This window comes from Hesperophylax consimilis, chromosome 8 (assembly GCF_061612785.1).
Source record: "Hesperophylax consimilis isolate HC1 chromosome 8, BYU_Hcon_1.0, whole genome shotgun sequence".
NCBI classification, from domain to species: Eukaryota; Metazoa; Arthropoda; class Insecta; order Trichoptera; family Limnephilidae; genus Hesperophylax; species Hesperophylax consimilis.
Genome location: NC_142843.1, coordinates 796,500 through 856,544, shown reverse-complemented (window position 1 = coordinate 856,544; position 60,045 = coordinate 796,500). Strand labels below are relative to the sequence as shown.

The window sequence follows — 60,045 nt, the reverse complement described above, 5'->3', positions numbered from 1 at the left end:
TCTCGAGCTGATCTTACAAACAGATGGAATAGCAACAACGGAAGTGTTTATATCTGAGTTGAGGGATCCAGCACTATGGAATCCGAATAATATACTCGATATCGGAAAATATAACTCTTTCTCGCAAACCTATCTCGTCAAAATCAAGTCAAATAAAACATTTGCTGAGGATGGTGGCAACCCTACACACGCCAAAATAAAATACCTATACGGCAGTATAGTAAATGCTCTGTGTAGCAGTGCCATTTCTGTGTTTACTAAGCGTACTATCCAAAAACATAAGCAAACAAGTATGTGGGTGGAATGAATTTGTAGCGGATAAATACGATGAATCCAGACAAGCGATGCTCACTTGGATAACTAACGGGAGACCAGGCGAGGGTCCTGTCGCAGAGGATAGAAGGGCAAAGCGTGCTGCCTTTAAAACAGCACTAAAACAATGCCAAAATAATTCGACTCAACTCCAGATGGACAAAATAGCAGGGGATCTAGATAATCGTGACTTCAAAAAATTTTGGAACAAGTCAAATAAACTGTTAAACATGCGTTGTAAAATCTCGTGCAACATACACGGAGAGACGAATCCAGAAGTAATTGCAAACATTTTTAAAGAACATTTTGCAACTACCACACCGACTATCGACTCAAGTGAATCACATTTAACTGCTTATGATGATATCGATCTCACCATCACAACTAACATGATAAAATCGGCCATTAGTAACATGAAATCTGGAACGTCTGCAGGGCATGATGGTTTAAGCACCGAACACGTCAAACATGCAGGGGCAGCGATTATGGGACTTCTGGCAACACTGTTCACCGACATCATAAAGAGTGGCTATCTACCCAAAGACATGACAAAGACAATTATTATACCGATAATAAAATCCAAACTGGCAGACATAACTTTACAGGAAAACTACAGACCGATATCCATCGCCACGGCCATCGCTAGAATATTTGAACGAGTTCTCTTAGATCAAGTCGGATACCATATGACAACGAAAGATAATCAGATGGGTTTCAAGAGAGAATGCTCTACTGACTCAGCTATATTTTGCGTAAAAAGAACGTTAGAATACTACAGGAAGAAGAAAACAACAACTTACGCATGCTTTCTGGACCTTAGTAAGGCATTCGACAGAGTTTCCCACCCTTTATTATGGAAAAAAACTAAAGGAAAGAGGGATACCATGGAAAGTGGTAAAAATTCTCGAATCATGGCACCGTCAGCAAGAAAACCTTGTAAAGTGGAAAGACGGATTCTCAGAACCCTATTTCTTGAAAATCGGGGTCAGACAGGGAGGATGTATGTCCCCAGTATTGTTTAATCTATACATGGACGAATTAACCCACAGATTAAACAATGCTGGAGTGGGCTGCCACATCGGAGGTCTATGTGTTAATAATATGAGCTACGCAGATGATATGGTTCTGATGGCACCGTCAATACGGGGATTGAGAATTCTCCTGAAAATCTGTGAAGAATTTGCTCACGAAACCAACATGATCTATAATGCGAAAAAAACAGCACTGTTGGTCATAAAATACGGGGAAGGCCCAAAAAACATTCCCCCCGTCTTTTTGAATGGTGAGATTCTGAAAACAGTAGAAACCACAAAATATCTAGGACATGTCATCAACAACAAGTTAACGGATGATGAAGATATTGACAGGCAGAGGCGTGTACTGAGTATAAAATGTAATATGCTCAGTAGAAGATTTGGGCTCTGTAGTCCACGAGTGAAAAGGACGCTCTTCATAGCCTTTTGCACCACCCTGTACACATGCGAGCTCTGGGCTAATTTCAAGAAAAGAACAATGGAAAGGCTTCGGGTGCAATATAACAACGCTTACCGATTGATGTTCAGACTCCCCAGGCACTGCAGTGCCTCCTCTATGTTTACAGATGGGCGAATTCCAGGATTTGCAGCTCTGTTAAGAACCAGGATTGCAGGACTGAGGGGAAGGATAAACCATTCCAGAAACATTCTTATCATAGAATCCCGTCTGACTTTAGGATCGAGCATTGAAGACCATTGGAGAAAGATACTTGCTCCCACAATCTTAGATCCGATGGATTCCCATGCTTCTCTGGTTTAATTTCATCTTTAATTTAATTTTTAATTTTTAATCTCTTTTTATTTATTTTACTTTATGTAAATACAACTGTACTTATATCCTATATGGGATATGTGGGATTGCACTAACCTCCCCACATCCTGGAATAAAGAATTTATTTATTTATTTATTTGAATAAAATTTTATTTTGCGTCCCTGATAACTTTGCAAGAGCGCGTAGACACAAACCATTCATTCTTCCGAGATGTAGGACTAACTTACGCTTTTTAACTAAATGCTTTTTCCAAAGCATTTGACAAAGTTAGGCGACATATCCTTGTACAAAAATTAAGTATGTTGGGTATCAAGGGTAATCTGTTAAGTTGGATTGATAGTTATCTTAGTAAAAGAGAGCTATGTGTCAAAATAAAATCTGTGGAATCTTACATTTTCGAAGCCACAAGTGGGGTCCCTCAGGGGTCTCACCTGGGACCAATTCTTTTTTTGTTATTTATTAATGATATTGTTAGCATATTTAAAGATGTAGAAGTTCTTCTTTTCGCAGATGATTTGAAAATATATAAAACAATACGCAGTTTAGACGATTGTTATACTTTGCAACTTAATTTAAATAAACTATATCGTTGGTGCATCATCAACTCTCTGTTTCTTAATATTAAAAAATGTCAGGTCATTCGTTTTTGTAAAATACGAAATCATACAATTTATGAATATTCGCTTAATAATGTAAAATTGACAGCTGTCACTCAAATCAGGGACTTGGGTGTTATATTTGATGAACAGTTAACATTCAATCCGCATATAAATGAAATCACAAATAAAGCCCTAAAAATGCTTGGTTTTATATGTAGAACCGCATGTGACTTCAAGTCACTAGAATGTTTGAACACACTGTACACATCTTTAGTAAGAAGTCAAGTAGAGTATAATTCGCCTATTTGGTCCCCGTTTTATAAAGTACATTCCAACAATATTGAAAGGGTACAAAACAAATTTTTAAGATTTATTAACTTTAAACTAAATATTCCAATCCAAAATATAAATTATATCCAACTCATGCATCAACTCAATTTGATTACGCTATCAGATAGGCGAATTATCTCCGACCTTGTTCTACTAAATAAAATTATTAATTATAGAATCGACAGCCCTGAAATTCTTGCCACAATAAAATTATTTGTACCTTCCAAAAATACGAGACAAAATTCCACCTTTTTCTGTGACAATTTCAAATCTAATTATCATGCGCACATATCGTTAAATCGAATACAAAATTTTGGTAATAAATTTGGTAATGTTGTTGATATATTTAGAGATTCCGTAGCAGTGCTTAAACGAAATCTACATAAACACTTTGCTGAAATGTATGACTTCTCCACTCCATAGTAAAAAACCCATTTTTTAGCTTCTGTTTTTTCACTCTTTTCTTTTATGACTTTTTAACTTTAATATATATGTTTTAACTTTACAAATTAATATTGTAATTTAAATAACAATTCGAATATGATTTTAAGTCCCTATAAATGCTGATTAATTTCAATCCATTTATTTTTCTAAGTAAGTAAAAATAAAATAAAAAACTGTTCTCCATAATGGTATTCTGTATTATTTGTAAAACATTTATGTACTACAGATATAATAACTATTTTATTTATATATGTACGTAAACTTTTAAATGTCACATAGTTAATGTAATAACACTAATAACAATGTATGTAAAAGCCCAATGGGCGTTTAAATAAATAAATAAATTAGCAATGCCTCTCGGAAGAATGATAGGCCTTCTAAACTCACTAGCCTCTGACATCGACATTTTCCACCTGAGCATTATTAAATTTAAATCACTAATTAGGCAATTTTGATTGTATAATGTATCTTTGTTATTGGAATTTTTTTCTGTAAATATACATTTAAAATATTAATAAATAAATAAACATATCTAGAGATCCACTGCACTGGGGTTTGTGCTGGGGCGTGAGATCCGTCATTCAAAAGGAAAAGGTTGGATTGATCTAGGAAATCCATCACACTTCGACCATCTCGGTCGGAGAAAGCAGAACCCCAGATGGGGGAATGGGCAGTAAAATCGCCTAATATAAAGAAAGGAGGGCTTAGTTGACTTACAATTTGCAACCAAGTTTGTTTATTGAAGTGGGCTGTTGGGGGAAGATAGACTGAAATAAAGGATGTGTGGTTTTTTTAGCTGCAACCATTTGGAAGTCAGCATTGGGGGGTTTGATATTATTTATTGGGGAAAATGATATGTATTTTTTAATAAAAAGGGCAGCACCACCGCCCGAACCTTCCGGACGGTCGTCGTGGAGACAGGAATACCCTCCCACATTAAAGTGGGTGGATGGAGTAAACCAAGTCTCCGAGAAAGCAGCCAAAGAAATAAAGTTGGAATTTAATAGGTTAAGGAGATCAGATTTGTTAGAAATAGCACTTCGGCTATTCCACTGAAGTATTTTGACATCTTGAAGAGTCATTTTGAATAAATGATTTTAATGTGGAAATAATAGTAGCAGCGTTGGACGGTAGATTAGTTTGAGAAGAAATAAGGTCAATTAGAAGCATAATAAGGGTTTGGATAAATGAAGAATTGTCTTGGGAGAGTTTTTCAGAAAGTTTTAGAGAGTTCATTGAGGACGGATTATAATTATTTGCACACCCATTTGTGGCATTTGAAAGAAGTGAACCATTGGGATTTAAGAGCAGTGAGTTGTGTTGTTGCTGATCGTATCCAGGAGCCGGTTTAGAGATAGCCTTTTTGTATGTGAATTTAGTTGAACGAGAAGAAGTTGTTGTAGAAGAGGGTTGGATAAGGAGTTGCTGGATAAAGCTTCAGCAAATGTTTTTTTGACAGGCGGGAATAGTTTAGAAGCCTGCAGAAAAGACAAGTTCTGAGAGGCCATAGAAATTTTAATATTTTTTTGGCGAGATTGTTCTGGGCAAGAAGTGTTGATAGCTGTATGTGAGCCTGAGCAGTTAAAACATTTGGGTGAGGAGGAAGAAGGACATTGGTCAGCTGCGTGGTTTTCTCCACATTTAAAACATTTGGGTTGAGATCTGCATGCAGCTTTGGTATGACCAAAACGGCAGCAATTGAAACATTGAGTGGTGGGATAAGTATACATTTCAACTGGTAATGAGTTGAAGAATAAATATATATGGGAGGGAAGAGATTGACCTTCAAAGGTGATAACGACAGATTGGGAGGGCTTCCAGGAAATTATACCCTCAGAGGAGTCCTTGTAATTTAGCCTCTTGGCTTTTATGGGATTGCCAATGTGTTGGGGGGTTGAAAGTGAAGACAGAATTTCTTCGATGGACAGATCGGTCGAGATACCTCTGACCAGGCCCATGCGAGTGACATTGAAAGTAGGGATATATGCCTTGAACTTTGAATTAGATGAAATGAAGATATTTTTGATGAAACTGTTGGCAGCTGGCCCTGAGAGGAATTCGACGGAGATTCGGAAGCGACCCTCGGCTTTTACACCTCCAGGTTTGATTGAAAGATTCTTGCTATTTGATAGGAATTTGCCAAATTCAAGAGGGTGGATGGTTTTTCCTTGCTCAGTTTTTTGGGCGTATACTATGAATGGGCCACGGAAATGAGGAGAATAAAAGTTTATTGGAGGAAGTTGAGAAAGTGCTGGTGGGGACTGTGAAGTCGAAGGAGAGTCAAGTTTTATTGGGGAAGAAGGAGTAAATTTCCTTTTTTTGGTAGAAGTCAAAATGACAGAATCACTGTCAGAAATTTCTCCATTTTCCCCGTCTGGGGGGTCTGGAGAGGGATCTGGGGGCTTTGTAGGGGGTCCAGGAGGGTAATCTTCCTCCATTATGCACAACAGTAAACAACTACAATAATAGTATGGAAAATGACAGAAGTAAAAAAAGTTTATAAATATCTGAAAATCAGCAGCGAAAAGTGACTCCTGGAAGATCAGGAGGGAGAAGAAACCTCAAGGCACAACACACTACACTTTTTTTTGCCAGAAAACAAAAAAGAATGGTAAAAAATTAATTTAAGATTTCTTAAATTAATAAATATCGTGGTTTTAAAACAAAAAAGTATTTTATTTTATTAAATATGTCAAACCACAAAGTGATTGCTTTCTACAATAATAATGGTAAAAAATTAATTTTAGATAGAGCAAAACAAAACAACTGATGACAGCCATATGTTATTGTTGCCTCTATAATATAGTTGGGTGATTAGAAAATAATCGATAGCATTGATAAATAAAGTATAGATTAATACAGAATAGACAATTGTGTTCAGAGGTGATAAATATGTGTTTTTGTATTGTATGGGCTTTAAAAAATTATGTATTAGTTTTATTGTTTAATATCTTTTAGCAGGTTAACCGTCCGATGTTTTATTGTTTAATATCTTTTAGCAGGTTAACCTTCAAATGTTTTAAAAGGCTTTTTATCCCAATTTATGCTTTCCCATGCTATCTCTCTTATTTTTTGTTCCATTCTTTTTTCCATCTAATATTCCGGCCAATATATCTAATATTTTCTGTCCATATAATATGGTATTTAGGAGCGTTCGAATTGATATGTCAATCAAAATACAAATGGAAAAATATGAAATCTTCGAAGATTGATATGTCGATTAATCTAGAACAAGATTTGCGTTAAACATTTCTTTGGCCAACACAATTATTATCTATGTAAGTAGATACTTAATTAATTCCTCCAACTCGACATGTTAATTGACCAAAACATTGATCGATTAATTAGTAAGCACATTTTTTTGCGTATATCCTACCTGCTCTACAGAATGATATGACAGAAATATTAATAATCTACCGGCAATAAAACTTGCGAACAAAAAAGGTGTCACGTTTTGTGGTTTCAATTAATTGTTGTAAGATCTCAGAATTTTTGTAATGTCCATTTTCACTTTTTTTTCAATATTCGTAAAAAGGGGTTCAATATGAAGGGTCTCGTGGCGTCGGGTACATATGACGTCACATGTATATTTAATAATAAGCAAGGCTAACACAAGGCAGCACAGACCTGGGCGCGCGACTGATTTTGAAGTATCACCTGATCTAGTTAGTACCATAGAGCAACGACAGTTTGCAAATGACGGGGATTGTTGTTAATATTCGTCGTTACTGCTGATGTGTGTGTTGTTTTACCGCAATCATATTAAGCCCTCGGATACCCAATTTCCAACGATTTATAACAAGTTTCTCGTTAACTAAGTTCCAAAAAAAAAATTATACATTTGTTATTTAAAACGGTAATTATATGTAATTGGGAGTCCGATTAGAGCCGCGGTCAACAGTGGTTGTGTGTACCTTACTATTGCTAAGTGCCGTTCGCCCGTTCCTGCGCTGCGTACAGGTAAGAGATTATTGTTACATTTTATTTAATATTGTTTATCGTTTACCTATTTGTTTGCATTCCTGCTTACGGCTAATCCGTTTTTGTTTGTACAGTCAATGAAATAGACTGCGTATTATTTTGTCAGTTTAATTTTTAAAAGTTAAGTTTTTTTTTATATAATGGAGGAAGATGAAGATAGACCTCCCGACCCAGGGTCGATATTGGATTTTTCTGATTCGGAATCTAATACGAGCCAGGTTTCTATTACGCTCCCATCTTGTAAACGACGACCATCGCATAGCCTTCATATTCCATCGAAAGTTAAATCTATACCACCGATTCAACAAACCTCGACCCCTAACGACCTTAACACCAATAGTAACATCCAGCCAAGTACTTTAACTAGCGATAATGCCAAAAGTACTGAATTACTTTATCTTGCTTCAGCTTCCGGTCCATTTACCGTTAACGTTCAGAGAACTGAACAGGGAAAACTTATTCATCCTTTAGATTTTGGTAAATTCGTATTTGACTCAAAAAATAATAACCTTGGTATTGTTAACGGTTCAATTAAACCGGAAGGGCGATATAAATTATCTATCGAGTTTAACACTGCCGCTTCCGCAAATGGATTTGTAAAAAAAATTGACTCGCTCTCAAATCATAAATATAAATCGTTTATCCCTACATTTAACCTTTCGAGAATGGGTCTTGTGCGAGGAATTCCCGCGGAGATCCCAGAGGCTGAAATTGTTGATGCTTTGAATAATTCTCACGGAACCCCGAAAGTATTAAAAGTACGTCGACTGAACTACAAGGATTCTACTGACGGAAACACGATCTGGAAACCTTCCCAGTCTGTTGTTGTTACATTTGAGGGACAATCCCTACCGTCTCGTGTGTTAATTTACTATACCTCGCTTCCCGTCGAAGTTTATAAATTTCCAACAATTCAATGTTTCAACTGCTGCCGGTTCGGACATTCGAAATCCGTATGCCGCTCCCCCCCACGTTGTTACTATTGCGGAGAAGGTCACCCATTTGATCAATGTCCGAAATCTTCCAATGATCCCATTTGCATTAACTGTTCGGGTGCACATACTGCGGTCAGTCTAGCCTGTCCGGAATTAACAAGATAGAAGAACATAAAACATAAAATGGCTACCGACAACATTTCGTACTTCCAGGCCTCAAAGTTAATCTCTCCTGCGAAAAAATCATTCGCAGAGATGACATCGTCCTCAGCTCCTTTCCAAACAACCACCTTTTTAAATTCAACGTCATCTTCTCACAGAGAAACCATTCTCAAGCTAGTCAAACCCAACCCAAAATATACACCTTACCTTGATAAAAAACAATTGAATAATATTTTGGCCAGCCCGAATGGGAATGCCAAATCCCAGACGCCCAATGGGTGTGCCATTAATGGTAATACTTCCCCTCCTGCTCTCTCCGAAATAATGAATAATAATTCTTTTATACAAACTTTAATAACCCTTTTAATTACTATCCTTACAAACAACAATACTGTACCGTCCAACGCTGCCGATTACATTAAATCTTTATTATCTTGCCTCCCCGATGGCTTCGAAACTGAACAAAATCCTTCAGTGGAACAGTAGAAGCCTCGTCGCTAACAAATCTGACCTAATACAATTACTCGACGAACACGACGTTTCAGTAGCCGCCATTTCTGAAACGTGGTTAAAACCCTCCTTTCACTTAAGAATTCCAGGTTATTATTGTCTCAGACACGACAGACCGGATGGTAAAGGCGGCTCGGCTCTGATAATCCATAATTCTATCCCTTTTAAAGAAATTAATATTCATACTCCCTCCGACGATATCCAGATAATAGCAGCTGTCTTATCTGATATCACAATATTGTCAATATATATTCCTCCCTCTACGACTTTTATTGAAAATGAATGGGCACCAATCTTAACCCAGATTTGTTCCCCTTATATGATCCTTGGAGATTTTAATGCACATTCCCCTTCTTGGGGTAGCGAAATAACAAATCGTTCTGGCCGCAATCTTTTAGATTTTATTGATACCCATAATCTATGTTTTTTAAATGACGGATCTCCAACCAGATTCACCCCCCCTCATCAACGGAAAAGTGCTGTTGATATATCTCTTTGTTCGTATTCGTTAGCATCGAAATGCTCTTGGGACACCCTAAACGATCCCCTCTCTAGTGATCATTTCCCAATTATAATCCGCTTCCACCATCAATTTAACACTTATTCCCCCCCAGTTAAAAATAATCTCAAATTTTTTTTGCACTTTTTTTGAGCACTTTCTCTTCTGAACTAGATAACCTTATTAATTTAACAAAATCGTCCCCGGGAGACATCAGAATGCAATGTGAGACGTTTCCTTCTATGGTTATAAATGCAGCAGAAAAATCCATCCCGAAACGCAATGCGAACATTAAAATAAAACCCTCTACTCCGTGGTGGGACGAGGAATGCACTCGCTCCGTCAACTCTCGAAAAATAGCAATTTCCTCTTTTCGTAAGTGTATGTCACTAGAAAATTTTTTATCAGTTAAAAAAGCCCAGGCAGAAACCAAAAGAATTTTGAAAAATAAGAAGCGCACTGGATGGCGGAAGTTCTGTGAGAACCTGTCTCCGGAAACTCCCCAGTCTTCAGTTTGGTCTAGTTTAAAAAAATTTGGATCATCGTATTCTCCGCCAAGAATCAAACATATATCAGAAGAAATTCTTATAGGATTTGCGGATAAAATAGCCCCCCCATCAGTTGCCGGATGTGAAGAAATACCTTATATTAAGCCGTATCCGTCTCACTCTAACTAGCTAGATGCTCCTTTCTCCATTGATGAGATGAAACGAGTGATAAAAGCCCTTTCTGACTCTGCTCCGGGTCCCGATGGAATATTTTATAGTTTCATTAAATCATTTTCTGATATGGCGGTTGAATATTTCTTATCTCTTATCAATAATATGTTTGAAACAGGACTAATTCCGGATGTTTGGAAAACTCAAAAAATCATTCCCATTTTAAAACCTGGAAAAAATCCATCTGAAATTTCGTCTTATCGGCCTATTGCCCTTTCATCATGTTTGATGAAAGTAGCGAAGCGTTTGATAAAAAACAGACTAGAGTGGTTTGTTGAAAGTCAGGATATTATCTCACCAAATCAGTATGGTTTTCGGAAAAAGAAATCTACAATGGATAATTTAAGTTTGTTCATAACTGATATCCGAGTTTCTCAATCCCTAAATTCTTATACATTGGCCACATTCCTTGACCTTTCATCAGCTTACGATGATGTTTTACTGAATGTTTTGAAAGAAAAGCTAATTAAAAAACAAATATCCCCGAAATTAGTCCAATTTATTATTAATTTGCTCACAGATAGGTCTATTATTATTGAGTCTTCCTCTAAATGCTTAAGGCGCAAACTATGGAGAGGTTTACCCCAGGGTTCTGTTATCAGTCCTCTGTTGTTTAATATTTATATAAGCGACCTAGACTCAGTAATTCCTTTTTCTATCAAGCGACTTTACTTTGCGGATGATATCCTTATATATTTGTTACATAAAAATATCATTCTTGCAGCTAAGGAAATGAATTTGGCTTTACAATATATTAAAAGCTGGTTGTCAATAAATGGGATGAATCTGGCGGCATCTAAAACAAGGGTCGTGGCTTTCACGCGCAAAAGAAAAATTCCCCACTTCTCAATCTCTTTTGATAATGTGCCTCTACAAACCGCTACTCAAATCAAATTCCTTGGTCTTCTTTTGAACCATAAACTTTCCTGGCTTCCACACATTCAGATAATTTCTACAAAGTGTGAAAAGGGACTTAATATGATGCGAGCAGTTTCCAGAGTATGGTGGGGATCTCATCCTACCACTCTTAAATTAATGTATAATTCCCTAGTTCGGAGCCACTTGGATTACGGCACATTCCTTTTTGACCCCCTCCCTAAATATTTAGATAAGAAAATGGAAAGAATTCAATCAAAAGCCCTCAGAATGATTATTGGAGCTATGAAGTCTTCTCCAATTAATGCGCTTCAGGTGGAATGTGGGGAGCCTCCATTATATTTCAGAAGGCAATTCCTTGCCAATAAATATATTTTCAAGGCTTTATCGTTATCACATCATCCTATTAAACAAAGTCTTAATCTGCTAAGTGTTAATTTGAAGTCTAACAAAAGATTGAGGGAAAAAAAATGTTATCCTCTCCTAATTAAAAGTTTTCATCTCTATAATTCTCTGTCATCTTCCCTCCAATATCTTCAAGAAGTTCCCAATCTCCCTATATACAATATTCCATTTAAGGCAATCACTTTTATGCCGAACACAATAACATCCGACTTTCGGAAGAATATTTTATCTTCCCCAAATAAATTTCATAATGTGGACTGTTTTAAAAGCATTGTGGCTTCAAAATTCCCTGGATTTTCCATCCTTTACACTGATGGTTCCAAATTTGAAAATAAAAGATGTGGAGCATCGATATATAGTCCAGAATTCAACATCAATCTCACTTATAAATTACCGAAAGAAGTTTCCATATTTACAGCTGAATGCTTTGCAATTGAACAAGCGCTAAATCAAATCCAGGTTCTCAACATTCATCGAGCCTTACTATGTACTGATTCGCTAAGTGCTCTAACTAAAATTATGTCAAATATTCTATGTTATCCGGAAGACAATATTATATGTAAAATAAAAAATCTTCTCAATTCTCTAAGTGAATCTGGGCTTGAGACGATATTGGCCTGGGTCCCTGCCCATTTGGGTATAGAGGGTAATGAGATGGCCGATTCTCTCGCCAAATCTGGTTTAGATTCCGGAACTATCCCACTAAATTTTAGAATCCCTATTTACGATGTCTTCCCGATTCTTAAATCCAACATGACTCGTGCCTGGGAAGAAAATTGGGCAGTCTCCAAAATAAGAACTGGATCTTTCTATGCTGGAATTCAAAACCATATCCCTGCTAAGCCATGGTTTCACGGTAAAAAACTGTCAAAACGATTCATTTCATGTATTTCGAGAATGAGAATTGGTCATTGTTCAATTGCATCCCACTTGGCTAGAATTAGAGTTTTGGATGATCCGGTCTGCCAGTGCGGTGTGGAAGAGGAAACCCTCGACCACGTTTTCTTTAACTGTAAAAATCATTCATCTTTCAAGAACATATACCGCCGTCTTATTAAAATCACACACCAGTCCCCCCTTAACATTTCATACCTTTTATCTCTTAACAATTCTCGTGTTCATACAGCTTTATGTAAGTTTATTAACCTGAATGAATTCAACATTTAATTTGTTTTAGCGATCTAAATGACTCCAATGATTAATTTGTTTTATTATTCTCCCAATAGATTAACCGAATTTTTTTATCCACTTTAACTGTTACCGGCACAAAGCACTCTTTTCAGGGTGAAATGTCTAAAACCAAAAAAAAAATATATATATGTGTAATTCCCTCGATAGCAAAAATCGCAAAGTAAGCTCCGAAAAAAATTAACAACATGTTTGTTCGGTTATTTAATATGTTACAGGCATGAAAAAATTCACAGTGTATCTTTAAATGCAAGTAAAGCATTTTTTGAGAGATTTTTACAAACTAGTTGTGAATTAAATATTTTCCTCCATCCCTGCATTTTTAGATCATTTTAAGAATTACCAATGCCTTAATTAACTTACAAGTGACTCTTAGATAACTCAGTACAATTTGCTTTTTTATTCGTGCTGGTATAATCTCTCTCATCAAAGTATCTTCTTTAGCAGTTCTTCAAATTTACTTTTATCCATTCTAAGATCATTTAAGTACCTATGATTCAGGATCTTCCTCCAATAATTCTCCCAACAAAGTATTTGAAGATCTCAAAAATTCGGGAGGCGGGTATGGGTACCGCCGCCCCGGTAACCATTTATTACATAACCAACACCTCTGCCATAGGTCAAACCCCAAGTGGTTCGCTAGGTTTGGTGGTGGTTCAGGATGCGCCTGTCCACCAGCTGATGGCGTACCAGATCGGGAGATGCTGGTTTGGGGAGGCCCTTTGACCCCTTCAACTGGTCTTTCGACCCATCGCCTCGCGCCGCAGCGGGAAGAATATATTTATACCCACCAGAGATGTGCAAAATGGGTACCCAAAACCATTTGAAATGCAAAATGGAAATGGATCAAAACTTTTCCATTTGAAAATGCAAAATGCAAAATACCTATTTTCAAAATGCATTGAAAATGCAAAATGGTTTCTCAGGTCAAACAATCAAAATAATTATAGAATTTTTAAACAATTTTGTCATTTAATAATGGACATCAATGTAGAACAAACATATTACATGATGGTAAATCCAAAAACACCACGACTACAGATTATAAAACTCCAAAATTTGCGCGGGACTAATGTTGCCAACGTAAAAACATAGAAACTGCTATCTAACATTTAATATTACAGCGTCATGGCCCCATGTTTGGTATTTGAATCAGTATTTTTTGTAATGGTATCACTCAATTGCCAGGGCTCCTACCAGGGAGCAACTTGACAAATGGAAATTATCTCTCATATCGAGGTTGAGGACTGGCTGATATTTGGGGCTTATGAAAAAAGATGAGTGGAGATAGGAAGAATGTTGCAAAAAAGCATTTAAAATGGAAAATGCATTGAGAAAAGCATTTGAAATGCAAAATGCAAAATGGTTTTTAGAAAAGCATTTAAAATGCAAAATGGAAAATACCCATTTTGCATTTTGCATTTCCATTTGAAATGGATTTATTTGAAATAAAGCACATCTCTGATACCCACCTCACATACCTTTTACCTTCCCAGAACTTCCTCTCTTTAAAAAGACCTTCCACGCAGCATCCCCAAAGATGACATAGGCCCGGAGGTAAATTATTTTCTTCGGGGCCTCATATAATAAAAAACATATACTTTACTTCTTCTTTGTCAATTCTTCGATCAAATGATCACAAATCAAACGAATTCCAACGTTCACTCGAGTGAACATTCACCCGAGTGACCGTTTGATACCTCCTTTAAACAGTGAACTACTACTCCGGTCGCGCACCCAGGCTTGTACTCTAGTCGGATTGGAGTGATCTTGGATGCTAACCCATATTTACTTCAGGATCTCATCGCTCCATCGAATAGGTGAAAACATTCAAACTTCACCCAGACTAACAAAAACTAACTGAAAAAGGGCGAAATAGTACTGTGGTACTACTGAAATAATAATGGAGTAAGTACTGGCTTGGAATTAATGGAAAGTGGTAGCTTAACAAATAACCGTTCTGTTGCGTTATTGTGAAAGTGAGAAGGTAGGTAGCATTAGCACTAGCACTACCCGCGGTATTCGACAATTTATGATACTGCCATAAATTATGCGTTTATTAATTTTATATCGTCATTATTTAGCAAATTAATGTATTTCATTTTAATGAGCAGTAAATTGTTATGAAAATACAATTATTTAGTATGCATGAACATGAAGTTTCACTGGTTCCATGATATCTCAACACACCTTTAAAAAGTGATATAAAATCATTTAAAACGATGAAAATACTATCATATAAACCACCTACCTACTAGCGATACGGCCGATAAACTGAACTGCTACGCTACCTACTGGCGATACGGCCGATAAACTGTACTGCTACGCTACCTACTGGCGATACGGCCGAGAAACTGTACTGCTACGCTACCTTCTGGCGATACGGCCGATAAACTGTACTGCTACGCTACCTACTGGCGATACGGCCGATAAACTGTACTGCTACGCTACCTACTGGCGATACGGACGATAAACTGTACTGCTACGCTACCTTCTGGCGATACGGCCGATAAACTGTACTGCTAAGCTACCTACTGGCGATACGGCCGATAAACTGTACTGCTACGCTACCTACTGGCGATACGGCCGATAAACTGTACTGTTACGCTACCTACTGGCGATACGGCCGATAAACTGTACTGCTACGTTACCTACTGGCGATACGGCCGATAAACTAAAAGCATTCACATGAGCCAAAAGGCACTGGCGCTAGTAAAAACTTCAAGAGCGCTGTGTTGAGTATTATCAGCGCCTTCGCTTCTTGGCGCTTGCCAAGTCGGCGCCCGGAGCGGACTGCTCCAATTGCACCTGCACATGGCCGGCCCTGAGCATTCAATATCTGACTCCACAGGGATTCACATTAATGGAACCTCAAACAAACTAATAAAACTCACCGACTCTTGTTAACTAGGGATCTGAAGAGACTATATAATGCTTTATGCCACTCTCACTATAAATTGTTCTATGGAATAATTGGATTGGAAGATTTAAAGATCCCCAGGACGTCAAACATTCTACGTTCCAAGTATATAAAAAATTATATGCCAAAAATTAGGTTCATCACCTCAAAAACGCATCTCACAAAACACAAGTGCAAAGGAAATATACCTAAGTGTTACTACCTTTGGCAAAGAAACTCTATACCAAATATACCAGTATATAGAATAGTATTTTTAACATAATATATGTTCATACAAGTTATTGAAAAAACCCTACCCAAACCATGAAGTTGAACTTTAGACGCCGCTGAAAATCCTCTATCCAATACCTAGTTCCTCTCAGCATCTCTTTGTGGCATCTCCTAGTGGGATCTCCTAGTGAGATCTCCTAGTGGGATCGCCTAGTGAGGAGGAACACGAAAATATTATACATTTATTTTATATTTATATTTCATACAATCTTCTTAAAATGTCAAAATTATAAAATGGTAATAAAATTAAATTAAAAATAATGAACATGAATTGTGCCAAGTTGTACGTATCTACAGCTCCAGCTGGTGCCGTTATAGCCATGTACGCGGTTTCTTGATGTTGTACTTATGGAAATAAGTGAGCATTCCCCTAATCATTTTCTGTACCAAACAAACTATCGTCTCGGATCTAATTTAGAATTGTCTCGTTGTCTCCAAGTGGCGAATCCGACCACGTGTTCCATCTCCATGGATACAGCTTCCTGGTGGTGGGGGTTGCCCAGGTGCCCGGATTCCTGGACGCGGAGACCATCCAGAGGCTGGAGCAGGAAGGTCAACTCTTCCCCAGCAAGAACCTGGTTAACCCGGTCAGGAAGGACACCGTCACTATCCCCAAGTTCGGCGCGGTGGCCCTGAGGTTCAAGGCCGACAACCCCGGCTACTGGATCCTGCGGGACGAGCGCTCCAACCAGTGGACCAGGGGGCTGGAAGTGGTGCTCCAGGTGGGGGAGACGTCGGACTTCGTCAAACCCCCGCCGGATTTTCCCAAGTGCGGCAGCTACGTGGGGCCACACTATTTTTTTAATTTAAACAGAGACGATATTCACGATGAATTGTGATGTTCCATCAAGTGTGATATATTAGATTATCAGTTTGAGTTGTATGTTTGCTCTACACTCCGAGAACCCGAGAGCGAGAGCGTAGCTGACACGCTCGCGTTATTCGTGTCTCCTCGCCTGCGCTCCGTTCTATATCGATTCTCTTATCGAGTTCTACGTGTATGTCGATTTTAAATCTTCCTGCAGACGACGAATATCAATAATTGTCAATGGTTACGTCAATTTACGTCATTTATGCGATTGACATATGCAAATAAATTGATAGTTTACAGATTCAATTGAATTTGCGACTTTCTGGTGACGAAAGAATGATGGATAATTTAATTGAGCCCATACAGACAAGCGCCATTGAAGCAGCGGAATGGTCTGTTGAGCCCTTTGGAATTCAGTTTCATCGCGGAACGCGGAAATTTTCTTTAATTAATGAAATTATAAATTCAATAATTGGTTATTTTTTTTTTCTTCTCTTAACCCCACATAGGAAGCCATGAGGAAAATAATTTCCCTCAGTGCCTATTTAATCTTTGGGGATGCTGTGTGGAGGGTTTTTTTAAGGAAGCGAAGGAGAGGAAGTTATGGGAAGGAATAGGGTATTAGGGGTAGGTAAGAATATAGGGATCAGTGTTCAGTAGTGAAGTCGAATGATCTATCCCTCCCGCTGCGGTACAAGGCGATGGATCAAGAGAGACCAGTTGGAGAGATCAAACCAAACCAGCCTCTCCCGATCTGGCGCACGTAACCGGATGAAGCCGGGCACTCCTGCCAAATCAATGGTTTTCCAATAAATGGTTCAAATCGTCAGTGATGAACTACGTCCTGAACTAATATACTTGATTTCTTTCAATGTACCTCGCAAACCAACATCGAGACATTATCTACCGTATTACTGTGACAACTGCAACATGGAATCACAATTGTATACTGCCGTTCGCCGTATACTGAATTTAGGTAATGATTATGAGGATGTAATCTACATAATTAATGTATAAACAGGTTGTTCAGACTTTAGCCAAGAATCAAACCAACGAAAAATGCCACTTGTATCTGTATTGAGTAATTGAAATATCCGACAGATGTCTCCCCTAAGGACAATAATTGTGATTAAATATACCAATACATTCGAATGAATTAGTTTATAAATAGGCTTGCATGCCCATTTTCTTCCTCTTCTCTCTCTAAATAACGGATCAATAACAACCATGAAATAATTAAGGAATTCGAGGGTCGTTGTTTTGTTACCAGTGATGTGTGTTTTAAAGAATAAAACTTATCAATTATATTTCTTGGTATCATTAATTTAACGAGGCCAATACTGTAACATATGGTCCAATCGAGCCGCATCGTGCACCAGAAAGCCGAAATATGAACCAGCAAAAAACCAAGAAGATGCAGATCATCATCAGATAAGTATCCCAACGCCATCCTATCAAAACTGTGACCGAATCCCGAATCCTTCCTATTTCAAATTATCCCAAATGAAATATTTAAATATGCAACAAAGATTATTGTTGTTTTTGATTTTTCAGTTGCATAAAATTTTAATAGCTACCTACATTGCAAATTGATACGATTATTGTTAAATGAGCATCTCAATTGTAAGAGTTTTGTCATTGGATTTATTTAATTAAAAATAATTCACGCGAATATTCAAATTTACCGGGTAAAATCTCGCTACAAAATAATTTCAGCGAATTTCTGATTTAAAAAGTTGTCAGTGGTGAGTGGTTCAGTGGTTGTTCTGATTTAAAAGGTTGTCAGCCCTGGCACTAACAAGCATTTTTGCTAACAACGCCGTGTTTTCATTCGTAAACTGTCAGTTGTTTGAGGTTAAAAGTTAAATTGTTTATTATTTACCACTAAAGATGGAAAAGTTAAAGCCGTTAATCAACAAGCGTGGAATTTTGAAAGCGAAATTGACAAGGTTTAATGATATTTTAAAGACACTCGATAAAACGGAACTAGAATTACGTTATCAAAAGGTCGAAAAATTGTTAGATGACTTTGAAAAAATTCAATCTCAAATCGAAGAACTTTCGGATGACGAGGCAGAACACGTAAGTCAACGTGAATCCTTTGAAAATCAATATTTCTCTGTACTTGCATTAGCAAAAGGTTTATTGAATTCAGTAAATCATGAAAAATGTGAAATTAAATTACCAACTTTGAAACTTATTGAATTTCATGGTGAAATTACTGAGTATGCTAAATTCGCTGAGACCTTTAAAGCATTGGTTCATGAAAATAATACGTTAAACAAGTCTCAAAAATTCTTTTATTTACAATCGTGCCTTAAAAAAGACGCAGCTAAATTGATTGCCTCCTTGACCATATCGCACGACAATTACGAATCTGCGTGGCAGATACTGCAGGAACGTTACGCGAATAAAAAAATAATAGTTCATAGGCATGTTGCATCTTTATTTCAGTTAAAAGATATGAAACAAGAATGTCCAGTCGCGTTAAGGCATATTATTGATCAGGCTAATATAAATTTAGAAGCGTTAAAAAATCTAGGATTACATGTTGATTCCTGGGACGCGATTATGATATATTTAATATCTAATAAATTGGATGGATCAACTCGTAGATTTTGGGAAGAGCAGCCAATAGATGGTGCACTCCCAACGTTGAAAGAATTTATTACATGTCTAACCAAACGTGTTGAGGTACTGGAGTTCACAAATTTGCAAGAAAAAAGGCCTACCTACAAGAATGTTACAACACGTGATGATCGCAAGAAAGATTTGTCTGTCTCATTGATAGCAACCAAACACGGATGCATCCTATGTAAAGAAAATCATCCAGTGTATTATTGTAAAAAATTTCTCAAATTAAATATCCAAGGAAGATTAGAATTTTTAAAAAAGGCCCGAGCCTGTTTCAAATGTTTGAGGGTAGGACATTTTACACAAGATTGCAAAAATAAATTCAAATGTAAAATCTGTGCAAGTGATCAACATAATACTTTGATACATGTTAATGAATTAAATAGTGAAAACACAAATGAAGAGGCACACAGCTCGACATCAGTGGCAAATCATACGGTGTTAAATAAAAATGAAAAGATAATTTTATTATCTACAGCGATCGTGAATATCGTAGGTAGCGACAACCGTTTACACAAAGCGAGGGTATTATTGGATTCAGGCGCCCAATCGAATTTCATAAGAGAGAGTTTTGCAAAAAAATTAAAATTAAAAACAGAAAAAATAAATATGCCGGTGTCTGGAATACAAAATCGCATCACACATATCAATCGAAGAGTTACAATTGACATGTTAGCAGTGAATAGTGATTATAATAAGAAAATTTCTTGTTTAGTATTGCAGGCTATAACAACCGACCTACCCCAAATGACCTTCAGGAAACAAGAGTTGAAGATCCCATCTGGCTTGCAACTAGCGGATAAGGATTTCAATGTCACGTCTCCAATTGACATCCTGTTGGGTGCGGAAGTTTTTTGGGAAATAATGAATAATGATCGAATACGCTTAATGGAGGGCGGGCCAACTATTCAAAGGACTGAACTCGGTTGGATTGTTTCCGGAGCGATCGACATCATCACTAAAACAAGGCCAGTATCAATTAATTGTAATCTAGCCATTAATAAAATAGGTAACCAGATGGAAAGATTCTGGAAACTAGAAGAGGTGGATGTCATGAAACCTCAGAATTTTGAAGAAAAGGCTTGCGAAGTCAACTTTACAGAGTGTCATAGTAGAGACATGGAGGGCAGATTTACGGTAGCCTTACCAACCCGCCCTTGTATAGACCAACTAGGGAGTTCTTTGTCAATGGCTGAAAAAAGGTTTCATACATTGGAAAGAAAATTTTCCACCAATAAAGAATTGAAATGTCAATATAGCATGTTTATGAGAGAATATTTACAATTGGGTCATATGGAAGAGTGCCAAAAATCCGAATGCGATGCGAGATCATATTTTTTACCACATCATGCGGTGATGAAGGAGTCAAGCACCACTACTAAAGTTCGCGTGGTGTTCGATGGATCGGCAAAAACATCTTCTGGTATTTCCCTTAATGATGCTCTGATGGTCGGACCTAACATACAAAAGGATTTAAATATGCAAATTTTACATTTCAGAAAACATCCTGTAGTCATAACTGCGGACATAGAGAAAATGTACCGTCAGATAAACGTGCAGGAAAGCGACCGCAATCTACAGAAAATTGTTTGGCGCTTTTCACAGGATGAGGATTTGAAGCATTACAAGCTAAGGACAGTGACTTATGGATTAGGACCGTCATCTTTCCTGGCGACAAGATGCCTGAAGCAAATAGGTATTGAAAATAGACTTTCATTTCCTATAGCAAGCAATGTCATTGAAAATGACTTTTACATGGACGACCTATTAACGGGAGGAAATGACGTTGAATCGTGCCACCTTCTAAAACAACAGGTAATCAGTTTACTAAAATCTGCAGGGATGAATCTAAGAAAATGGAGATCGAACGTGGCAGAATTATCTTCCGAACCAGGTCAAGATATGCAAGGATTGATATCTAAAGAACCCCAAGAAGAAAAAATACTAGGATTAATCTGGAACAGTGAGTTTGATTACTTTTCATATGTAGTGAAAAAACCAGTATGTACCGTACAAAGCAAACGGCGGATATTGTCAAGTATCGCCTCAACGTTCGATCCTTTAGGACTGCTAGGACCAGTAACGGTTGTAGCAAAACTAATTATGCAGAGATTATGGATATCTAAGACTTCCTGGGACGAAGAAATACCCGAGGGAATATTAAAAGATTGGGAAAATTACATGAAAAATTTATCTCAAATAAACCTGTTGAAAATAAAGAGAAGAATCTTGTGGGGTCAAAACAGCCTACAAATCCATGGTTTTTGCGACGCATCAGAAAAGGCCTACGGAGCCTGTGCGTATCTAGTATCCAGGAACGCCGAGGGTAAGATGCACTCTCAGTTAATATCTTCCAGGTCCAGGATAGCGCCATTAAAAAACATATCCCTGCCAAAATTGGAACTTTGTGGTGCGGTGCTGTTAACGAAATTATTAAAAAACATCAAAAAAGCACTCAACATGGTTGAGGTGGATACATACTACTGGTGTGACTCTACCATCGCACTATGCTGGATAAGAGGACAGCCAGCTAGATGGAATACCTTTGTGGCCAACAGGGTTGCCGAGATACAAGAGGCCGGCGATCCCGCCCATTGGCGACATGTTTCATCGCAGGAAAACGCCGCTGATATTTTATCAAGAGGAGTTACAGCAAACAAACTATTACAAGCAGATATTTGGTGGAAGGGTCCGGATTGGCTAATAAGAGAGGCCGATCACTGGCCGAAGCCAGAAAATTCCTGTATAAATCCTCCAGAGATAAAAACCAAGGCGGTATGCGTGTCTACTAATGTCACGGAGTGGGACATCTTTTCAAAATTTTCCTCTCTCAACAAGCTAAAGAGAGTAACTGCATATATATTGCGTTTCTTTAATAATTGTAACACAAAAAACTGTAAATTAACCGGGAGGTTAAGCGTGCCGGAGCTGGACAATACATTGCATCGTCTAATAGCAATAATTCAACGCTACCATTTTAAGGATGAGTTCAGGGCTTTGAGTAATACATGTTCACTGGATAAACGTAGCGTTATTTTGTCGCTTAATCCATTTATAAATAATGGATTAATTTGTGTCGGGGGCAGGCTAACAAAGGCGAAACATTTATCATACCAGCAACGACACCCAATAATTTTACCAAAAAATAATAAGTTAACAGAATTAATTATTCGACATCTTCATTATGTACATTTACATGCAGGGACACAAACTTTGTTATCTCTAGTGAGATTACAGTTCTGGCCGATTGCCGGAAAAACCACTGTTAAGCAAATATTACATAAATGTATAGTATGTTTCAGAAAAAATCCAGTAACCAGTCAAGTTATCATGGGTGACTTGCCGGAAAACAGAATAACACCTAGCAGGCCATTCGAGGTTACCGGGATTGATTACGCAGGTCCTATCATGATGAAAAGCGGTATCACCAGGAAGGCTCCATTGGTGAAATCTTATTTATGCATTTTTGTTTGTTTCTCAACGAAAGCTGTGCATTTGGAACTGGTAACAGACCTCACCACTGACAACTTTTTAAATTGTTTAAAACGTTTCATTGCGCGGAGGGGCAAACCCTTTAAAATATATTCAGATAATGCGACCAATTTTAAGGGAGCATATAATCAACTGAGAGAATTGTATGATAAGTTAAAGAAATCTGATGACAAGATTCAAAAATATTTAGCTGATTTGTCAATAGTGTGGGGATTTATTCCACCACGGTCACCGAATTTCGCTGGACTCTGGGAAGCAGCAGTGAAATCCGCCAAATATCATTTAAAAAGAATAACCTATAATTCAAGTTTAACCTTTGAACAATTATATACTTTATTGTGTCAGGTAGAATGCTGTTTAAATTCACGTCCGCTCACTCCTCTGTCCAACGATCCGACTGACCTGAATCCTTTGACTCCAAATCATTTCCTGATTGGCGGAGGGATAGCTTCTATCTCTGAGAAGGATGTTCGGGAGATACAATATAATCGATTGAATCAATATCAAAAATTAAATGCACTGATTCAAACATTTTGGTGCAGGTGGAAACTGGAATATCTTGCAGAATTACAAAGACGTACCAAATGGAAGGAAGACAAGGGCCTCAGGACTGTTGAAAGGGACGACATGGTCATACTAAAGGAGGACAACCTGCCGCCTAATATGTGGAAACTAGCCAGGATCCTAGCTACTCACCCTGGAGCTGACGGGAAAGTGCGGGTGGTTACCCTCAAAACCGCACAAGGAACATTTAAGAGACCTATCAGCAAAATATGTTTATTACCCATGGAAAGGGATTCAAGCATTGCTACAGGGACGCCCGATGTACCCCCCGGACTGAATAAATAAGTTCCTGCAGTCATAAACAAGAGAAAAATCAACAACCTACCTGAAGGATGACCTTGGACCATCAAATTTTTGCTAGCAGTCATAAAAAGGAGAAGAATTAGCAACCTACCTGAAGGATGACCTTGGACCATCAAATTTTTTTTGATTTGCTAGCAGTCATAAGAAGGAGAAAAATTAGCAACCTACCTGAAGGATGACCTAGGAACATCGAATTAACTTGTTCATATTATGATTCTCTTATTTTAGAACTTTTTTGTTCATATTCATCTCATGATTGTTTTTCAAATTAATTTGTCCATATTTATATTATGTTTATTTTTCAAATTATTTTTGCTTATATAATGGTTATTTTTTAAAAATTATTTTTTGTTTATGTGTAAAAAAATAAATTCTTCCGTGCCCTGGCAGCATGTTCAGACTTTAGCCAAGAATCAAACCAACGAAAAATGCCACTTGTATCTGTATTGAGTAATTGAAATATCCGACAGATGTCTCCCCTAAGGACAATAATTGTGATTAAATATACCAATACATTCGAATGAATTAGTTTATAAATAGGCTTGCATGCCCATTTTCTTCCTCTTCTCTCTCTAAATAACGGATCAATAACAACCATGAAATAATTAAGGAATTCGAGGGTCGTTGTTTTGTTACCAGTGATGTGTGTTTTAAAGAATAAAACTTATCAATTATATTTCTTGGTATCATTAATTTAACGAGGCCAATACTGTAACACAGGTCTTATAATAGAATTCATTTCAACAAGCCTAACAAACTGACCTAGTTTAGCTCTGCTTCGACATATTTCATGTATTTATTGTGTGACTGATACCCCTATAACATGTACATTATTGTACATACACTGAAGTATTTAATTACACTAATATTGACGTATTACTTTAATGATGTTTCCAGTAATGTTTCATAATCTATCTTATCTACTGTTTTCCCATCTTGCATTGTAAAATATTTTGTTTTATGTTGTTGTTGTTCATTAGACGTTGTTTATTTAAAAAATAAACATCTTAAATCCCAGCTGAGCGTGAAAAAGTCAAACAAAAAAAATATTGTACGTCCCCGCGATTTTTTATAGTTATGGAAAGTAAAATCAAAAGAATTCGCACACTTTTGCTGCGGACGTCTACAAAGCAACTGGGGCGAAAATATTGACGGATCAATTGAAATTCCGTCAATCGCGTAAACACATTGACAGTTGACATTGATCGTCTCTGGGGAGCTTAAGGACATGAGACGTGGAAGAATTCTGGTAACAGTGGTAACCACCAAACAACCAAACAGAATCAAGCAACTACAGCGCGATACGAGAATGAAGAGTTAGCACTCTGGCTCCCGGAAAAGGTATCGCTGAATGTTTAGAGCAGGCATTAGGATAATACGATCGCTCTATTAAAAAGCTCGTAGATATGTTTTTTGTAATTTTTTTATTTTACTCTGGTGTTAAAACGCATCACGAATTATGCCTGTTCAGGATCTCAACTTCACTCTCCTGACAGAGCAATCCGGCGTGGTACCACCAGATTCCAAAAGGAAGTGTGACTGGAGTAACTCTTCAATAATAACTCCAGCTCTTGAGTATTGGTCTTTATTTAAACAATAAAAAAGACCCGTAGGGCAGCTCATGTACGGTGAGCCCAATATTGCTATCTCTCTCCGCGGTTTTATAAACCACATGTAAGGGCCCGTTCCCACTTCCGTTTTCAAATCGGAGGCGGGTCCCGTTTTAAAAACGGATGCCCTAGTGGCTGTAGTGGATGTATGGAGCTGTTCACACTTGTCCGACACGATTTGAAAACAGATCCGACATTTTTTGTCGGATGGCTCGCCTACGCAGCGCGTCCGTTTTCAAATCGTGTCGGAACACGCTCGCTCATAGTGTTGTATGGAGCTGTTCACGCTTGTCGTCCAGTCGTTCCGGCCAGTCCCCGCCAAACCCCGACCCCTCCCCGCCCGCTCCCTGTCGCAAGGAAGCAGGCACGCTGCGTGTTGTATTTGGTTATTTTGTTAAGTAAATAAATCAAAACTACAATAATGGATAAGGAAATAAATCCCGAAAATTTAATACCACTGGTCGAAGAAAGAGTATGGAAATATTTTATCTTTAACTAAATAAAAACAAAACACTTGGTGTACACAACTTTTGTACACTAAAATTTTTATTTTTATTTTTTTAAGTTTACTTTTTTAAAATTTTAAAGCTTTAATGAGAGACACGGAAGAGCGTATTAGTTAAATAAACACATAATAAAAAATATTTGAGTGTTTATTGTTTTCTTACTTTAAAATATCGATAGCCTTTCTTCGGGACAAATGCACTTTCTCAATTTTGTATTTTGATATGTTAAGCTCTCTGAAACTCATTCCAGTAGATGGTTAAAGGAAGTGATAGACATTCTCTTAAGCCATTAAGCGCCCTTGAGGTGATTTTTCATGGTGAAAACGGCGCTATATAAATAACCCAATCATTATTATTCTAAAATAATTAAAGAACTTTAGTTCATCACTTCTCAACTCACCAATTAACACTTGGAAAATTCCTACAGAAAATCATTCGGCTATGATTGGGTGTACCCAAAATTTTCTTTTCACTTTTTTCCTTCTTTTTAATAAGTACAACATGACAACAAGAGCTTCATCGTCGTCCATTGCGCACCATTACTGAAGAATGAGCAAATAACATGTTTTTGTTGAATCGACAATTATTTTTTTTCGTAGAGTATGGTCCGTTTTTAAAACGGAAGTGTGAACAGGGCCATTGGCCATCCGTTTTTAAAACGGGACCCGCCTCCGATTTGAAAACGGAAGTGGGAACGGGCCCTAAGTGAAAACCTGGCAGCTCTGCCGTTTTGCCAAAAACGACCTGCCCAAGACGGATGGTAACAAGAGAAGAAGGATTAAAAATCCGTGGCAATACGAAATTGCCCCGGCAATCGCTAACACAAAATAAATGTTGCCATACCCATTAGGGTGACAAGCACCAATATTAAGATTTCAGTACCTGAAATCTTAACATATTCCCGCCCCAAAACGAGTATTAAGGAATAGTCGTTTTTCATAAAATAATGTAGGAAGAGATTGCAACATTGGTACTCAGAATTTACCCAACAAGTTCACATACAAAAATAAACAATATTCAATATATGGATATCAAAATAATAACAAAAAACTTATAACAACGTATATAACCCTATGTCAGACTTGACATTAAAAAATAAAAGTCTAATAACGTAGAAACTTCTGGTGCGCTGCACCCACTTATGAGAAAATAGCTTATCACTTGGCACTGTTGAGCCTGACGACATTTTGATTCACACATAACATCACTTTTAGTGTTGTAATTGGTTCTTAATCCAGGTTGGAGGAAGGATCCTCCATGGGAAGTAGACAGAGCTGTGTCACGGCTCTTTTGGTGACACCTCTGGCCGTCCTCTGGGAGACGACGCGGACGCGTCCGTCTTGACCAGGGTGGATCTCCGTCACTCGCGCCATCCTCCAGTACTGCGAAGGTAGTTGGTTGTCTTTGATGATGACCATGTCACCAGGCTGTAAACTGCGTTGACGTCCTTCTTGCCATTTGACTCGGTTCTGCAATTCTGCTAGGTATTCCCGGCTCCTTCTGTGCCAAAAAGATTGAACAACGGTAGACATCTTTTGGTAAATATTAAGCCTGTTTGTAGGCAGATGATGGATATCAAGCTCAGGCAATGCTAACAGGTTGTCGCCAATAAGGAAGTGTGACGGAGTGAGTGCGTTTAAATCATTTGGATCTGATGTTAATGGAGTCGGAGGACGGGAATTTAAACAAGCCTCAATCTGTATTAGTATGGTATTCATGCCTTCGTATGTCAAAACAGTTGACCGCATTGCTTTTTTTTAAATGTAACTTGGTCATTTTAACTGCACTTTCCCAAAGTCCACCGTGATGCGGTGAGCGGGGAGGCAAGAAACTCCAGCTAATATTCTGCTGGGCTAAAAAATTATGGATTTCCTTATCAGATGCCTTCAAAAAATCAAATAGTTCAGTAAGTTCCCTATAACTACCTGTAAAGTTAGTTCCATTATCACTAAAGAGTCGTGAGGGTTTGTCCCTCCTAGCTATAAATCTTTTCAATACATTCATAAATGCCATTGAAGTTAAATTAGTCACTAATTCTAGGTGAATTGCCTTCGTTGAAAAACAAATAAATAAACATATGTAAAATTTTACACTCTTAGCATTTCTGGTTAAACCAGACTTAATTAAAATTGGACCTGCATAATCTATGACGGTTACATAAAATGGTCTTTGGATTCGGAATCGGTCAGCAGGAAGGTCACCCATGAGCTGGCGACACTCGCGCGGACGGACTCAAAAACATACAATACATTTATGCAGTGCTCGCTTTACTGCGTTTTTACCAAATATTGACCAAAACCGTAAACGCAGTAATGCGAGCAGAGCATTACATCCTAAATGCAAATTCTCATAATGCAGATGGGTTACTATTAAGTCAGTCAACTTATGATTTTGTGGTAACAAAATTGGATGTTTTTGAGAGACCGAGGTAATATCAGATTGTGATAGTCGACCTCCAACACACAATAACCCATCCTGCATAAAAGGATTTAGTGCCTTTACCTTGCTCTGCCTAGATACAAATCTTCCATTACTCAAAGAAGCTATTTCATCACGAAATGCGAATCGCTGAGCGTTCAAAATCAATACATGCATGGCATGTTCCAGTTCGATTACAGAAAGCTCGTCGACCCGCATCGGTTTTCGTTTAGAACAGTTATGTATGAAACGTAACATATAAGCAACTACGCGCCTCAGTCGTCTTAATGAAGAATAATTATTAAATATTTCCCAATCGACAGGACGACTAGTAACCAAAACTATCCTCGCCGTTTCTGGCAACTCCGTGGGAGTATCAAATGTAGAACGTGGCCACTTATCCTCGTCGGACGTGAGCCATGGTGGTCCTGACCACCATAATGAAGATGATTTCAACTGCTGAGATGTTATTCCTCTGGAAATTATGTCAGCTGGGTTTTCAGTTGAACAAATGTGACGCCATATAACGCCATCACCTTCACGTTGTATTTCTGATACGCGGTTAGCAACAAAAGTAGTCCAACGGTACGTCTCCTGCAATCCAAGCCAATGTTATTGACGAATCACACCACAAAGTGGTGTCAACAGTTACTTGGAGAGCTGCCGTCACCCGCTTCATTAATTTAACTAATAATTGTGCTCCACATAACTCAAGACGTGGTAACGATAATTTTTTTAGTGGGGCTACACGAGATTTAGCGCATATTAACTGTGATTGGTGAATGCCGTGTTCATCGGTAGATCTTAAATACAGACAAGCGCCATATGCTACTTGAGATGCATCGCAAAAACCGTGTAAGCTAAAAGATTTTTTATTGAAGCAGAAAATTTTCCTCGGTACCCGAATATGATTTGCTTTACTGAGATTCAGCGTGTAAGTCTGCCAGGCCAATAAAAGGTCATTGGGTAGCTTGTCATCCCAGGATGTTTTTAGCTTCCACAATCTTTGCATAATTATCTTACCGACATTGATTACTGGGCCTACCAGTTCTAAAGGGTCAAAAACTTTTGAAATTAATGATAAAACTTGACGTTTTGTTACTTCTAACTTTGAGTTTATGTTTTCTACCTGATAAGTAAACTCATCAAGTTTGGTGTCCCATATTAATCCTAGAATCTTAGCTTCATTGGATTCATTTGGCAATAATTCCAAATTATCTTTAGAATCATTAATTGAGGGTGCATTAGACCTCCATTTTCTAATCTCCATGCCTGCTGTAGCAAGCGCATTAATGATTTGGGATTTAAGCACGTGACAAGTATCAATGGAATCACTACCAGAAAGAAAATCATCTACATAAAAATTTTCCTTAAGGGATTTACTAGCTAATGGATGAATAAATAAAACGTCATTACCTAGCTGGTGCAGACAACGTATTTCTAAATAAGGCGAAGGAGCCAAACCATATGTCACCGTGTTTAGCGTATAATGTTTCAAACAATCCTCCGCATCCCTTTTCCATAATATACGTTGGTAATTTCTGTGTTCCGGGTTGATATTAATTTGGCGGTACATCTTTGCAATATCTGCAGTGACTGCATATTGATGTTTTCTGAAAAATACCAAGTGACAAAATATATCATTTCGAATGGTGGGCCCAATCATTAGAGCGCGATTCAAAGAAATCCCTCGAGCGGGTTTAGCCGACCCGTCAAAAACAACACGAATTTTAGTAGTTGTGCTTGATTCTTTAAATACAGCGTGATGTGGTAAATAATAAGTAATTTCATCGCGTTTTGGAGGTTCACATTCAGTCATGTGACCTAACGCAAGATACTCATCAATAAATTCCGAGTATTGTTCCTTTAAACTAGGTTGTCTTAAGAATTTCCTTCCCATTGACGCTAATCTACCTTTAGCAATACTAAATGAATCTCCTAATTGAGATAGGTTAGATTTAAACGGTAAGTTGACTACAGGTAGTCACCGAACCTCGGTTGTGTGCAGACGTGTTTACTTCCAGTGCTCTGTGTTATACGGCTTACTGACGGCGGCGCGGCGTACAGATAAGATTTATTTATTGTTACCTTTTCGTATTCATTATTTTTGTTTCTATTATTGGTTTGCGACGCAGTTGCGTGTATTATTTCTATCATTTATTATTTCTTAAATATTATTTATTGTTTAATTTTTTTTTAATTTGTTGAAATGGAGGAGGATGAAAATCGACCTCCTGACCCTGAGTCCATTTCTAATATTGCAGACGTCTACGATTCTGATGATTCCCAAGCTTCTGTAACCATTCCTTCCCGAAAACGACGACCTCCGCTTTGCCTTAATGTACCTCCTAAAATTAAATCTCTTTCACAAACAAACGAATCCCCAATCTCTCATGGAAGTTATAATGATACCATTCCTACAGTAGCAAAAGCCATCGAGCTTATGTATTCTATTTCATCTTCAGCTCCATTTATTGTTAATGTCCAAAGGACTGAACAAGGGAAAATAATTAATCCCCTGAATTTCGGTAAATTTATTTTTAGCTCAAAACTCAATAACCTCGGTATTATAAATGGATCAATAAAACCGGAAGGTCGATACAAACTATCCATAGAATTTAAATCCGCCACATTAGCTAATGATTTTGTTAAAAAAATAGGTTCTCTTTAAAATAATAAATTTAAATCTTTCATACCTACTTTTAATTTAACCAGAATGGGCAGAGTAAGAGGTATCCTAACCGATCTATCAGAAACAGAAATAGCAGACGCTCTTAATGACTCTCAATTAACTCCAAAAGTTTTAAAAGCACGTCGTTTGAATTTCAAGGATACTTCCACCGGCACCACTATATGGAAACCTTCCCAATCCGTTGTTATTACTTTTGAAGGTCAAACATTACCATCCCGTGTATTTATTTATTATAACGCTCTTCCCGTTGAAGTATACAGATTCCCGACGATCCAATGTTTCAACTGTTGCCGTTTTGGCCATTCAAAACCTATTTGTCGTTCCCCTCCTCGTTGCTTCCATTGCGGAGAGGATCATCCCTTTGAACAGTGTCAAAATACAACGAAAAACCCTATTTGTATTAATTGTAAGGGCAACCATACTGCTGTTAGTGTGGCCTGTCCAGAGTTATCTAGACAGAGAAATATCAAACAGTCAATGGCTGCAGACAACATTTCCTACTTTCAGGCATCTAAATTATTCTCTCCTACGAAAAAATCTTTTGCAGAGATAACGTCTAACGCTTCTATCTTTCATTTTTCTTCCCCTAAATCCCCTCTTTCATCTTCCCACAAAGAAACAATTTTCAAACCGATAAAATCTAATCCAAAATTTATTCCTTCTTTCGATAAAAAACTACATAATGATCTTTTACTTAACCCGAATGGGAATAATAAATCCCAGGCTCCCAATGGGACTGCCTTAAAAAACTGTTCCACTTCCGATATCTTACCTAAAGTCATGATTGAAAATTCTTCTTTTATTCAAACTTTAATTACCCTATTAATTACGATCCTTTCAAATAACAATAAAGTACCGTCCAACGCTGCCGATTATATGAAATCTTTACTCTCTAGCCTTCCCGATGTATCCACAACTGAGCAAAATACTTCAATGGAATAGTAGAAGTCTATTCGCCAGCAAAATTGATCTTGTACAGTTACTTGATGAACATAATATTTCAGTTGCTGCCTTCTCCGAAACGTGGTTAAAACCCTCATACCAATTGAAGATTCCTGGATATCATTGTCTAAGACATGATAGACTGGATGGCAAAGGTGGCACTGCTCTTATTATACATAATTCTATCCCTTTTAAACAAATTATTTTCAACACTCTCCCCAATAATTTTCAGATAGTAGCAGCTGTTGTATCTGATATTACATTACTATCAATATATATCCTTCCCTCTACAATTTTTGTTGAAAACGAATGGTCAACATTTATATCCCAGATTTGTCCCCCGTATATGATACTTGGGGACTTCAATGCTCATTCTCCTTCTTGGGGCAGTGAGTTAACAAACCGTTCTGGCCATAATCTATTAGAATTTATGGATACCTATAATTTATGTATTCTAAATGATGGATCTTCAACTCGTTTCACTGCCCCTCAACATCGGAAAAGTGCAGTCGATTTATCTCTTTGCTCATCTTCGGTGATTCTCATATGTTCTTGGAACATTCTTAAAGATCCACTTTCCAGTGACCATTTTCCGATAATAATTACCTTCCACCATCTATCTTCCACGCATTCCTTTTCGATAAACAATAGTTTTAAATTTAAAACGAAAGACGCAAATTGGAGAAATTTTTCTTCAGAATTAGACTCCATTGTTCAAGCATCTAAGTCTTCCCTTGTCAACACTAGTTTACAATGTGAATTATTTCCTAACATGATAATAAAAGCTGCAGAAAAAACACTTAAAAAACGTAATGTTAACATTAAGATAAAACATTCCACCCCATGGTGGGATGAAGAATGCACTAGTGTCGTTAAATACAGAAGAGAAGCAATTTCCATTTTCCGTAAATGTATGTCTTTCGAAAATTACCTTTCTGTGAAACGCACCCAGGCAGAAGCGAAACGCGTTTTGAAAAACAAAAAGCGGTCTGGATGGCGAAAATTCTGTGAACGCTTGTCTCCTGAATCTCCCCAGTCATACGTATGGTCCAACTTAAAAAAATTCGGTTCGTCATATACTCCCCAGCGTTCCAAACATATTCCAGAAGAAATTATTATAGGTTTGGCTGATAAGATAGCTCCTCCGTTGCCAGATGTGAGGAAATGCCTTCCTTTATTTCTTATCCATCTCACTCTAGCTGGCTGGACTCTTCTTTCTCAGTAAGTGAATTAAATCGAGTAATCAATTCCCTTCCAGACTCTTCTCCTGGCCCTGATGGAATCTTATATAGTTTCATTAAAGCATTCTCAGATATGTCGGTTGAATATTTTTTATCCCTAATTAATTACATGTTCGAAACAGGATTTATACCGGAAGTCTGGAAAGTTCAAAAAATCCTTCCGATTTTAAAACCAGGCAAAAATCCATCTGAAATCTCATCTTATCGTCCTATTGCTCTTTCGTCATGTTTAATAAAAGTAGCAGAACACTTGATAAAGAACAGATTGGAATGGTTTGTTGAAAATAACAGAATTATCTCTCCTAATCAATATGGCTTCCGGAAAAAGAAATCAACCATAGATAATTTAAGTGTGTTAACAACAGACATCCGTATATCTCAGTCCCTTAATTCTTGCACTCTGGCCACATTTCTTGATCTTTCGTCAGCTTACGACGATGTATTAATTAACATTTTGAAAGAAAAATTAATTAAAATAAAAATTCCCTTAAAACTAGTTCAATTTATTATTAATTTACTAACAGACAGATCCATTATTATCCACTCTTCCTCAAAAACGATAAATCGCAAACTATGGAAGGGGTTACCTCAGGGGTCCGTAATCAGTCCATTATTATTTAATATATATATAAGTGATTTAGACAATGTAATTCCTTCATCGATCAAGCGACTTTATTTTGCTGATGATTTCCTTATATATTTATCACACAAAAATCTATCGCGCGCTGCGAAGGATTTGAATTTGGTTTTACATAATATTAAAGTTTAGTTGTTGACTAATGGGATGAATTTAGCTACGTCTAAAACCAAAGTAGTGGCTTTTACGCGCAAAAGAAAAATACCCCCCTTTTCTGTCTGCTTTGATAATGTCCCTCTTCAAATCGTTAAGCAAATTAAATTTCTTGGACTACTTTTGGATCATAAACTTTCCTGGCTCCCGCATATTCAGAACATTTCGGCTAAGTGTGAAAAGGGGCTAAATATTATGCGAGCTGTTTCCAGAGTGTGGTGGGGATCTCATCCTACTACTCTTAAATTAATGTATGGTGCTCTAGTGCGAAGCCATTTGTATTATGGAACATTTCTTTTCGATCCTCTTCCTAAATATTTGGACAAAAAACTTGAAAGAATTCAGTCGAAAGCGCTCAGAATAATTATTGGAGCGATGAAATCTTCTCCAATTAATTCTCTCCAGGTAGAATGTGTTGATCCCCCCTTAATTTTGAGGAGACAATTCCTGGCTGATAAATATATTTTTAAATCTTTTTCTGTATCGCGTCACCCTTTAGAACAAAGTCTTGATTATTTGTTCAATAACTTAAATAACGAAAAAAGATCGACAGATAAAAATCGACTTCCTCTCCTTCTAAAAAGTTTTCTTTCATTCAAATCTTTGTCCTCTTCCCTCCAAAATCTACAAAAAGATCCTATCCTTCCTATTTTCACTATCCCATTTGATTCTATCAATTATATCCCCAACGTTATAACTTCAGACTTCCGAACTGATATTTTAACCTCATCTAATCAAAGTGTTGAGGAAAAATTTAAAAACATTACATCTTCTAAGTTTCCAGAATTTTCACTCATTTACACAGATGGTTCTAAGTCTGATAACAAAGATTGTGGAGCTGCGGTACACATTCCCGAATTCAATTTAGATTTGTCTTATAAATTGCCTAAAGAAATTTCTATATTTACTGCAGAATGCTTCGCAATTGAACAAGCTTTGAGTCAAATCCAGCTTTTCAATATTCGACGAGCCTTACTGTGCACTGACTCACTAAGCGCAGTGTTGAAAATTTCCTCAAATATCCATAAACCAGAAGACTATATTATTTATAATATCAGAAACACCCTTAAATCTTTAAATGAATTAAATTTCGAGACAATATTGGTTTGGGTCCCTGGCCATTTGGGAATTGAGGGTAACGAGAAAGCCGATTCTCTAGCTAAACTTGGAACAATTTCTGGCTCTTATCCTTTAGATTTTAGAATTCCTATCTCTGACGTCATCCCAATTCTTAAATCCAACATGATTCGCTCCTGGGAAGAAAATTGGACTAATACGAAAACCCGAACTGGTGCTTTTTATGCTGGAATACAAAATCATATACCAAGTAAACCTTGGTTCCACGGCAAGAAAAAATCCAAAAGGCTTATTTCCTGTATCTCGAGAATGAGAATTGGTCATTGCTCCATTGCATCCCATTTGTTTAAAATCCGGGTCCTAGATAGTCCACTCTGCCAGTGCGGCATGGAAAATGAGACTCTTGATCATGTTTTCTTTAATTGTAAAAATCATTCATCTTTCAAAGGCATTTATCGTTTACTTATAAAAATCACCCACCAATCTCCCCTTAGTATTCCTTATTTACTTTCTCTCAACAATTCTCGCATTTTCTCAGTTCTATACAAGTTCATAGACTTGAATGACTTCAATATTTGAGATTTCCTATTCCCGTATAGATTTCCCATAAAAGTATAACCATCTCCCCTAACTTTAACGGCACATAGCACTCTTTTTAGGGTGAATTGCCTAATACAAAAAAAAAAAAAAAAGTTGACTACAAATCTACCGTTTGCATCGCGTTTATGCGTGCCTTCGAAAATCCTTTCACATTCACTATCTTCCAGAGAGTGATGCTTACTATTTTCGGTTTCTTCAACCTTCCAAAACCTTTCTATTTGGTTCTGCAAAGAATTTAATGAAATATTTATTTATTTATTTATTGACGCCCTATTGGGCTTTTAAGTACATAAACATTATAAATTTCATTTTTAGCAACAGTATAAAACAAACAATAGAAAATCGAAATAAAATATAATGATTTCTCATACGTTATTTACATTTAAAAAGTGGTGGACTAATTTGGCTTTAAATGTATTGAAATTTAAATTAAATATGTCAGCGACATCACTTAGTTCATTGCCCAACCTATGTATTCTTTCTAACACAGAATTCGTAGCGAAGTTATTGTTGTAGAATAAAATATTCCGTCTAGTATATTTTGGAGGTATATGTAAAGATAGCAAGTTTATAGTGTCAGGGCAGTCCAACCTTGAATGAACAATTTTATATAATAAAAGAAGATCAAATATTTTTCGCCTTTCAGATAATTTCGATAAGTTAAGTATACTGCGTAAATTGACATAATTGATTTCAATAATAGGAATACCAATTTGAAATATGACAAACTTTAACTGGCCTCGTATTATGACGACTCTGTACAGCTCCTGATATTATCCAGCCTAGCTCCGTTCGATGCAATGTAGGTTTATCCTTTCCTAACTGTATCTGATCCGTACGAAGCACCTGCCAGAAAATCTCTGCTCCGATCAGCATATCAATAGAAGCTGGCTGGTAAAACTGCGGATCAGCTAACCGGACACCGTCTGGAATGTTCAACATTTTTGGGTTAATCACGGTCTGTGGAAGATTGCAAGAAATCTCATCTAATACCAAACAAGATATTTCATCCTCGTATTGAGAACATAATGATTTAAATTTAATGTCAACTGTTTCCTTTACATGAATTAAATTATTATGCAAACCTGAAACAGGTATGTTCAATTTTGTACAATGCAAATTTAATCTTTTACAAGTATCCTTTGTAATAAAATTAGACATTGAACCCGAATCCAAAAGTGCGCGTATTTTGTGTGTTCCACCGTACGCGTCTTCTATTTTTACTATTACGGTAGATAGTAAAATTTCTCGCCCGTTCATGTCGCTATGACATGCTAAATTTACTGGTGCTTCCGACTGACCCTTGCCAGTTGAAGTACCCGCTTGTACATTATCAGTATTGATATGTAACAGAGTGTGATGTTTTCGATCACAAACACTGCATTTTCCTTCCACCTGCACACCTTTGAAGGGTGCCCCGGTTTTAGGCAGTTATAACATAAATTGCTCTCTGAAACGAACTTTCTTCGTGCCGCTGGTTCTTTGTTAACAAATATTTTACAAGAATAAATGAAATGGCTGTCATTACACAACAAACAATTAACGTTGCTTGACGCTAACGTAACCTTGTTCGTAGAATTCCTGTCCTTAAAATTAAAAAAACTTTGGTTTTGTTGCAACTGGTTCCGCTTTCTGTTGCATTCCACCATTATCACCTTGGATAGTTTCCAGGATCTGAGACCTTTGTGAAATAAAATTGCTAAACTGCTCGAACGTAGGATAAACTTTATCGCACTCCATGGATTCCCAAAGGCTACGTGTGTGATTATCTAACTTTGAGGTTAGAATATCTATAATTAATGTGTCCCAATGTTCTGTTGGAAGCTTTAAATTATGTAAAGCTCTCAAATGAATGTTTGCTTGATCAATTAAATTTCGCAATTCATGATGATTCTGTCGTTTTAACGGTGTAACATTAAATAAGAAATTCAAATGTCTATTTGCTATAAGTCTGACATTTTCGTATCTTGAAATAAGCATCGTCCAGGCTGCACTATAATTATCCCCGGTTATTTCTAGAGAACTAATCAAATCAAGTGCGTCTCCGGACACATAACTAATAAGGTAATGAAATTTCTGAACATTATTTAATTTACTGTTATCATGAATTAGGGCAATGAACGAGTTTTTAAAAGTCAACCATTTATGGTTGTCACCTGAAAAAATGGGTATTGAGATTGGCGGTAAATTCACTGATGTAATCGGGACATTTTCAATCTTCTTAAATTTTGATAATATTTCCTGTCCTAATGCAATTACATTAAAATATGTACCTTCAAAATTATCCCTCGCGTCATGATCTTCTGATTTATTCAATAAATCAATCTCCAGCTGAATTTTGGAGAATTCTATCAGAGAAGGTTTGATGGCATCTAATCTCGACGACAATACGCTGGGCCTAATATCATTCTCATTGCTTAAATAGGATTCAAATCTCGTTAATGAACCTTTCAAAACCCCGCGCTGTCTAACCAACTTGTCGAGTTCCATTTTTTAGAAACGAATAACACAATAACCCGATAAAAACTTAATACACAACTCGAAACGGCAGTTTGACGTTTGACGTAAACAAAATAATACTATGGATTATAGAGAAACCAATCACAATACTATGGCATGCAAAGACGAAGCTTGCAAACGCGTTGATAGAAATGTAGGTAGGCAGAAGCAAAGTTATTCGGCAGAATACAACAATAAAAATTATTATCACCAACAAATTTATGCTATTTTTAAAGCATCTGATTATGAACACCCGAATATAATTCGATATAATCAATATGAAATAATGTGGCATCTACACAGATTTTTAGCTTTTTTAAATGGAATTTGAAAGGACAATGAAAGGAAGGCTACAACCTGATTTGCTGTGCATGCGAGCGTCGTGATGAGGCTCGCTTGATCAATCCAATGATGGTGATGAGGAGGCCGACTGGACCACTCCCGATGATGATGAGGCCTGACTGGACCACTCCAAATAATGATCTTCCGTCTCAAATGGATCAATCCAAATAATAATCATCCGGCTCGAAGGACCAATTACAACACTAAAAGTGATGTTATGTGTGAATCAAAATGCCGTCAGGCTCAACAGTGCCAAGTGATAAGCTATTTTCTCATAAGTGGGTGCAGCGCACCAGAAGTTTCTACGTTATTAGACTTTTATTTTTTAATGTCAAGTCTGACATAGGGTTATATACGTTGTTATAAGTTTTTTGTTATTATTTTGATATCCATATATTGAATATTGTTTATTTTTGTATGTGAACTTGTTGGGTAAATTCTGAGTACCAATGTTGCAATCTCTTCCTACATTATTTTATGAAAAACGACTATTCCTTAATACTCGTTTTGGGGCGGGAATATGTTAAGATTTCAGGTACTGAAATCTTAATATTGGTGCTTGTCACCCTAATGGGTGTGGCAACATTTATTTTGTGTTAGCGATTGCCGGGGCAATTTCGTATTGCCACGGATTTTTAATCCTTCTTCTCTTGTTACCATCCGTCTTGGGCGGGTCGTTTTGGCAAAACGGCAGAGCTGCCAGGTTTTCACTTACATGTGGTTTATAAAACCGCGGAGAGAGATAGCAATATTGGGCTCACCGTATATGAGCTGCCCTACGGGTCTTTTTTATTGTTTAAATAAAGACCAATACTCAAGATCTGGAGTTATTATTGAAGAGTTACTCCAGTCACACTTCATTTTGGAATCTGGTGGTACCACGCCGGATTGCTCTGTCAGGAGAGTGAAGTTGAGATCCTGAACATTGATCCAAATAATAATTATCCGGCTCAAAGGACCAATGTTCCGGATCTCAACTTCACTCTCCTGACAGAGCAATCCGGCGTGGTACCACCAGATTCCAAAAGGAAGTGTGACTGGAGTAACTCTTCAATAATAAATCCAGCTCTTGAGTATTGGTCTTTATTTAAACAATAAAAAAGACCGTAGGGCAGCTCATGTACGGTGAGCCCAATATTGCTATCTCTCTCCGCGACAAGCACCAATATTAAGATTTCAGTAGAGTCCGATTCGAGCCGCGGTCAACAGTGGTTGTGTGTACCTTACTATTGCTGAGTGCCGTTCGCCCGTTCCTGCGCTGCGTACAGATAAGAGATTATTGTTACATTTTATTTAATATTGTTTATCGTTTACCTATTTGTTTGCATTCCTGCTTACGGCTAATCCGTTTTTGTTTGTACAGTCAATGAAATAGACTGCGTATTATTTTTTCAGTTTATTTTTTAAAAGTTAAGTTTTTTTATATAATGGAGGAAGATGAAGATAGACCTCCCGACCCAGGGTCAATATTGGATTTTTCTGATTCGGAATCTAATACGAGCCAGGTTTCTATTACGCTCCCATCTCGTAAACGACGACCATCGCAAAGCCTTCACATTCCATCGAAAGTTAAATCTATACCGCCGGTTCAACAAACCTCGACCCCTAACGACCTTAACACCAATAGTAACATCCAGCCAAGTACTTTAACTAGCGATAATGCAAAAAGTCCTGAATTACTTTATCCTGCTTCAGCTTCCGGTCCATTTACCGTTAATGTTCAGAGAACTGAACAGGGAAAACTTATTCATCCTTTAGATTTTGGAAAATTCGTATTTGACTCAAAAAATAATAACCTTGGTATTGTTAACGGTTCAATTAAACCGGAAGGGCGATATAAATTATCTATCGAGTTTAACACTGCCGCTTCCGCAAATGGATTTGTAAAAAAAATTGACTCGCTCTCAAATCATAAATATAAATCGTTCATCCCTACATTTAACCTTTCGAGAATGGGTCTTGTGCGAGGAATTCCCGCGGAGATCCCAGAGGCTGAAATTGTTGATGCTCTGAATAATTCTCACGGAACCCCGAAAGTGTTAAAAGTACGTCGACTGAACTACAAGGATTCTACTGACGGAAACACGATCTGGAAACCTTCCCAGTCTGTTGTTGTTACATTTGAGGGACAATCCCTACCGTCTCGTGTGTTAATTTATTATACCTCGCTTCCCGTCGAAGTTTATAAATTTCCAACAATTCAATGTTTCAACTGCTGCCGGTTCGGACATTCGAAATCCGTATGCCGCTCCCCCCCACGTTGTTACTATTGCGGAGAAGCTCACCCATTTGATCAATGTCCGAAATCTTCCAATGATCCCATTTGCATTAACTGTTCGGGTGCACATACCGCGGTCAGTCTAGCCTGTCCGGAATTAACAAGACAGAAGAACATAAAACATAAAATGGCTACCGACAACATTTCGTACTTCCAGGCCTCAAAGTTAATCTCTCCTGCGAAAAAATCATTCGCAGAGATGACATCGTCCTCAGCTCCTTTCCAAACAACCACCTTTTTAAATTCAACGTCATCTTCTCACAGAGAAACCATTCTCAAGCCAGTCAAACCCAACCCAAAATATACACCTTACCTTGATAAAAAACAATTGAATAATATTTTGGCCAGCCCGAATGGGAATGCCAAATCCCAGACGCCCAATGGGTGTGCCATTAATGGTAATTCTTCCCCTCCTGCTCTCCCCGAAATAATGAATAATAATTCTTTTATACACACTTTAATTACCCTTTTAATTTCTATCCTTACAAACAACAATACTGTACCGTCCAACGCTGCCGATTACATTAAATCTTTATTATCTTGCCTCCCCAATGGCTTCGAAACTGAACAAAATCCTTCAGTGGAACAGTAGAAGCCTCTTCGCTAACAAATCTGACCTAATTCAATTACTCGACGAACACGACGTTTCAGTAGCCGCCATTTCTGAAACGTGGTTAAAACCCTCCTTTCACTTAAGAATTCCAGGTTATTATTGTCTCAGACACGACAGACCGGATGGTAAAGGCGGCTCGGCTCTGATAATCCATAATTCTATCCCTTTTAAAGAAATTAATATTCATACTCCCTCCGACGATATCCAGATAATAGCAGCGGTCTTATCTGATATCACAATATTGTCAATATATATTCCTCCCTCTACGACTTTTATTGAAAATGAATGGGCACCAATCTTAACCCAGATTTGTTCCCCTTATATGATACTTGGAGATTTTAATGCACATTCCCCTTCTTGGGGTAGCGAAATAACAAATCGTTCTGGCCGCAATCTTTTAGATTTTATTGATACCCATAACCTATGTTTTTTAAATGACGGATCTCCAACCAGATTCACCCCCCCTCATCAACGGAAAAGTGCTGTTGATATATCTCTTTGTTCGTATTCGTTAGCATCTAAATGCTCTTGGGACATCCTAAACGATCCCCTCTCTAGTGATCATTTTCCAATTATAATCCGCTTCCACCATCAATTCAACACTTATTCCCCCCCAGTTAAAAATAATCTCAAATTTAGAACGAAAGATGCGATTTGGAGCACTTTCTCTTCTGAACTAGATAACCTTATTAATTTAACAAAATCATCCCCGGGAGACATCAGAATGCAATGTGAGACGTTTCCTTCTATGGTTATAAATGCAGCAGAAAAATCCATCCCGAAACGCAAGGCGAACATTAAAATAAAACACTCTACTCCGTGGTGGGACGAGGAATGCACTCGCTCCGTCAACTCTCGAAAAATAGCAATTTCCTCTTTTCGTAAGTGTATGTCACTAGAAAATTTTTTATCAGTTAAAAAAGCCCAGGCAGAAACCAAACGAATTTTGAAAAATAAGAAGCGCGCTGGATGGCGGAAGTTCTGTGAGAACCTGTCTCCGGAAACTCCCCAGTCTTCAGTTTGGTCTAGCTTAAAAAAATTTGGATCATCGTATTCTCCGCCAAGAATCAAACATATATCACAAGAAATTCTTATAGGATTTGCGGATAAAATAGCCCCCCCATCAGTTGCCGGATGTGAAGAAATGCCTTCTATTAAGCCGTATCCATCTCACTCTAACTGGCTAGACGCTCCTTTCTCCATTGATGAGATGAAACGAGTGATAAGAGCCCTTTCTGACTCTGCTCCGGGTCCCGATGGAATATTTTATAGTTTCATTAAATCATTTTCTGATATGGCGGTTGAATATTTCTTATCTCTTATTAATAATATGTTTGAAACAGGACTAATTCCGGATGTTTGGAAAACTCAAAAAATCATTCCCATTTTAAAACCTGGAAAAAATCCATCTGAAATTTCGTCTTATCGGCCTATTGCTCTTTCATCATGTTTGATTAAAGTAGCGGAGCGTTTGATAAAAAACAGACTAGAGTGGTTTGTTGAAAGTCAAGATATTATCTCACCAAATCAGTATGGTTTTCGGAAAAAGAAATCTACAATGGATAATTTAAGTTTGTTCACAACTGATATCCGAGTTTCTCAATCCCTAAATTCTTATACATTGGCCACATTCCTTGACCTTTCATCAGCTTACGATGATGTTTTACTGAATGTTTTGAAAGAAAAGCTAATTAAAAAACAAATCCCCCCGAAACTAGTCCAATTTATTATTAATTTGCTCACAGATAGGTCCATTATTATTGAGTCTTCCTCTAAATGCTTAAGGCGCAAACTATGGAGAGGTTTACCCCAGGGTTCTGTTATCAGTCCTCTGTTGTTTAATATTTATATAAGCGACCTAGACTCAGTCATTCCTTTTTCTATCAAGCGACTTTACTTTGCTGATGATATCCTTATATATTTGTTACATAAAAATATTATTCTTGCAGCTAAGGAAATGAATTTGGCTTTACAATATATTAAAAGCTGGCTGTCAATAAATGGGATGAATCTGGCGGCATCTAAAACAAGGGTCGTAGCTTTCACGCGCAAAAGAAAAATTCCCCACTTCTCAATCTCTTTTGATAATGTGCCTCTACAAACCACTACTCAAATCAAATTCCTTGGTCTTCTTTTGAACCATAAACTTTCCTGGCTTCCACACATTCAGATAATTTCTACAAAGTGTGAAAAGGGACTTAATATGATGCGAGCAGTTTCCAGAGTATGGTGGGGATCTCATCCTACCACTCTTAAATTAATGTATAATTCCCTAGTTCGGAGCCACTTGGATTACGGCACATTCCTTTTTGACCCCCTCCCTAAATATTTAGATAAGAAAATGGAAAGAATTCAATCAAAAGCCCTCAGAATGATTATTGGAGCTATGAAGTCTTCTCCAATTAATGCGCTTCAGGTGGAATGTGGGGAGCCTCCATTATATTTCAGAAGGCAATTCCTTGCCAATAAATATATTTTCAAGGCTTTATCGTTATCACATCATCCTATTAAACAAAGTCTTAATCTGCTAAGTGTTAATTTGAAGTCTAACAAAAGATTGAGGGAAAAAAATGTTTTCCTCTCCTAATTAAAAGTTTTCATCTCTATAATTCTCTGTCATCTTCCCTCCAATATCTTCAAGAAGTTCCCAATCTTCCTATATACAATATTCCATTTAAGGCAATCACTTTTATGCCGAACACAATAACATCAGACTTTCGGAAGAATATTTTATCTTCCCCAAATAAATTTCATAATGTGGATGACTGTTTTAAAAGCATTGTGGCTTCAAAATTCCCTGGATTTTCCATCCTTTACACTGATGGTTCCAAATTTGAAAATAAAAGATGTGGAGCATCGATATATAGTCCAGAATTCAACATCAATCTCACTTATAAATTACCGAAAGAAGTTTCCATATTTACAGCTGAATGCTTTGCAATTGAACAAGCGCTGAATCAAATCCAGGTTCTCAACATTCATCGAGCCTTACTATGTACTGATTCGCTAAGTGCTCTAACTCAAATTATGTCAAATATTCTATGTTATCCGGAAGACAATATTATATGTAAAATTAAAAATCTTCTCAATTCTCTTAATGAATCTGGGTTTGAGACGATATTGGCCTGGGTCCCTGCCCATTTGGGTATAGAGGGTAATGAGATGGCCGATTCTCTCGCCAAATCTGGTTCAGATTCCGGAACTTTCCCACTAAATTTTAGAATCCCTATCTCCGATGTCTTCCCGATTCTTAAATCCAACATGACTCGTGCCTGGGAAGAAAATTGGGCAGTCTCCAAAATAAGAACTGGATCTTTCTATGCTGGAATTCAAAACCATATCCCTGCTAAGCCATGGTTTCACGGTAAAAAACTGTCAAAACGATTCATTTCATGTATTTCGAGAATGAGAATTGGTCACTGTTCAATTGCATCTCACTTGGCTAGAATTAGAGTTTTAGATGATCCGGTCTGCCAGTGCGGTGTGGAAGAGGAAACCCTCGACCACGTTTTCTTTAACTGTAAAAATCATTCATCTTTCAAGAACATATACCGCCGTCTTATTAAAATCACACACCAGTCCCCCCTTAACATTTCATACCTTTTATCTCTTAACAATTCTCGTGTTCATACAGCTTTATGTAAGTTTATTAACCTGAATGAATTCAACATTTAATTTGTTTTAGCGATCTAAATGACTCCAATGATTAATTTGTTTTATTATTCTCCCAATAGATTAACCGAATTTTTTTATCCACTTTAACTGTTACCGGCACAAAGCACTCTTTTCAGGGTGAAATGCCTAAAACCAAAAAAAAAAAAAAGATTTCAGTACCTGAAATCTTAACAATGCCCATGAATGCGTTTTTTGAAATATTTATTTTTATTTATGTGTTGAGTTACCATTATTTTATTTTTTTATATTAATAGATAAGATGCGATCTCTCGTGATTAACTGATTAATGTGTGGTGAAGTTTGAGGAGATGGCCTCTGAAGTGATATTTCGCCGAGCGTGAAGTAAAAAAACTGTAATCAAGACTTGCTATAGCAGCTGTCGAACTGGTTTTTTGTATTTCTTGGTGAAATTTAATATTCACCTTTGAAAGTAGTCGCTAGTTATTTAGATAGTATGGCTGTACAAAGTTAAATAAACTGAATTTAGCAAATTTTATGGATAAACAAAACTGTTCTTGAATAAAAACAATCAGAATTACATCCTGACTCTTGCAATTTATTAAATTTGAAATAATATCAACAGAATTTTACAAAACGTTTTATTATAATATTTTGAGAAAATTAAAAAGATAGGGCAGCATCACACATACTCAGAGTATAATGTGTAATATTAGTAGGTAATAAAACTGATTTTCAAAACTGTTTCAGAGTTTTATCTTTGGACTGTAAATAGACGATAAAGATAGCACAGACGATCGATAAAACCCTTTGTTAATACAATATTGACGAAAACCGTCATCCGTCGGATAAGCTGTTCGTTATGCAAAATAACTGGCTTATCAATGGATGGAGGTAAACTAACTAAGCTTTTAGAATCGAAATAAATCGTGTACAAGATCCATAGACTTAATTAATTAATCTTAGACGAGATCAGTTGATTCCGTTCCAACTGATAATGATGAGTGATGACTAAAGTCTTCATGAATTCATTTTAGTTTTAGTGTCAAAAAGTACGCCGTAATTGCCAATGTATATTAAGGTTAAACGCAACGCTTGTTATTTTCTACGTGTTCATAGATGGCGTTAATTAAATAATTTTATTAAAATACGCTTTTGCAAAGTATTTCTTTACAATATTAAGAAAAATCATTTGTTTGCGCCCGTATATACGCAATATGAATATGAATCAATAGTTTTGTTCGTTTAAAAACTCAATTCTTTCGAGAAAGGCATACAAATACAATATTGTACCGATTATTCAATCCAATATTGTATTTGCATGCTTTTCTCGATAGAATTGAGTTTATATATAGACAAAACTATTTATTCATATTCATATTGCGTATATGCGGGCGCAAACAAATGATTATTCTTAATATTATAAAGAAATACTTTGCAAAAGCGTATTTTAATAAAATTATTTAATAAACGCCATCTATGAACACGTAGAATATAACAAGCGTTGCGTTTAACCTTAATGTTATTATTTCAATTCGTCAATTGTCAATTTATTAGTATTTTTAATTTTGCGTGGCCGTCTGACGATTGAATGTTAATTCATAGAAAGTACCTCCAGCGTATGTCAATTTGGAATTTATTGTATTATCTATATCGGTCTGGCTATCAGCAGCGCGACCGTGCTCGGGAAATCGGTATAAAATCATCGGTAGTTACACCTATTGACCCGATATTGTAAAGTTATCGATTTCACTGCGCTAGACACCTCTGAACTGTAAGCCCTTTTTTCACAATTATCTCCCTCTAACATTCGTCAAACCAGCTTCGTCTTCTATTTGAACACTTACTACGGAGCCTTTATTATTGATATTAAAAACCGAAAATGATAACACGACCATTATGAAGTGAAAACGTTACTGGCTGGCAAGACGGCCGTCACTGGCGTTGGACGGTGTGACGTCAACAACGGCGTATTCACCATGTCGTTTTGGCGACAAATGAAAAGTGGCATTTTTTAAATCACTAAAACAGAAACTTTATTACTTAACATGAAAATAAAATATAAATGCCTTCATTATCGTAATTTTTTACGAGAATAAAAAATACAGTGGAAATATCCCATTGAATCTAGATATAACATATAACCAGAAATAATGCTTTTGAAGCTGTGTAATGGTGGGCTTTATTGCGTTTTCACTCCATGATATATCTCTCTTTACTGGAGTAGTTACCAATGAAGATTCCCAGGTAATGTGTGTCCTAATCATATTTATTTTCTTCTATTTTTAAGAATATTTCTGTACTTTGTGTGTGTGATTGTAATGTATTTTTTTTTATATTGCTATAAAATTAAAATAAATTTTTACCAACACATAGTTTTGTTTTAAAATAAAAAGCTTAATTCAGACAGGGAGATAATTTATTGTAATTTCGCACTGGATTTATAATAGCAGGATTTTTTCTAGCCTAGCGACTTTCATTTTTCAAATTCAAATTCTGTCGGCAGATATTTTTAAAAGTGGCATTAATGTATCCAATTCTGGGTTCTCCTGCATCTCCAGCTCCATCCGGAGATCCTACAATGAAGGACATGTTTATATATTAGTCCGAAACTTGGTCGCCACATGTGGAACACATCTTCCTGTCACCTGCTCAATCGACACTGGAAATACCATTTTTGTTCAAATAAAATATGATAATAGTCATAAAAATAATTAGTACCATTACTTTTTTTGCCCATGGATTATTGACACTTCCCATGACACTATAAAAAATAATAAACACACAGAAAGAGTTGAGTTAGATTATTTTGTAATTTTTTTCCAATGTTCTGTTTTGTCAAGATCTATAACATGTAGTCATGTACTCACGGACAAGTTTTGTTCGAGGAGGTGCATCTCCTGCTGCTGCTGAACGGCCTCCCTTTGGCAACGCTCCCTCAGCACCTTCTCTCGCCGCACTTCCTCTTGCAGTTGCTGTCCCTCCCCATCGGCCCTTTGCTGGTGCTTGAAGAGCAGGAGAGCAGCGCGAGCAAACTGCTCGTCCAGGACAGGACGCAGGTCATTGGCGTCACTGGCCGCCTTCTGAGCCTTGCGCCTCCACTGAGCGCCCACGTGGCGCTGCTCGTTGACTTCTTCGTAGGTATCTGCAACCTGGACAAACAAACAAACAAACAAGCAAAGTTAATAAACTGGGAATATTTTATACGGTGATTCCAAAATTAGGATACATCGAGGAGGGATCCAGGGAGGTGGCGGGATCCTCGTGGAAAAAAGACAAACAAGCAAATATGATTCAATTTTGGGAGGCGGGATGGGGAACTGCCGCCCCGGGAATCATTTATTGGATAACGTTTGGTCATTTAGCAGAGGTGCCCAGTTGATGGGGTGAGTTTTATCTAGGTCTTGAACTTTCAAGTATCTGGGTCAGTGTTTTCTGTTCCTATCTTCCTCTCGAGCTGCTTCTTGAGGTTTTCAGCTGCTCCAGGTCGTATTTGAACAGTTGTATTTGTGTCAAATCAATTATTAACATGTAATTTTTGAAAGAGAAAGAACAATTCTTTCCAGTTTTCCTGAAATATATATACTGGACGCCATGAATAAAATCCTGAAAATAGGCAAAGTCTCATATTTGGCGCCGGTAAGATAACATTCGGTTTAAGGCGATGCACTACGTCGTGTAACATTTTGTATCTAACACTCCTTACGTAGATGGCGATAAGGCTTAAATTCCCGCTTAACACCATCTAGCTGTTTTGATTTAGGCGAGAAAAAAGCATGGCCAAAAAGTGCTTTTTATTTTATGTTGTGGATGTTCAGGCATAAATATTTAAATGTTTTCCGATCATTTTATAAATAATTCAGTCTGCCCTCTGCTACCCCACCTTAGAAGGTTGAACAATAAAAGAAAACACTTCTATCCAAGACCTGATTCTTCCTGTAATTTCCCAAACTTGGCACAAGTCACCATTATAAAATATCTAGGGGTCTTGATTGATCAACATCTACGTTGGGATCCGCATTCCTTACTTCTTACAACACTTAAATCAGTATAGGTACTATGCTCTCCACCAATCCATATTTGGGGTGGCTGTGCTCAAACTATTATTGATTCTCTGCAAAAAGGACAAAAAATGCTATAACGTGTTATCAACAAGCGACCGACAAGATATTCCTCAATTCAACTTTGTATCTAGCAAAATGTTTTAAATATACGTCAACTCCATCTAAAATTTATACAAACACATTTTTGTTCAAATACAATAAACAAAACATAAAATTTGCATAAAATTATAAAATAAATTTCAGTTAACTTAACCCTTCAGGCCTCGACAGTATTTTTTCAGAGAGTCGAAATATTTCCGTTTAGCAAACAAATCCAAATAAATAGAATATTTCTGAATGTATCCGAAAACTAAAAACTGTTTTGGAAAGATGATAAAATACGCTTCCAAAAAATGTTATAATTCAAAATAAACATAATTTTTTAAATATAAAAGTTTTGCATGCTAACATAAAAAAAGTTTTAAAAATGGCTGACATCACAGTATTTCTAATTAAAATTACTGATAATGAAAAAAAAAACACATACATATTTTATTAGACAAATGTATTATAAACGTTATTATCACCTCAATTTTGAACCGTTTCATGTAAAAATAATTAATCAAAAATTCTCAATATTTTTTTATTTTTTTTCAAATTGCTGTCATGAACTTTGGATTCATAAAAGTGTACATTTTATTTATTTTGCCGCTAATTTTTAGATTTGAATAAATAGCATGATGTTTCCTCCTTCTAACACAGTTAAGATTATATTTCTAACCATGATAGTAAGGGAGACACATCAATTTGCCGATTTGGCCAGGAAGTGATATTTAAATATTTAGAAGCAACTCCCCTTATTATGTGGACAGTGTGACTGGTGACTCCAGTGGTGACTGGTCTAACATGTGAGAAAGTAACATATCAAAACAATCTGTATTAACTAATCTTTTTAAAACTCTACTTCCTAAATGATCTAACGAAAATTGAGGGTTCATTATTTTACCGCCAGATCGGCTAAGCGCCTCTCTGAAAACCCGTTCACTATTTGTACTAATTAAAATTACGTCATCTGATGGATAAACTAATCCTCCCCGATTTTTTGTGCAATTAAAGAATTTTCTAAAGACGACTTAAATCCTGTAAGAGCTGCAAGACATTTCTCACATTTAATTTTTTTATTTAAATATCTGACTACAAATCCAGCGATATAAATTACACAGTTTTTAACATAATTATTACATAAATATTCAGGACACATAAATTCAGGAATATCATCATCATCATCATCATTAGTATACATATTGTTTAATTTGTCCTCTATAATAAATTATTGTGCTTTTGGGAGTGGTGACATTAATAATATTTACGGAATTTCCAGAGCTACTACAGTTCAAAATACTTATTTGGTCTAAAGGTAAGCAGTTCCCGGTTCTAGCATCTTTGATTTCTGCGTGGATAAGGAGTTTTCTATACGCGGGTCTAAATTGAATGACTGATGGGTTATTATTAAAACCACCGTGAGATCGAATCGCTCCAAAAAATAACTCAATGTGGTCCTGATTAAATTTATACATTGTTAGAAATTTTAACATTGGGAACTTAGAAATTAGTTATTTATTTATTAATAATTGTAAACTTTCAATACAAATTTTAAAACCCAGGAACACAATTTTTTTGGTAGATTTGACTATTTTAACCCCGTCTAAAAACTTTAAATTTGACAAATATATACTAACATTTCGAAGGTACTCAGAAAACTCTAAATGATTTCCGAGGTAAATAGGTCTTTTCCACTTCGGTGAAGCAATGCTTCGTGAATTAAATATATCAAACAGCTTGTTAATACATCTTATAAAAAGTATTGTTGGTTCACTATTGATAAATTGTGGCAACTTTAGTTCTTGAGCACAAAATTCTATCGCATCGGCAACAGAATCTTTTAACAACTGGGCTGCCAATCGAACCTTCATTTTTTGTCGTACATAATCTACATGTGCTCTGCGTAACTTGTTACCTAAATGAAGCCCTTCATTTTCTTGTAAAAGATTCAATTTCTCTATCTATCCAAAGTCAATTATCTCCCCGTTACTGTCTACAAATTTCATTCTGTCTCCCAATGTATTTCTAATCAATTTAAGCATATGACATGAATAAAAAAAAAACCACAATTATCTCATTTTCAAAATAAAAATATGGTTTTAAATTATGCTCTTCAAAAGAACAACCCAACTGTTTAGCCATGAGAACGTTTGAAGATGCACCATCGAATGTCAAAGTAACTGTCCGAATACCGCTTTCCTTTAGCAATGTTAAACATTGGGTAACCAACATACTCTTTTGTTCCCTTGTCAAGCTTATGATCGGAAAATATCCAACAGGTATTTTCCATGATCCATTAACACAGACTATCATAAAAGCAAGTATCTGACGAGCCATGGGTATATGTTCATCTTCCATATTGGTACCAAAACTGACTTGCCCCAATTGAACTTCACCAACTCTTTCCACATGTTCACGAATGCTCATCTCGTCTATAAGAAGCGAGCAAAGAATTGGTTCATCACTCAACTGAACTTTCGGGTTGATTGCATCGAACGATTCTTGTGTGAAACCGGGGTTACAATCAACTTGTTTATACCAATTAGCAAGTGTTTTGGGATGAGGCAAGCACGTGTTGAAAGTTTTCCTTACGTAATTGTATGCCCTAGGAGAGTAAAAATGCAAAGTAATTGCAAATATCCTTAGTTCAGGAGAGTACTTTCTTGTTAAAGGAAGTCCACTTGCCTTGGAAATTTGCCGTTTTAAAAAATCATTGTTGGGCCCGACCATTGATGATAAAATCTCAATACCTTCATTTAAAACAAAGCCCTTTTTATCCAAGTCCTGAATTATTTTTGTTAAATCATCAATTTTCCGCAATTGTCGCCGTTTCGACTGTTGTAATGTCAAGTTTTTTTTTGTTAATTTGACAATTCGCGTATTACGCCGATCTAAAATTCTTCTTAAAATTATTTTTGGGGCGCGAGTTACGGGTTCAAGGCTATCTGAATTCTCCATGATCTGTAAACATGAAATCAATAATTATTTTGTTTTCTATTTATTTTCATGCTGTATTTCTATTTGTATTACACACAATATACTTACAGCATCTATGCCTGCATTAAATGTAAGCGCCTGTTCTGTCACAGGTGGGGAAGACACATTTGAGTTTGGTATTATCTAAAAATATTATTATTTTTTAGTTAGTGGTAAGTAAGTAGTTTATTAGTCATAAGTAGAGATGGCAAAATTTCGTTTTAACTAAAAACGCGAAAAAATATTTATGGTTCGAAAATATGGCATTTATAAGTTTTCTTTGCGTTTCAAGGCATTTGAAAGTGTTTTCAGTGATTTCTATTTCGCGAATTAACGCGAAAAACGTGATTTTGGCCGTATTTCAGCTAAATTATTCTATTTAGCGAAATAGGCGCAAATTTCCCGAAAATACTGGGTATTAAAATAATATGTGAGAATTTCAAAAAATCGATATTTATCAGCGGAAATAAGTGATTAAAAATCATCTCTAACTTCAGCTCGCGCTCCACCGACTGTGTGCGTAAACGCTTTCCGAGAATATAACGTATTTCAGAAGTCAAAGAACCATACAAATTGGAGAAGCTGATACAGTAATATTTAGTCCTACAACTAAGGAAGAATTGAGAAAAATGCATAAGGAAGGTAGTTTCATGTGAATGTGCAGGAAAAGGTATTATGCCTACTTTATTTCATTTTTGGAAGCCTTTCCTACGATTTTTTATAATTTTGTTACTATTTTATGTGTAAATATTTAATATTTTTGTACTGTAGGCTAAAATTGCTTTTTGACATTACACAAATTGTGCGAAATAAATTACGCCTATTGATGTTAATCGCAATCTGCATTTGTTGTGTTTGTGTTCGACCCGTACTTAGAGTTTCCTTCCTTATTAATTTAATATTAAAATTAATTATTTATTATCTTTCACATGGAAATACTTGCAAATGAAGGTTAAACATATATTTTACCAAAAATACTTAAAATATGCGCTAAAAACATTCAGGAAATACATTTTTTTCTATTTTGCTACAAAACGCTAAATTATGTCTCAAAATGCTGTAAAACGCTAAATTTCCAATTTTTAATGCTAAATTTTGCCATCCCTAGTCATAAGTCATTGCATAAAAAAATGATAGTAAGAAGTGAATTTTGCACCAAATTTTGTATGGTGTTAACATACTTACAACATCTATGCCTGCATTAAATGTAAGCGCCTGTTCTGACACAGGCGGGGAGGACACATTTGAGTTTGATATAATCTGAAAATATTATTCTGTATTAGTTAATAGTAAGTTAGTGGTTTATTAGTCAATAGTCATTACCAAATATTTTTTATGGTGGTGTCAAAGCGGATGAAAAAAAAAACCATAAAAACCTTTTGTGTAACCAAGGGTACTCTTAAATTAGATTGAGGCACCGCGAAATCCGTTAGACGGACCTTTGTTTTCGTTGTGTCTAAGTGCTCAAATGTGCGGAACAGATTGCACTGTGGTATTTGGGAGTCCAATTTTCCCGATTTGTTGCACGAATCCATTTCATCAGCCTTTTTTCATCCTTTGGAAAACTGTAAATAGTTAAATATTTAATACTAAACCAATTTCAGCACAGCCCTGAATTTTTTATAACTAAAAAAAAAACCAAGACAAAAATTATTCCGTCTCTGTCCATTTACCAACAAATTAGCGTTCATATTATGAGAGAGAAAGAGACAGAGATACATTCAGATGCCGACTGAAATAGGTAAGTTGCATTATTATAATTTAGCCAAGATTTTTTGTTAGTAAAACATATTAAAAGTGCATTAAAACGCATACAAAACGGATGTTTATTATATAGATACAAATAGTGCAAGGATTTTTTATATAATGGTGGAAGTTACTTGTGGTTTTGTAGTTAAGCATATAAAATATTTGATATCAAAGATTGAATACAGTGAAAAACATGAATTCTTTAATACATACCTGTGAAAGCTGATATTTTTTGTTCCTTTCGAGCTTCGGTTGAAGCACCCATACATAGCACATATAGCCATAGCGTTTTTTTTTTTAAATTTCGCTCAATTAACGTAAAAATATCAATATGTTTGCACTTTCGAGCTACCGCACGGATGACAGATCACACTGGTGTGAACTTCGCCCGCTCCAAAAAGTCGCTTCATACCGTTTACACAGTATGTTTTTAACAGAAATTGTTTGTCTCTGTTTTTTGTACGTTAATGGAACCGAGCTGAAAGGGAGAGCTTTATTTTGCGAGTATGTCAACGATTTGTACAAATATTAGTGCGGTCTCTAGTATATTATTACTCTAAGGTTCCGGCCCGCCAGGCAGCTGGTGGGTGGACGCATCCGCTACCCAGACCATTCTAAGACCACCAAGATTGTTCTGTTTTCTATTTTATTTAATGTTACTGTTACTACATGTGTTAATATTGTTTCATATTTAGTTTATCAGTTTAATGTTATTTCGTGCTTTAACAACCCAACTGGGCGTAAAACCAAATAAAATAATGACCTGGACAAACCTCACCCCGTTCTCACAAACAAATAAAGTCAGAATATTTATTAAATTATGTTTACATTTATTTTCCTTTTCCTTGCGGGTTTTGTAATATCTTGTACTATGTTCATGTCCACTTCTGCCCCTGTGGAAGTTGTAAATGAATTGACTTCACTCTTCACCTCACGTTTTACAGCTGTAGTAGAACTCCCTCCTCCGTGCGCTTCCATAGGTTTGGACAATGCTTCCTTTATGTACAAATTTATTTTGTCCAAATTACTTCTTGAAGAAATTTTTTTATTCCTAAGCAAATTGATTTTAGAACTCTCGACCTCAATGGATGGTTCTGTTGGTAAATCAATAAGTGAAAATTCATTTTTAACAGGAACAGGTAGTGTGTTGACATTTTGAGTATTTTCATAAAATGAATCGTGAAAAAGATTAGTCAAATTAAATCTTTTAACAGCGATTGGGTCATAATTATCATTATTCATTTGTTTCTTAGAAACTGCTGTGGAAGAAGATGGATGAACACTTATTACTTTTGTTTCCTTCTTCGATGACTTATTTGTAATAATAGATGGTTCTGTTGGTAAATCAATAGGTGATAATTCATTTTTAACAGGAACAGGTAGTGTGTTGACATTTTGAGTATTTTCATAAAATGAATCGTTTGCACCTGTAAGGAAACTCAATCTTCTAACAGCGATTGAGCCATAATTATCATTATTCATTTGTTTCTTAGAAACTGCTGTGGAAGAAGATGGATGAACACTTATTACTTTTGTTTCCTTCTCCGATGACTTATTTGTAATAATAGATGGTTCTGTTGGTAAATCAATATGTGATAATTCATTTTTAACAGGAACAGGTAGTGTGTTGACATTTTGAGTATTTTCATAAAATGAATCGTTTGCACCTGTAAGGAAACTCAATCTTCTAACAGCGATTGAGCCATTATTATCATTATTCATTGGTTTCTTAGAATCTGCTGTGGAAGAAGATGGATTGAGATCCTTCTTCGATGACTTATTTGTAATCTTCTTTTCTTTTGATCTCGGTGGAAATACACACTTTGGTAAGAATGTTAAAGTGTTATGTTCAGATGACACAAGCTTAGATTTGTATTCACTCTCGTTATTAACAGTGACAAGAGCAAAGCTATCTTCGTAAGGCAAATTCATCGCCATTAAATGTTGCCGGACCTCCAAATAAGCTCTACAAATGCTGACGTCTTGAAGTGTCGCTCGGGGATTACAGCATAACTTTCTGATAGGAGGTAATCTTCGCATATCTGTAAATTACGATTACCGTTATTATAAAAACAGTAATCATTTAACATGTTAATGATGCATAACAATAAAATATTTGTAAGTGTGATGATGACAGTACCGTAGTTAATGGAAGGTGATTGCAAGACTTGGATAATGCTGGCCAACTTGGAGGCAGGCAGGAGGCGCCCTACGTCAATTCGATTATTTGTTATTAAGCCAGTACACAGATGGCTTACGACGGTCGACGGCTGAATATATCTGGAAATGGAGGAAATAGAACTTTTATGATTTAACAAATCGACTAGTTTCGCTTAAACTTACGCTGTTTAAATGGTGAGGGTTTTTCTGAACATGCAAATCATTTCATCTCTTCGGATCATAGTTGTAATAAAATCACAGGAACTTGTCTTTTACATAAAAAATGGTAAAGTTATTAAATTAGACAATTTAAAAGTATGAGAAGTTAGGAAATATTTAAATATAAATATGTCTGAATACATACTTACTTAACAATCAAATAAATGTATCTAACCATCACCCTTTAGCCCTATATTTTTCCCTACACCCCACCCCACCCCATGTTATTATTATTATTATTATATATAATTTTTATTATAATGTAAAATAAACCATAGGTTTAAGTTTTCATCATAAATCCATGAACTCTTGTTTGTATATTTACTTGTTCCTCCCACTTATTAATTATCCATTTGTTTTCTCTTTCAAATATTTTGTCTCTGTCTGGTATTTTTTTTTGTAATAATTAAACAGTTTGCAATGTATAATAATATTTGCTAACAATAATGAAATCTAAAAATTAGTTTTCACAATTTTTTTTGTGAATTTTTTGATGTTAGGTACTCTTTTATGGAAGCAGACGCTTGTGTTTAAAAGAGATACTGAGTATCGAGATGAACATTATTTATGTAAGTATTCTTATTAATAATTTAAGGAGTTAAGAACATTAAAAATATAAATGTATATCAACAATGTACAATTTGACGATTTATAACGTTACATTATTTAATTGACGATTTTCATTATTTTGATTTTTTTACATTGAAATGTTCTTTGATCGCTTTGAGTAGGGTTTTGTCGTCTTCGATTTTTCTGATATTATCAGGTAGGTTATTAAAGTATTTTTTGCCTAGAAATGTGTAATGATGTTGTGCAAATGAGGTGTTACATTTTTGTATTGGAAATATATGTTTTTGACGAGTACGTCTTTCAGTTAAAAAACTGTGATTTTGTTATTCTTTTATCATTTGAATTGTTATGTTTTTTCGGATAAGATCATTAAATTTTAGTACTTTAAATTCTTCAAATATAAGTTGAGTTGGATAATCTCTCAGTTTTTTCAATATTATTTTAACGATCAGACGTTGTACAATTTCAATAGGTAGGAGATTAGTTTTGTATGCGGATCCCCAACTGGTTACACCGTATTGGAGATTAGATTGTACTAATGCGTAGTAGACTGAAGTTAAATTTTCCAATGATAGAAAGTTACGCAGTTTCAGAAAAATATAAATTAATTTCCTTATTTTGTTAGTGGTAAGGTTGATTTGATCTTTCCTGTTTTGGTTTTTGTCCATTATTATTCCTAAGTATTTAATTTTATTTGTAATTTGAAGTGTGGAACAATTTATTGTACAGTGATTTGTATTATGTTCTAGTTGTCGTGTATAATTATGTCAAAATTTTGTGGAACATCGTTTGATTTTATTGCGAATGGCAATACATGGGTTTTTTCGCTATTTAGAGATAGTATGTTTATGTCAAACCAGTATTTGAGTAGATTTATGTCTTCTGTTGCTTTTTGTTTTACTCCTTCCCATGTATTATCACTTTCAATGAGTACTGTATCGTCCGCGTATGAGGTTATACTACCTAGAATTTACTGTGAGAATATTTTTGCTATTTGTTTTTGGGGTTTTATGCCGTGTTGCGCTAACTCCTTCTTTAGCCAACGTTTCGGACAGCATTGCAGTGTAGATTTGTTATTTTTTTTTGTTAAAATAACATATCTGCCCTGATGATGGACACTGCAATGCTGTCCGAAACGTTGGCTAAAGAAGGAGTTAGCGCAACACGGCATAGCACCCCAAAAACAAATAACAAAAATACTTTTGGCCGTGAAAATCTTAAATCATATTTGACTGTGAGAATATCTCGTTTACATGTAAGATAAATAGTATTGGACCCAGGACCGTTCCTTGTGGGATTTCATATTCAGATGTCTCTTCATCGCTGTATATATTGTTTATTTTGACATTACTGTGGGCGATTCTTTAAGTAGCTTTCTACCCAATTTGCAACATTCTCTTTAATGTTCAGATTGTCTAGTTTTTTCATAAGTTTTGAGTGAGATATGCTGTCAAATGCTTTTCTTAGGTCTATGAAAACATTTTTTACTCTTATCTAGGCTTTCGTATATGCGTGAAGTAAAGTTTGCAATTGCATCTTGTGTGCTGCGCGCTTTTCGGAATCCATATTGGTTATTGTGAAGTATTTTGTTGTTTTCAATAAATTCCATGAGTTGAGATTTCACAATTTTTTCAAATATCTTTCCAATACCAGAGATTAGAGAAATTGGTCGATAGTTGGTAACATTAAGGGTGTTTCCACTTTTAAATACAGGCGAGATAATTGTTTTCTTATAATTTGATGGAAATATTCCCTTTTTAAGGCTCAGATTAATCAGGTGAGTTAATGGTTTTATCACATAGTTTTTAATAGATTTTAGAATTTGAATCGTTATATTATCATATCCTGGCGACGAACCCCCGTTCATATTTTCAATTATTTTTAAAATATCTACTTCACTAGTCATTTTTAATCGGGACAATGAGTTTATATTTTGTATATCTTCAATAATTGGTTTTGTAGTCGATCCTTTTGTCACGTTAATTTTTTTGACGAGGTTTTGTCCAACTTTTGCAAAGGAGTTTATTTTTATTTTATTTTCATCTTCAATTTCATTGTTTGTTTTATTTTGTTTATCATTTTCTATTGCACAATTAATTATTTTCCAGATTATTTTTGGGTTATTTTCGGATTTTATTATTTTATGTTTATAATACTCATCTTTACTGATTTTAATTATGCGTGTCAGCTTATTTTTGTATTTTTTATATTTGCAATCCAATTCTTTGTCATTTGGGAAATTAACTGTTTTTTGTAAAGTTTACTTTTTTCTCTGATTGAATTTAATAATCCCTGTGTGATCCACGGTTTCAAGAATTTATATTTAGCTAAATTTCGATTTGGAATTTCCGTTTTAGAGTTTTCTTTATGTATCGCTAAAATGTTTTCAAAGTTATTTGAGCATAATTCAACCTCTTGACAGTCGATTAATTGTTTCCAATTTTCCGTTTTCAATTTTTCAATTAATTTCTCTATGTTTAATTTGGTATATGATTTTTTTACTGACATGTTTTTTGTGTGAATTTCTTTTCCATCTTCGTACAAAAATATACATGTATGATGGTCTGTATTTTCCATACAATGGTTTTAATTTCATGAAGATCCTTTAAGTTAATATTTGTCCAGAAATGATCTAGACAGGATGGTTTTCGACCTTGAATTTCACGGGTATTTTCATTAGTACACGATTTATAATTATTTTCAGTCATACAATTTAAGTGTTCATGTTTAATTTTACTATCATTATTTTTGTTAATGTTGATATTGAAATCTCCCGTTATTACGCAATTCTTATTTTTTAATTTTGATATTATATGCCGTATTTGTTCAATAAATACCATTAGATTCATGGGTTCTGTATATTGCTATTAAAGAATAATTAATTTTGTTGTTGCTAAGTTGAATTTCTATCCAGTTTGTCGAGTCTATATTGTGTTCCGAAATTGTTACAATGTTAAATTTATTATGTACCCATATCATGATTCCACTGTTTTTATTAATATTAGTGTCTGTTTGTATGTAAGTATAATCGTGTAAATTGTATTGTGGTGAGTCACTATTTGTATACATTTCCGTTAACACTATAACTCCCGGCTTTACTTGAAGATTATTTATATTGTGAATAAATTCTTCAATGTTTTTTTGAAGGCTACGTATATTAAGGTGAATTATTTCTATACCAAGGAATTTGTTTGTGATGATTTCGTTGCACTCTTTTGCACTAT

General features: G+C 36.1%; 4 protein-coding genes across 7 annotated transcripts; 2 read left to right on the top strand and 2 right to left on the bottom strand.

Annotated features, from left to right (window-relative positions):
* The first annotated feature begins 8,138 nt into the window (after window positions 1-8,138).
* Window positions 8,139-16,862, top strand: LOC149421364 (multicopper oxidase 3-like). Its single transcript, XM_089634699.1, has 2 exons — window positions 8,139-8,290; window positions 16,397-16,862. The coding sequence occupies exons 1-2, from the start codon at window positions 8,139-8,141 to the stop codon at window positions 16,794-16,796; spliced, it is 552 nt and encodes a 183-aa protein (XP_089490825.1). The 3' UTR covers window positions 16,797-16,862.
* Window positions 16,863-18,716: 1,854 nt separating this feature from the next.
* LOC149421363 (uncharacterized) lies at window positions 18,717-24,428 on the top strand. Of its 4 annotated transcripts, XR_016302494.1 has the most exons (3): window positions 18,717-18,850; window positions 20,118-20,370; window positions 20,902-24,423. XR_016302494.1 is itself a non-coding variant. In XM_089634355.1 (2 exons), the coding sequence occupies exons 1-2, from the start codon at window positions 18,834-18,836 to the stop codon at window positions 23,741-23,743; spliced, it is 324 nt and encodes a 107-aa protein (XP_089490481.1). In that variant the 5' UTR covers window positions 18,819-18,833; the 3' UTR covers window positions 23,744-23,900. The 4 variants fall into 4 exon arrangements, 1 of the variants encoding a protein (XP_089490481.1); XR_016302496.1 differs by lacking the exon at window positions 20,118-20,370 and having other exon boundaries at window positions 18,734-18,850; window positions 22,695-22,773; XM_089634355.1 differs by lacking the exon at window positions 20,118-20,370 and having other exon boundaries at window positions 18,819-18,850; window positions 23,437-23,900.
* Window positions 24,429-33,758: 9,330 nt separating this feature from the next.
* LOC149421362 (uncharacterized) lies at window positions 33,759-38,040 on the bottom strand. The gene is made up of 2 exons (XM_089634698.1): window positions 36,967-38,040; window positions 33,759-36,922 (listed from the first exon to the last, which is right to left on the bottom strand). Exons 1-2 carry the CDS (start codon window positions 37,284-37,286, stop codon window positions 36,331-36,333), a joined length of 912 nt encoding a protein of 303 aa, XP_089490824.1. The 5' UTR covers window positions 37,287-38,040; the 3' UTR covers window positions 33,759-36,330.
* Window positions 38,041-47,491: 9,451 nt separating this feature from the next.
* On the bottom strand, window positions 47,492-54,220 carry LOC149421361 (uncharacterized). The gene is made up of 6 exons (XM_089634697.1): window positions 54,086-54,220; window positions 53,500-53,688; window positions 53,309-53,383; window positions 52,193-52,267; window positions 47,873-48,154; window positions 47,492-47,578 (listed from the first exon to the last, which is right to left on the bottom strand). The coding sequence occupies exons 2-6, from the start codon at window positions 53,656-53,658 to the stop codon at window positions 47,492-47,494; spliced, it is 678 nt and encodes a 225-aa protein (XP_089490823.1). The 5' UTR covers window positions 53,659-53,688; window positions 54,086-54,220.
* Window positions 54,221-60,045: the final 5,825 nt, after the last annotated feature.

Excerpts from the sequence above, each read along its gene's own strand:
- LOC149421361 (XM_089634697.1), bottom strand. The coding sequence starts at position 53,658 with ATGGATTCGTGCAACAAATCGGGAAAATTGGACTCCCAAATACCACAG. Across the intron at positions 52,268-53,308 it reads TTAATGCAGGCATAGATGTT|ATAATACCAAACTCAAATGT; the intron begins GTAAGTATGTTA and ends TAATATTTTTAG. Across the intron at positions 48,155-52,192 it reads TTAATGCAGGCATAGATGCT|GTTGCAGATACCTACGAAGA; the intron begins GTAAGTATATTG and ends TTGTTTGTCCAG.
- LOC149421364 (XM_089634699.1), top strand. The coding sequence starts at position 8,139 with ATGGGTCTTGTGCGAGGAATTCCCGCGGAGATCCCAGAGGCTGAAATT. Across the intron at positions 8,291-16,396 it reads ACGATCTGGAAACCTTCCCA|TGGCGAATCCGACCACGTGT; the intron begins GTCTGTTGTTGT and ends GTTGTCTCCAAG.
- LOC149421362 (XM_089634698.1), bottom strand. The coding sequence starts at position 37,286 with ATGGTGGAATGCAACAGAAAGCGGAACCAGTTGCAACAAAACCAAAGT. Across the intron at positions 36,923-36,966 it reads TACATATCAATACTGATAAT|AGTAAATTTAGCATGTCATA; the intron begins GTACAAGCGGGT and ends GTCGGAAGCACC.